The 62,484-nt window shown below is 49.6% G+C and overlaps 2 protein-coding genes across 2 annotated transcripts; both read right to left on the bottom strand.

The window, feature by feature from the left end:
* Positions 1-2,520: 2,520 nt before the first annotated feature.
* On the bottom strand, positions 2,521-20,997 carry LOC135893532 (solute carrier family 2, facilitated glucose transporter member 5-like). The gene is made up of 12 exons (XM_065421371.1): positions 20,941-20,997; positions 19,426-19,524; positions 15,474-15,634; positions 14,545-14,669; positions 11,873-12,025; positions 11,655-11,780; positions 9,660-9,847; positions 9,139-9,249; positions 7,409-7,510; positions 6,819-6,894; positions 3,969-4,096; positions 2,521-2,757 (listed from the first exon to the last, which is right to left on the bottom strand). Exons 1-12 carry the CDS (start codon positions 20,995-20,997, stop codon positions 2,521-2,523), a joined length of 1,563 nt encoding a protein of 520 aa, XP_065277443.1.
* A 16,723-nt stretch (positions 20,998-37,720) lies between these two features.
* GPR157 (G protein-coupled receptor 157) lies at positions 37,721-57,396 on the bottom strand. Its single transcript, XM_065421458.1, has 4 exons — positions 57,002-57,396; positions 43,366-43,579; positions 40,653-40,847; positions 37,721-37,933 (listed from the first exon to the last, which is right to left on the bottom strand). Exons 1-4 carry the CDS (start codon positions 57,394-57,396, stop codon positions 37,721-37,723), a joined length of 1,017 nt encoding a protein of 338 aa, XP_065277530.1.
* Positions 57,397-62,484: the final 5,088 nt, after the last annotated feature.

The raw sequence follows: 62,484 nt of genomic DNA, 5'->3' as shown, positions 1-62,484 counted from the left end.
CTTGTGTTTTCCTATCAGATTTAATACTTATCATTAGGCTCCATGACCAATAGCAGGGTGACCAGCAGCAGACACTGGATGTGAGACTCACTCATTAGCACACTATCTCACTCTCACACGTATCTCACTCATTTTGAGTAAATATATAAAAATTTAAAACATTTTTACTTAGGCGCTGCAAGAGACAACAATATAGCCAGGGCCTCTTTGGAGATTGGAAAGCTGTTTTCCAAGCTTGTGTACTGTGGTAACCCTGGAGACAACAGGCCCGCGAGAAGAGAAGAGGCTACGCGGGATTTGTGTGTGTGTGACACACTACTTGATGGTCAAAAAAATATGACTTTGCCCAAAAAATGAGCACGACTTGATCAAAAGTTTGCAGGTTCTGCCAAATACAGTTCAAAATTTAAACCCCACTGGACAAATTCATGTCCTCGGGGATCTCCAACCATCCAGGGCTTGGTTCCAACTAGCAAACAGTTGTGTTTATTAAAATCCACTGGTTTGCGTTGCATATAGAATTCCCATGTGCCCTAGACTTTAGTATGAATTAGGACATCTGAGCATTTCATATGCAATATTAAGCAGTGTACATTTTAAAAACAAACTATTAAGTGCTGATTGGATTAAAAACCTGGACTATCGGATGTCGCCAAGGACCAAAGATGAGAGTCCCTGTCTTAAGCAATGACCTACCACACCACCTGGAAAGTGTCACTCTTTGGGGTTGTAAAACTCCCTCTTAAGGACAGCCAACCCTTGTCATCTCTGCTGCAGGTAGAATTTCATTGCACCCTTCATCCCCAGCTCCAGCCCCCAGTGGTAGAATTGGCCCTCAGCACGGCTCCCACAGGCCACCTAGAAGGGTTACACAACAAGCGCGAGCCGGCCGTCCTGACAAGGCCCTCGATGGACTGAGAACGTTTGCGACGAGCAACCATTTGCAATGCAGAGACCTCTCTCAGCCTGCGCCATAACAGCCACATGCAGAAGTTTTCATCCAATCAGATTTATTTACCACTACAAACCAATCGGTCCAGCACAACCTAGCAAGAGTCCTTTCTGCATTAAGGGCTAATGTTACCCTCTTCCTCACCAGTTCTTTCTGGGGACCTCCCCCTTTCGCTAGCTATTGCCACATCAAGGATCTTCACACTTCTGCCTGATGGAGCTTTTGCCCACTGGCTCTTAGAGGCACCAGCTTCCTCTGTCTGGTTAGGAGGATTACAGCAGAGGGCCAATCACTCAGTTTTCATTGGGTGGCTCTTTAGGCAACATTGGCTTGAATGGTGGAGTGGGACAATACTTCCAGTGATGACGAAAGCCAGAGCGCGCTCACAGGGGCTCACAGCCTGCTTGCTTGGCACAGACCTGGGAGGGGCCTAGTTAGCTCCAAGCTGGTTTGTCCCAGCCCTGCTATGTGTGACGGAAACTGCATTAGGGATAGTTAACTGGACAGGCAGCACCAGGGACAGCTTTAGTGGGGGTTCATGGATTCAACGGCACCCACTGAAATCATGAACCCAGGGGTGCAAAACACCCAGAGTAGCAGGGGAAGGGAGGAGGAGGAGCTGCGTTTGCTCCTTTGCTGGGAAGTCACGCATGGCACCATAGCTCGGACCCTGCATCACTGTGGCACCGCTCCCGGCCACGTCACTGCATGATGTTGTGTGAGGCCCAAAGAGTCAAATCTGCCAGAGGGAGCACCGGGGCGATACCCCCGTGTGTCCCAGTCTCCAGGCAGCAGGGACGCAGGGGCGGGGTGTTAGGCTTATGGCGAGAGCTCTCCCCCCTCTGCGCAGCCAGGTCTGGATGCCCCACACTGCGTCCCAGGTAGGGTCTCTCTTGCTGCCGGATGAGCCCTAAGGCAGCCGCACAAAGCAGGTCCTGAGGGTGGGCCAGGGCCCCTCACTGACCACTCCCTACCCAGCCCCAGAGCATTCACTGTACCAGGCCCTTGGTATTTTTTTGTTTTGTTTCGTACCAGAATGACACCAGAGTTATGCTGCTCCCATTGAACTGGCAGCCTACATCCACCAGGGGACAGCACAGTCTACTGGCCAGAGCAGGGCTGGAAGGTAGACGCGTGTGGGATCTAATCCTGGCTCTGCAAATGACTCTGTAAATTTCACTGCCTCAGTTTCCCTATCTGTAAGACAGGGACAGCGATACCCGCCTCTCCAGAATTTGGACTAGTTTACAGAGCATTTTGGACATGCTCCTTAAGCATTAAGTGACAATTTTTTGCTGGCTGAGAGGCAGGGCCCCCAGTTAGCTCAACCTGTGAATGCAGAGAAAGGAGATTAATTTTCTAAACCCAAACATTACCACCAACATTCATGCTAGTGCTGGCAGGGAGCAGCTAGTGCGACTCCCCTCTCTGGCTTCTTTGGACTCTCCCACTGTGGGAGACATACAGAAAAAGTTTTGAATGAAAAAGCAAAGGTCCAGCCAGGAAGCTGCTCCCCCACTGAAGAGAAACCGTGGTCATCACTGTGTCAATCGGGATGCTGGACCGGATCAGAGCACACTGGCTGAGTGTGCTTCTTCCTTCTTCTTCGGTGTCTCCGAGGCAGGCTGGAAATCATTCAGCTTTTCTTTGTCCATCTGGATTTCTACCTTGTTCCTCTTGGCCATGCTCTGATTGATCTCCATGAAGGTTTTGCCTTTGGTTTCGGGGACAATGATGAAGATGTAAATGAAGGTGACCAGGCAGATGGCACAGAAGACGAGGAAGCAATAGGCTCTAAGCCCTCCCTGGAGGAATAAAAACCAGAGGGGAAGGAGTCAGGGAACATGTAGGGGATGCAGGTTATGATCAGATGGAGGCTCTACAGGGATGTGCCTGTGTCACATGGTTTGGGAATGCAAAACTCTGCAGCAGCTGTAAAATAGGCAGCGGCATAGACCCGTATTTAATGTAACCGGGTGAAGATAGCCGAGGTGCTGGATTCACAGCCCTGGGGACTGAAGGCCTGTGTTTAGCCACAGAACCGGCACAGCCTGGGCTGTGGACCTGATCCTTGTATCTTGCACCTTGGGTTGTTCATTCACACCCGGCAAAGCGAGTGGCAAGCACCCCCAGTTCTAAGGCGGTAGTGGTTTTACACCCACTTTGCACAGGTGTGAAAGACAACACAAGGCAGGGCGGGTCACGCACCATCGCGGTACAAGCTGCCCACACAGTCATGCCAATGCAGGTCCATGCTGAGTTTGAGGGATCACTTCTCACGGGGAGAAGTTTCATCTCCGTGGCCCATTCTGGGCCCAATCCAATGCCCACTGAAGTCAGGGGGAGTCTTTCTGTTGGCTCCAATAAGCATCAGAACAGGCTGTTAATCCTGTCTAGCTAAGCATTTACATCGTACTCACCACTTTGGTACCTGAGCACCTTAAAATGCTCAAGAAATCTCCCCCCGTTTCTCCTGAGACTGCCAGCAAGTTGGGGGAAGAAGGGGGGCTGAGAGTTTATCTATCCACATTTCACACCCATGCAAAGGGAGTGGAAAATACCCCCAGTTCTGAGGTGGTAGCGGTTGTCAGATATCAATAGCTTGGGTCACTGCTGACCTGGGCTGGATTTGAACCAGTGACCTAGAGGTGAAAGACTATAAATATCTTTAATTCTCCCTGAAACATCTACTCCCCACCACGGAATCCTCTGGAAGATTTTTGTAAACTTTCAACATCTCTGAATTCAGCACTAGGCAAGGGCCCGAAAGAGGAACTAAGATATACTGGGGGCCAGATCCTCAGCAGACATTGAAGTCAATAAAGCAGTGCTGATTTACACCAAATGAGGTTCTGGCCCTTTATAGTTAATCCTTCACACATGCATTCTGGGACTAACTGAGGACTGAAAAAGGGCTAGTGTTCCCCTTTAAGATTATCCCCCCCATGGGGGGGAAGGTGCTTCTAACCTCAGGTGACAAACCCCCATGAGACTCTGGAGATTGCTCCGCACTCACCACCATATAAAGGAAGACGAGCCCCACCGTGAAGTTGCTGAGCCAATGCACAGCTCCACCCACCATGAAGGCCGCAGGCCGAGACGACTGAAGGAACATTTCAGTTATCATCACAAAGGGGATTGGACCTTGAAGAGAAAGAAGAGATTGAATGTTTTAACAGGCATTTCCCTCGCCCAAATCCTTAGCAGGCGCGACACTGAACGTACAATAGAAAGTGGTGGTTCCTAAGGCACTCGTGTTTACAAGTACCTGGATAAACTAACTACAGGAAGAGATGGAAAAAGCAGAAAGGAATGACTGTAACTAGCCATTGTCATGGTTCCGAGGCTAGCTACACCTCTGTCCCTCCCTCATCTCTGAGCACACTCCTCAGCTGTCAGGCCTCGTGCCTTTACCTTTCCTAGGGTGGAATTCTGCAATTCTTCCACTGCTAGACTGGGCCCTGGATTACAGCCCCCTGCCTATCTACGGAGCCCACCCAGCAGGTGTGACAGGGCTCTGGGAGCCTGTGACCCGTGTTATCCAGTGATCAGACAGCCTTCTTAAACCAAACTGTTCTTTGTCCTCACAGTGGGTACAAGGAGGAAGATGAAAAGGATTTTAAAACAAGAAAGAGCCTGCTCTCCTATCTATCTTCCCTAAGCCCCCACCCCCTTCCCCTGAAGGCCTAACTTCTTCCAACACCTCACCATCTGCCTGTGTCAATCTAGTTTCTCAAACAGGTATCCAGCAACAACCTGCCTCTCCCTTGAAAAAGTCCCTGTATGCACAGCCGGGCTGCCACATCGACACTGCTCGAGCATGTCAACCCAAGCAGCAATCGCGCTTTGGACTACAGGGTGGGCACACCCTCACACTGGAGATCTCTGATGGGGGCAAATTGGCTTCTTTGAGGACAGCCGGCTGCCAGAACAGTTGCTGCTGTCTCTGCTAAAGAAACTGGCCATTGGGGAAATTCCTGGTGGGGGCAGGGAGGGCAAAGCTCCCTGAATGGCAATCTAAGATAAGAACCCCACTGCCACCCATAGTTGGCAGATAGGGGCAACAGGGGCAGTTTGCCCCAGCCCCCCTGTTTGAGAGGGCCCCCAAACCTGTGGAATTTGAGTGTCTTTGTGAGGTAGCTCCATTCAGGTTTGGCCCAGCTGCTGAGGGTGCTGAGCCAGTCCACCGGGTCACAACCCCACTCACTCAAACTTGGCTGGGCCATCTTCCTGTCCCGTCAGAGGGGCAGCTGGGCCAAACTGGAGCGGCCCTACAGCTTTGTGTGCGAGGCCGGAATGCCCGGAGCGGGGAGCCAGGCACGGGAGCCGCTGCTGCAAGGGGTGGATCAGGCTCGTTCTCCAACTCCTGATCCACCCGCAGTCTAAGGGCAGGTCTTCACTACGGGGGGGGGGGGGGGGGGTCGATCTAAGATACGCAAATTGTAGCTGAATTCGACGTATCGCAGCCAACTTACCCCGCTGTAAGGACGGCGGCAAAATTGACCTCCGCGGCTTCCCGTCGACGGCGCTTACTCCCACCTCCGCTGGTGGAGTAAGAGCGTCGATTCGGGGATCGATTGTCACGTCCCGACGAGACGCGATAATTCGATCCCCGAGAGGTCGATTTCTACCCGCCGATTCAGGCGGGTAGGGTAGACCTAGCCTCAGTCTCAGGGGAGGAGGGGTGGCCTCAGTTTCAGATTTTGACCCCCCCTCCCCCCATGCAGCCCTGAATACCCCTTTGATTTATCCAGTTACATCTGGATCAAAAGAAAATGGGGAAAGGGCTGGGCGGTCATTCCCTGGCTGAGAAGCTAGTAAATGTTTACCGCTAAGGCAGAGATAAGTTAAACAGAGGGAAGAAAAGACCTCACTGCTCACTCACAAACACACCACTGTGGAAACCCTGTCACTCTGCACTGAGAGTCGCCTGTCTGCAGCTGGCATTCCTGAGCCAGTCCGACCATGCACATAGAAGAGGAAAGGGTTGGGGGGATTGGCAGTTTCCACGAGCCAGAGAAACCCTTGCAGGAGCTGCAGTGTTGGGAATCGCTCGGCAGGGCTCCTCCAGCGAACCAATGCAAAGCACCTCTGTTGCAGCAGGGCAGTACAACTGTAAGGAGGTGCAGATCCAGGCAGGGCCGGCTCCAGGGTTTTGGCCGCCCCAAGCAGCCAAAAACAAAACAAAAAAAAGCCGCGATCGCAATCTGCGGTGGCAATTCGGTGGGAGGTCCTTCGCTCCGAGCGGGAGTGAGGGACCGTCCGCTGAATTGCCGCCGAATAGCTGGACGTGCCGCCCCTCTCCGGAGCGGCCGCCCCAAGCACCTGCTTGCCAGGCTGGTGCCTGGAGCCGGCCCTGGATCCAGGACAAAGCCTCCACGACCATGCACACGCTGCTCCCACCCACTTCATGGAACAGCCACGGCAGAATTTGGCTTTTAGGGGACAGCTGCCTGTTGCTCCACATGGAACATATAAATGCAAGAAAGCAGCATTCAGATTAAACCGGTGTGACACACCCTCCAAGGGGGGTTTTGCTCCAAAATGTATTGGGCACGTCTCGGACACCAGCAAGACTGTGTCTTTAGAGAGCCTCTTGAAAATAGAAGATCACGTCCTTCTCTTACCAATACACTCAGACAGCCCCCGGAGATCCTCCTTTAGCTGGCATGAGAAGGGGCCTGCGTGTCTGGGGCAGAAAGCCCTGACCCCTGGACCATGCGTGCAGCCTAGCTGATAACTATCAGGTCTGTATCATTACTGCTAAGTCACACGGCCAAGCAGAAACACACCAGCTCATCTCTGCATCAGCTCAAGTTGCTGTTTCAAGTTTATGTCTTTGTTTTACCATCCTGTGCACACTTACTAGCTCCGATAGCGTGTCCAATGATATAGGCGATGACGCAGGCTATGCTGAGGTACTGCATCCAGGGGACAGTGGCCTGTGGGGAATTCAGTCACTGAATTAGTCAGTTCTCTTCTAAAGTGGCCAGCAAAGTCAAGGTGCCGTTTGCAAGCAGACTGTGGGAAGCTGTACGCCCCAGGTGCTGCTCCGTGTCTGGCTGAGATTGTGAAGGGGATGGGTCAGGCAGCGTCACTAGCTGGACTAAGCTTACAGCCTCGGCTGGAACCTCACTTCCTATGAGCAGACCCAAGGGGCACTACCAGAGATGCACACAATGGGCAAGAGTCAGAAGAACTTAGAGGGAGGGAGGGAGAAGCAATCAAATTCAGCTCTGAGCGTGCTCACTGCTAACCCAACCATGTCATTAATGGAAGTCCTGCTCTTTCCCAGCAGGGTTGCTGCTTCCCACTGCGGTTTGTGCTGCGTAAATAGGGTGGTGCAGGGAGGCCTTGCGTATTCTCCCTGCAGCTCTGGAAATAGTGACCCTGCCCACATCCCCCAAGAGGGTCCAGACAGACAGACACTATCACCTAAGCCATCCGGGCACATACCTGGAGGTTGAGGGCCATCGTTAACACAGCACAGGATACACAGCAGATCCCAAAGCCAGCGAGAAGCAGAAGTCTCCTCCCCAGGGACTCAATGATGAAAACCTGAGGGACACAGCACAAGAGGGTGAGAAAGGGGGCACCAAGGGAACCCAGCACACCTAGTCCTGAGAGGAGAAAGTGCACGGGGGGCTGTCAGCTGTTAGGGGCGGGGCGTTCTGAGGAACCTAGCGCTTTGCAGTTCTGCATGGAAGAGTCCTCTAGAATTTAAGGGCAAGGAAGCCAACAGGGTTCTATACAAGTGTCCTAGGGTTCTCCAGGAATTACTTTATAAGCCTCTAGAATTTAATAGAGAACAAGATCCCCTTTCTATAGGGCTTTTTATACAAGCCTGTAGGAAGTCAACAGCAGGGGGATAATTGTCCAGCAAATCCTAGAGGATGGATCCAAAAAAACCCCCCCAATCCTAAACAAACTTATAGAGAAGTTTATATTTTGTACATTCCATGGGGCTGTTCCATTAGGGAAATTCCAGTATTACCAGTAAAGTGTGGATTGGAAATAAAATAGAGACCGTGAAAGCTGGGGGAACCCCCCCACCCCAATGCTTAGCACACTTGTAGGGCAGTCAGCAGTCCCTACCATGACTGCCTAATCCAGGCCAGGACTTAGGGAAACCCTGTGCAGTGACACTGGACAGGCCAAGTTGTGCTAGTCAGTCCGAGGCAGAGAGAACCACAAGATGCACCTAGGTCCAGGCACGGGGGAGGGATAGCTCAGTGGTTTGAGCATTGGCCTACTAAACCCAGGGTTGTGAGCTCAATCCTTGAGGGGGCCATTTAGGGATCTGGGGCAAAAATCTGTCTGGGGATTAGTCCTACTTTGAGCAGGGGGTTGGACTAGATGACCTCCTGAGGTCTCTTCCAACCCTGATATTCTATGATCCTAAGAAGGATTCCAGCCAAGTCCCGCCTCTTCTCTCCCATGAGCAGCACTGCAGCATTTATACTATACTCTTCATCCATAGATGTCAAAGCACTTCACAAGGGTAGATAAGCATCATTACCAGTGTTTCACAGATAGGGAAACTGAGGCACAGAGCAGTCAAGTGATTCACTCAAAGTCACACAGTGAGCCTCTTGCAGAACTAGGAATAGAACTCCTGATCCCAGGCACCAGATAAAAAAAACCACCTTTCTTTTCTTATGGCTGCCTGTGCATTCCCAGAGCCCAACCACCTGTCTGAGTTGAAGAGATTTTTCTCCACCCTAGCATTGGGGTGTCACTAGCAATCAGTGATTCATAGACACATGGGCAGGCCTGTTGCCTCCAAGCCCATGGGATCACATCCACAATCTCCCAGTGCAGAGATGCCATTATACCCGTCCGTTACAGTAACACAGTGGTTGCAAGGACAGAGAGTGCACTAGCGTGAGTGGCAACATAAGACCTGGTGAGGAAGCGAAGTAGATCCTGCTATTTCCCCAAAGAAAGTTGTAATTGTATGCATTGGTGTAACCCAGCATATGCCCACTATTACATGGCAGGAGCTTAAGGAAACAATTCGCCTCTCTGTTTAGTGTGACTTGAGCACCAGGGGACTTTTCCTCTAAATGTGGGAAGGGGTAGTTGTGTTAATGGTAATTGTATAAAGGGACCAGAGAGGTGGGCAGTGGGGATTAAAAGTGGGCAGTGGGGGGATTAGAACCTGTAGGGCAGTGGGAGAAACTTACCGCTACGCAAGTCATGAACACATTGACTGCACCTATCCCCACTGTGACATACTGCACGTTGTTTTCATTCACACGTGCAGTCTTGAAGATTTCAGCTGTATAGTAGAAGATCTGCAATCAAACCATACCTGTGGTTATACTTGGCCATTCATAGATGGGGGGAAGGGGAGGCTCTGAGTTAGGCACCTCCAGGCTGTAAAAGCAGCCAAACTCAAATCCAAGATCTGAACTCTCCCAAACTTTGGAGACATCCACATCTGGATCCAGCTGTTGGGACTGGTTTCTTACTCCATAAATCTCCAAATCTGAGACCCCTGGGCAGAACCCTCCTAAACAATCAGATCCTGATCCAAACTTCGTGGCATGGGACCAGTCTCATTTCCCAAGGTCTAGACTGGGGTTTTTTGCCCATCTGGAATGGGTTCTAGTGGCTGTGCCAGCACTGCCCTGCCACTCTTGCCTAAGAACCCAGGTTCTCTCCTAGTCCACCTGATGATCTTCCTGGGTGTCATCTCACCTACCGCGTTAACTCCAGAAAGCTGCTGGCCCATCATCATGACAATGATGGAGATGAGCTGCCACCGCAGGGCCTGGAAGGTGCAGAGGTTGAACACAGACAGACGACCTTCCAACTTTTCTGACTGGTCTTCCCGACGCATCTCTTCGATCTCGTCATCCACATTGTCCCAGCCTCTCAGCCTCTTCAGAGCTGGATGGGAGGAGGGAAGGGGAAGTTGGGTTTCCAGGTAAACTCAGCTAGTGGGAGGAGGCTGGAGTTACAGAAACCAGAGGGGGAATGGAGATACCCCAGAAGCAGCAGGACAGTCTTGGCTACTTCTGCACGGTGGGAAACAAAGCAACCAGTAACAGTCATAGGACTGGAGGGAGGGCCATGGGGTCCTTCATCTGAGCCAACAAAGGAACAATGAGAAGGGGGACCAGAGTTCCCCTCGCGAAAAAGTACTTTTATCCTGGGCTTGATTACAAGGCTCGGGTTTCTTACGAGAGCTTTGAGAGCCCCAACCCAACTTCTTGCAAACAGAGTTCAAGGAGTTTGTGTTCTAGTGGTGAGAGCAAGGAACTGGGAGCCAGGACTCCTGACTCTGCCACTGACTATTTTTCTTACTCTCGGCAAATCAGTTATCCTCTCTCTGTATCCATTTCAGCCCTATCGCGTAAAACTGGGATTATATGTACTTGCTGTACAGGGAAGCATAAATGAACTACTGTTTGCCAAGTGCTTTGAAAGCCTGAGATGTACTATAAAAGGGTAGCACCAGGAGCTTAATGCATCCTAACCTGACTTTTGGTTCAGGATGCTTCCCAACAGCATATTCCCATAAATCACAGAATCATAGAAGTGTAGGACTGGAAGGGACCTCGAGAGATCTTCTAGTCCAGTCCCCTGCACTCAGGGCAGGACTAAATACTATCTAGACCATCCCTGACAGGTGTTTGTCTAACCTCCTCGTAAAAATCCCCAATGATGGAGATTCCACAACCACAACTGGCAATTTATTCCAGTGCTTAACTACCTTGACAGGAAGTTTTTCCTAACGTCCAACCTAAACCTCCACTGCTGCAATTTAAGCCCATTACTTCTTACCCTATCCTCAGAGGTTTACGAGAACAATTTTTCTCCCTCCTCCTTGTAACAACCCTTTATGTACTTGTCAACTGTTATGTCCCCACAGTCTTCTCTTCTCCAGACTAAACAAACCAAATTTTTTCAATCTTCCCTCATAGGTCATGTTTTCTAGACCTTTAATCATTTTTGTTGATCTTCTCTGGACTTTTTCCAATTTGTCCACCTCTTTCCTGAAATGTGGCGCCCAGAACTGGACACAATTCTCCAGCTGAGGCCTTATCAGCGCGGAGTAGAGCGGAAGAATTACTTCTCATGTCTTGCTTACAACACTCCTGCTAATACATCCCAGAATGATGTTTGGGTTTTTTTGCAACAGTGTTACACTGTTGACTCATTTAGCTTGTGATCCACTACGACCCCCAGACTCCTTTCCGCCATACTCGTTCCTAAGCAGTCATTTCTCATTTTGTATGTGTGCAATTGATTGTTCCTTCCTAAGAGGAGTATTTTGCGTTTGTCCTTATTGAATTTCATCCTATTGACTTCAGAGCATTTCTCCAGTTTGTCCAGATCATTGTGAATTTTAATCCAAAGCACTTGCAACCCCTCCCAGCTTGGTATCGTCCACAAACTCTATAAAAGCGGCTTCTCTCTGTCATTATCTAAATCATTGATGAAGATATTAACCAGAACCACTGGACCCATTCCTGCGGGACCCCACTCGTTATGCCCTTCCAGTTTGACTGTGAACCACTGAGAACTACTCTCTGGGAATGGTTTTCCAACCAGTTCTGCACCCACCTTATAGGAGCTCCACCTAGGTTGCATTTCCCTAGTTTGTTTATGGATGGAGACCTAGTTTCAAATCCATGCCCCTGGCCCTTCTCCTAGTTCTCTTGCTAGCAGTGCTAGGCAGTCGTGGCTGTACCTTGCCTGGCTTGTTCTTCATTGCCCTTCTGTATCAGTAGGTACCTGGGACTCTCAGGAAAGAAGGGCAACAGGAGGAGTTCCACCACTGCAGGGATCCCAGTTAGCCCTAGTAACACTGGCCAGCCTGCAACAGACAAACAGATAACAAGGTGCCCAATGAGAGAGCTCATCCACTGAGAAGCAGTCAGAGACCTCCTCCTCAGACCGGGGCTTTACCTTCAAGGTTTCCAAGGATGTTAGTAAGACCCAGGATCTGAGCTATAAGGATGCCAATGGTGATGAAGAGCTGGGGCACCACCCCAACTGCACCTCTCAGGTTTTTGGGGGACAACTCTCCCAGGTACATGGGAACGACATTGGAGGACAGGCCTAGGTGAGAAGAGAGAGAGAGAGAGAGAGAGAGAGGTTAGTCCTGCTCTGGGATGTGAGTGCTCGCTGTAACACCCGGACGTTCAGGGACTTGACCAAAGTATTTTTCCAGATGATGACAGATGACCTCCTGTAGGTCACAAGGGGCTGGACGGCACTGGAGACTGGAGTTTGCTTTCTGCTGCTACATCCCAGGTTCACAGCTAGCCTAGGCTGGCAGTGGCTGAAAGCTTATTGCCATAGAATCATAGAAATCAGGGTTGGAAGGGACCTCAGGAGGTCATCTAGTCCCACCCCCTGCTCAATGCAGGACCAATTCCCAACTAAATCATCCCAGACAGGGCTTTGTCAAGCCTGACCTTAAAAACCTCTAAGGAAGGAGATTCCGATGGCCACTCTGGCCTGTGTGAAGGGAACCAATGGCATTTTTCTCCCTCCATTTGAGTTTAGAATAAAAGAGTAGGTGGCATCAGCTCCATTCCTAGTCTGAAGGTGTCCATGGTACAAAGTCCATCACCTGAGCTGGCATCTTTATTGGTCAACCTCAGTAGAAAGGCCAAAGATCGAATGGGACCATTCCATCAATGAGATCAAATTTCCCTCTTGCCCCTGGCAGCTGGTGTTCCAAGGCAGGACGCTTGCGCTGTTGCTTCCCACACTGTATCCATTCCGTGGATAAACAAGGCTGTTGCTCTCCAGGGCCAACGCCTGCCCATGGCACTCAAATCATGGACACAGAAACGAGCCGTTTGTCTAAGCCCCCAGGCCCCATCTATACTAGGGCTTGGGCCAAGTCTGGGGACCTGGTTACAGAATGGGTTAGCATCATAGGACTAATCATGTGCCCATAATGAGGTTAGGATTCTGAACTGCCCAGGATTTCAACCTCATTACAGGGACACAGTTAGGTCTTGTCTCCACTACAGCTTTTAACCCTATTGTAACCAGGTCTCTCCTGATGGGGTTATAGCTGCTGGCTAGAGGAGATCCAGCGAAAAATTAAGGGTTTAATTAAGCTGAGGAGTTTGGAGCATTTAAAACAAAACGACAGAATGGGAGCAAGCTGAAAAATTTGGGTCCCAAGTTTTGGGGTGACAGTTTTGGTTTGGGCCCCATCAGCAACTCAATAGCACAGCACTGCCTAAGCGCTAGAGCTGAGCAGAGCCAGCCGAAGTCCCCCACGGCTGACAAAAGGCTCAGGGCTCTAATGCAGCAGGTTTCTCGAAGGAAGCATTTTTCTCCCAGCAGGGCAAAAACTGCCAGCAGGGGGGTAGCCAAGTGATTCTCAACATGACCTGAGCCAATCAGCCTGCTGCCCCTGCTCTGAACAAACTAGGGTGACCAGACAGCAAATGTGAAAAATTGGGACGGGGGTTGGGGGTAACAGGAGCCTATATAAGAAAAAGCTCCAAAAATCAGGACTGTCCCTATAAAAATCGGGACATTTGGTCACCCTAGAACAAACCCAGTTTCTGCTTTGAGTTTTCAAAACAAAGTCTAGTGGAAACAGAGCAGTTTCCTCTTCCACTTCCAGAGGAGCAAATTGTCACAAGTACTAAGCACCCAAATGAGGCTGTTTGTATGGTCTGTGAGGGAGAGAGACTCTTTCCCTCCTCTATAAACCCCCTGATCAACTAATTGCCCTGAAAACTTTTGGAGTGAGCCCTCGTGGCTTGGGGTGTATTTTATCAGAGGCTGACTGGAGCAGAAATTGTGACAAAGAAAGCACACGGAGAACGCTGGCAGTTACTTGGGAATGTAGCACTCTAAGGCCTATCAGCGTTGCCAATTGTCGCCATTTTATGATGCCTCTTGTGATGAAATCCCCTGCTTCTGGAGTCAGGTGAGTATATGAGACTCAGCCTTTCTCCTCCCCCCCCCACATACACTTTTGCTTTTCTTTAAAAATAAAAAAAATTGTACAATAGGTAGACTGGGTCAAACAGAATCCCCCACCCACACAGCTTGAACCATTCCGTTCTCCTGTAGTCCATGTAGATATAATAGATTCCAAGGGCCCTGAACCTATCAGACAGCAGTGCCAATTTTCTATCTGTGGTAGATACAGCTAATTCCTGGAATGGATTTATGGATCTGGCCACACCTCTACTGACTTAGCTTGGAAGAGTTCTGCTTGGGGTTATAGTTTTAAGAACCAGGTAATATAAATTTTGCCCAAAATATTTGAGAAGTGAATCACCACCAGCAAGGCCTCGGCTGTCATGACATATGGAACCACAGTCTATCTTAAACAGGACACATTTATTAAAGAAAACAAACTACATTTACAGACTTCCACGGAGCTCAAGTTCCAGCCTTGTCTCCTTCGTTTACCAGGAACCGCACCCACTCTGCGCACAGCACACAGAGTGAGACAGACATGGAGACACGGCATTGCACTGCAGTGGGTACTGTCCCTACAATATACTCCTCACAAACCAACCCGCTACGACACACGCTCCATCTGGCCCAGAAAATCCTACCCCTTGTTCTACCCCTGCATACTACCTTTCGCTCACCAGCGCATATTCCCACGAAGATTCGCGAGAGGATGATCACCTCAAAGGTCTTTGCCACCTTGGAAGTTCCCATGAGGATGGCGGGGACAATGGAGAAGATGTTATTTATCAGCAAAGTGCCCTTTCTGCGGATAGATCGAGAGGGTGACAGTTCTAGCTTATCATCATCATTACTTGTACTGTGGTATTGCCTAAAGGCCCCAACTGAGATGGGGCTCAGCTGCGCTAGGTGCTGTACAAACATGTAGCTAGACACAACTGCAGCCCCAAAGAGTTTAGAATTTAAATATGACAGACAAAGGAAATATTATCCCACTTCGCAGGTAGGGAACTAAGGCACAAAGAGGTTAAGTGTCTTGCCCAAGGTCACTCAGAATGCCTGTGGCAGAACTGGGAACTGAACCCAGTCCAGTACGTCAACCACGAGCCTGTCCTCCCTCTCAACTATCCTCGCTCTCCTCTGGAAGATTTTTCCTGCATTTAAACACAGGAAAGCAGGTAGCTGAGGAGAGAACAGTTGGGAAGGGATCGCCAGACATATAAAAAGCTACGGTGGGATCTAACCACAAGTGCCTTAGATAAACTAAGCTGCTTAAAAATGAATATTAAGATAGGGGCTAAGAGTGCAAAGACTATAGGCCTTGGCATAGCAGACTGGACCAAGTGGTACATTTGCTCAGTATCGTGCCTGCAGTATGGTCACGTCCACTCCGTCCACAGTGCAGCCAGATCAGTTGTTCTGCAGATGGGGAAGGGTGGATTCCTCCCTGATCCAAGTGGCAACCATTGGCCTGGCTGCATAATAGAGAGGGTGGCTATGGTAGGATACTGAATCAGATGGACTCGTGAAAAGACCTTTATTCAGACCACAGCAAATGGCTTCTGAATGGACTACAGACCGACCATCTTATGGTGCCTCTGTCACTCACCTGCCACATTTGTTCACCAGAGGGCCCACCATAAGGGACCCAAAGAAACCTCCGAGTGGGAACATAGACACCGTGAGAGACCAGAGCAGTTTTTGGAAGCTGCTCTCCATCAGGATGCCCTTCCTGTCAAAGTAGGTTTGATTGTAAAACTCTTTCATGAACTAGAAAAGATACAAAAACAGACTTAATTGGCTTGGCGGGGAGGAAAAATGACTGAAACATGGTTATTCAGGTTATAAAAGCAGCAGGGGACCAAACAGGGTAAAGCTCCACTGAATAATTTCTTGGTGAAAGAGGGAGATTTGTTTTAAGAAAAATACAACAGAAGGTTAAAGAAACCTACAGTAGAACTCTGGCCTATTTCAAAGGTCCTGCTGCGTTAATTACTTGCTTGATTTTCAATGCTCCCTTTGACTTCATTTGCAATCATGGGTGCTCAACTCTCTTGAAAATCAGGCCCTATGGTTTCTGTGCACAAAGCCCAAAACACATGTTCTCCCATAATGCACATGGAAAAATGTTTGTGTTGGACCACACCCCGCTTCCCAGCTGTGGTTCCCCTTAACCTCTTCAGCAGAGCTCCAAACCCTTAAGCGATGTCACTCTTGGAGCTAGGGGGGTGAGTCCCCGCTTGCGTAGATGTACTTGTGCAAGCTCTCATTGAGCCAGCGCCCTAAAAATAGAAGTGTAGCCAGGGTAGCATGGGCAGTGGCAAGCAGCGGCAGAGATAGGCTGTAAAAAATACGTACCCATGGGGTTCAGCTAGCTTGTGCCACTGCGTCCTGTGCTACACTACTATTTTTAGCATGCTAGCTCTCAGAAAGCTAGTGTGAGTGTATCTATTCGAGTCACGTGTCCTGCTCCAAGCACAGAATACAACAACAGATCTGGAAGAAATAGTGTCCAGTTTGAGTGGATATACCTGCCATAGGTGTGCGCACAGAGTGTGCCGGGTGTGCCTAGGCACACCCTAATGCCTTGCGCTCCTACTGGGAAGGCTGTTCCTCCCCCCTCCCCTCCTCAGCTGTTTGCGGGGCAGGCTCAGATCAACTGCTCCCTGCTCCAGCAGGGGCTGAGTGAGTCTCAAAAAAAAAAAAAGCCTTAGGGTTAGGTGTGGGCGGGAGTGCGGGGCTATCAGCAGCAGCACAGCCAGCCCCTGCTTGCCTAGGGCCGCCCAGCACCTCTTGGGCTGGTGGCCATGGCGTCCACGTGTATGGCTGCTCCCTGCTAGCCAGGCTCGACTCCGGCTGCAGCAGGTGACCCACGGGAGCCCAGCTAGGTTGGGCTGGGTGCAATGGGAGGAGAAGCTCCAGATACCGGCAGGACCCATGCAGGGGTGGGGGAAGGACCCATCGGGGGGGGAGGGATAGCTCAGTGGTTTGAGCATTGGTCTGCTAAACCCAGGGTTGTGAGTTCAATCCTTGAGGGGGCCACTTGGGGATCTGGGGCAAAATCAGTACTTGGTCCTGCTAGTGAAGGCAGGGGGCTGGACTCAATGACCTTTCAAGGTCCCTTCCAGTTCTAGGAGATGGGATATCTCCATTAATTATTATTATTATAAGAGAAGCCCTGGACGGGGCTGGAGCCATGTGGAGGGAGGGAGTGGGGGTGGAGGAGAAGCCCGGACCCCGGCAGGAGCTGCACTGGGGGGGGGGGGGAGGAGAAACCTGGACCCCGGCAGGAGCTGCACTCGGGGGGGAGGAGAAGCCCGGACCCCGGCAGGAGCTGCACAGGGCGGGAGGGAGGGGGAGAGGAGCCACACTGGGGCAGGAGCTGCACTGGGGGGGAGGGGGAAAGGAGCCACACTGGGGCAGGGAGGAGAAGCCCTGGACCCTGGCAGAAGATGTGGGATTGAAGTCCCCGTCTCGGGAGCCCCAGCCACCCTAGTGGCAAAAGTTGCAGGGCTTCAGCTCTGACCCCACTCTGTGTGGAGCTGGCCTGAGCCCCTCTCTCCCCCATTCCCCCTGTGGAGCTGGGGCTGTGCGCTTCCGCGGGGAGGCTAGGAGCCTCATCTCATGGTAAGGGGTCTGGGGCAGGGGGGTTGGATAAGGGGTGGGGGCAGTCAGGGGACAAGGAGCAGAGTGGGTTGGATGGGGGGGGATCCCGGGGGGGTGGTTAGGGGCAGGGGGTTTCTGGAGGGGGCAGTCAGGGAGCGGGGGGGTTGGATGGGGCATGGGAGTCCTGCGGTCTGTCAGGGGGCGTGGGGTGGATGGGGTCAGGGCAGTCAGGGGACAGGGAGCAAGGAGGGTCCTGGGGGGCAGTTAGGGTGGGGGGGTCTCTGGAGGGGATGGTATGGGAACAAGGAGCTGTGGGGGTTGGATGAGTTGGAAGTTCTGGGGGGGGCTGTCAGGAGGCAGGGGTGTGGAGAGGGGTTGGGGGAGGCAGGGAGCGGGGGGGGTTGTATGGGTCAGGAGTTCTGGGAGTCCTGTCAGGGGGCGGGGAGCGGTTGGATAGCCGTGGGTGTGGATAAGAGTTGGGGCAGACAGGGGACAGGTAGGGGGTAAGGTCCTAGGGGGGCAGTCAGGGGACAAGGAGCAGGGAGGCTTAGATAGGGGGAGGAGTCCTGGGGGGCAGTTAGGGGCAGGGGTCCCAGGATGGGGTAGTCAGGGGACAAGGAGCAGGGAGGGTTGGGGGTTCTGAGGGGGGCAGTCAGGAGGCGGGAAGTAGGAGGGAGTGGGCGGGGGCAGGGCTAGGGCAGGGCTCCCTGGGTGCACACCCTAATGAAATAGGCTGCGCACACCTATGATACCTGCACTAGCTTGGCGTGAGTGGTGGGAGGGGCCACCTGCCCAAGTGTGTACCTAGGGTCTTAGATGGGATTGTCCCTGGGTGGCTAGCCCCTCCCACTGTTTGTGCTGCTGTGGTTACGCAGTTGTTTTTAGTGCACTGCCTCAGTCAGAGCTAGTGTGGGTATGCCTGCGGGAGCTGGAAATTACACCTCCCAGTTGCAGTGTAGACACACTTATAAAGAGACAGGGCACAGGGAAATGTAACCCTGGCATCCCATGGTAAGTGCTATCCTGGCAGGATCACAGGGAAGACATGCATACATAGATAGGAGACCAGCAAACGATCTGGGGGAGATAAAGGTCCCATTCCTCAGTGAGGCTGAACTTGGCTTTAGAAAGCAGGATTTTAGGAAGATCATAAAAGGAGGAAGTGCAATAGTCAAGCCAGGAAGTGGGTATGTTAGCAGACAGAGGAGCAGAGGGAGGGTCCACCTGAAGATGAATTTTGGCAATACACTGGAGGATGGTGACTGGCAGATTTGGAGGAAAAAGGAAGTTGGGGTCACAGATGGATCCAAATTTCAGTCCTTGGGAACAAAGTCTACTTGTTCGTGAAGCCCAGGATAGCCACAATACAGTGTTATGGGACAACTAGTTTTATAGAGAAATGCCAAAGGATGGATGCCGGAAGTCCAAGATGGGATCTTACCAGTGGTCCAGCACTCTTAGCTTTCCCTGATTAAGGATTTCAGGACTGTGCTTCATTACTTTATCTCCATCACCACAGCTGTCCAGTGTACGTGCACAGAGAGAATTCCACACTAGCCAGATGGCTTGTGGGGTTAGAATTCATACAGTGGGTTATGAGGTTCGGAAAGGAAAGGGCATCAAGAGAAATACATTCAGAAAGGAAGAGGGGCAGGAAATCAAGTGTTAGCAAGCAAAGCCTACGTTGGCAAGAACAGAGCCAATTTCAGTGCTATCCTGAAGTTATATTTCATGCCTACTCACCACAATCACTGCATGCTAAGAACACACAAGACAGAGAGAGGAAACAGTTAGGACACTTCTTCTCCCTTGGGGGATTCCTTGGCACCATGGTAATTCCAAGGCAGACGGAGTTTAGAAAGCCTAGACTCTGTGCACGTGCACGCACACGCCACTGTTACTAGTCTGCCACTTGTTTGTCTTTCTCCCCTTTCTAGGCTGTTTCCTGCACCTACCACAGCTGGAGAGGAGATCACGGAGACATTGTAACCGTACTGGAAAGACGATCCAAAGGCAGACACCAGCGTTACACCTGCGAGCAGAAGTGTCATTTTCTGCAGGAAAGAAGAGCAGTTACATGGGTGGAAATAACTTTGGGGTATTTCTCTCGGTGTGCGCATATATATTAAAAAACCCAGGGCATTCGTTAAAGTAAAGGACACTGAAAAAATTGGCCTCCTGCCCTTGTGTTTCTTCTTAGTGTAAAAAGAACGTCTGATAGATTGTTTACACTACAACTCACTTTATTCTGCTTGATTTTTCCCTTATTTGAAACATCAGTGCAAACACCCTTTCTCTAGAGTATCAATTGGTCGTTGAAGTCAAATAGATGCCAATAGCCAAAATAAATATCATTAAATTTTGCAGAATGAATAAAAATCTCTTCCCCTCGCAGTTGCTCTATTTTCTTTCTCATGGTTGTTCTGCCATCAGCATTTCCGAATCAAGCTGCTTATGGGCCCATTCCAGCTGCTATGAAACTCATTTGGAACCTTTCCACGGACATCAGATCGTGCCCTATAGGAGCTGTGCTTTGTGGTTGCGCAGAGGGGAGACATAACTGTCTTGTGCAGGGCCTGAACATGAACGTTGTTCATGGGCACAGAGTCCTGGGAGTCACCAGCCACTAACAACAGTCTATAGTATCCCTTGTTGCTACTGACTTCTCAAGCTGCAGCCAGTTGTGCAGCAAACAGAGCTGCCTTTTAGAGCTCTCTAATGCACTCTATTGTTTCCTGTGGGCAATCAAATCATATTTCCATTCAGCCATAGGTTGTTTTCTCCAGCCACCATTAGCCTTAATGGCTCAGAGCCTCATCAGCCCATCTATTCTAGCGCAGAGAACTTGTTCAGTCTCTTTAACAGGAGGATTTCTCCGGAGTAGCCAGTAGTTTCCCTACTGTTCACACTCAGCTTCTTCAGGTGTCTCAGCAGCGTGCATGCAAAACAGAGACGCCGAGAGGTTATGTGACAGCCCCAGGTTACGCAGTGAGTCAGTTTCAGAGGTGGGATTAGGAGTTCCTGGCTCCCAGTTCCATTCTCAGTCTTCTCTACTATGCTGGGGAAGAGCCAGCCCCATCCCACCCCATCCCCAGTATTATAGCAGTGTCTAGAGGCTCCAAATGAGATCAGGGCTCCACTCTGCTTGGTGCTGTACAAATGCACCGTGAGAGAGTCCCTGCCCCAAAAATTTACTGTCTAAACAGACAAAAGGGAGGAGGCAAAGAGAGGCAAAAATGACTTGCCCAGGGCTCACACAGCAGGTTAGTTGCAGAACCTGGAATAGATCTGAGGTCTCCCAACTCCAGTGTCCTAACCACTAGACAGCACAGCCTCAGACATAAATAGATTCATAAAAGCCCATGAGCATCAGTTTTGGCACTACTAACCAGCCCCCCGCCCCAGTTTTCCCCAAGGAAACTTTTCTGCAGCCTTCACCATGTCAGCCAGAAAGAGGCAGGCGAACTCACCCCCTTCCTGCCTCTGCAGGCCTCAGAGCTCTCCTGCTTCTCCTTTGTCAGCTTCATTTTGGCGTGTGAGGCAAAAACGTTGATTTCAGGCTTTTATAGGCAAAGTGGGGCAGGGGACGCCCCAAGAGGAATGATAATGCATGCTGGCTGCTCTGTGGGTGTATCAGGGAACACCCAATAATACGCTTTATTGCCCAGTACAATCAGTCTGTCCTCTGGACCTTCCCGGGGGCTGCATGGCTCTCGCATGTCTCCCGTATGGCTCCGCTTTCACTTCCTCTGTTCAAGGCCCCGTCCCCGGGAGGGTCAGAATGCCTTGTGCCAAACCCGTGTTCAAACTGGATTGCTGCCACACTCCCATTAGGGATGTTTGAAAAAGCTCCTTGCTGCAACAGCTGTGGTGAAAGCAGCCGGAAACTCCACTGCAACAGGCTGGCTCTGCCACGGGGAGAGCAGGGTCACTTGTGCGCACGTAGCAGCAGGCTCCAGCCCTCTGGCTCAGCTATTTTCTCAAGGGCTGGAGGTGGTGCTTTAGGGAGAGGCCGTACGGTCTAGGAGCCTGAGCACAGATCTGGGAGCCAGGAACTCCTGCAGTTCAAAGCCTCTGCGGCAGTATGGGACACGTTCATTTCACCTCGCTGGGCCCCATTTTCTCCAGGTGTAAAATCAGGGTACGATCCCACACCCCACAGCCCCTATTGAACCTGTATTATCTGCCAGTGATCCAGCCACTGCGTCATGCAACGGTGCTACCGCAGTGTCTGGAGCCACTGCTGGAGGATGCTGCAGGGCTTGGGGCGGGGGCGGGGGTTTAGGCATTTGTTGAACTACGCTTTTGTAGTATTCAGGAAAACCTCACGCAGCGCCTAGCCAGGCAGTTAAAGGAGCAGAGCGCTCCGAGCTCCCACTAACAACAATGGATGTTGAGTATCAGAGGGGTAGCCGTGTTAGTCTGAATCTGTAAAAAGCAACAGAGGGTCCTGTGGCACCTTTAAGACTAACAGAAGTATTGGGAGCATAAGCTTTCGTGGGTAAGAACCTCACTTCTTCAGATGCAAGTAATGGAAATTTCCAGAGGCAGGTATAAATCAGTATGGAGATAACGATGGATGTTGAGGGTGCTCAGCGCCTCTGAATCGCAGGTTGTGCACACCACGAGTCCTGAACATTGCCAGTGAGTTACAGATCCGTCTCACACCCCAGACAAGAGAAAACCCTCGTCCGTGCTGCACAAGGAAAGGTCGATAGACGCCGTTGTGTATTAATGCAGTTGTTGGCAAGGCTCTGAGACTAGCATAAACAAGGGTTACAGAGACTCAGCAGACAAAGATTGGCCTAGGGCCTAGAGAGCATTCGTCTCGCTCCAGGCCCATTTAAACTACAAAATGTATCTGTCCGAGCCCTGCGCTCGAAGGGTCTGACCCTGTGGCCAGCGGGAGCCTTGCCATTGGCTTCAGTGGGGACAGGAGCAAACCCTAACGATGTGACAGCCGGGTTTTAGTCCTGCCTGTGGGCATGGGACCAAACTGGGTCAGCACCGTCTCATGGCCGCAGGTTGCCTCCCTGTTCTTTACCCTGGAATGCAGCACCGTGTGCAGCGCGGAGGAGCCGTTTGCGGTCGGCTGCTGGGGGCATTGCTGCAGGTCATGGTGTGTTCAGAGCAGCACATCTCACATTTTTGCTCAGCTGTTTGATCTGCTGCTTTTGCCCCCAAGCATATTAACCCCTTCAGTCCCCAAGTCTTTTACCACCACATACAAGGTGCATGCGGGGGCTGGGGGAGGGGGGATGGTTGGCAGAGGGTACACCTCTCCTCTCCATTCCAACTCCAAGAGCTTATTTTGCAGAGAGCCTTGTTATTAGTTAACCAAGGCTGCATGGCCCCGATTAACTAGGAAGCGAAGTTCACAGACAGTCCCAATCACCAGGCTAGATGAAACAACCAACACGCTCTACTCTTAAAGGCCACACTTATTTTTATTGCTCAGTAAAATACCTTGTCCTCTTGGACCCTCGTGAGTTGCATGTGGGTCCCACATGGGTCCATGGTGTGCCTGTTTTTTCTTCCCTCATTTAAGGGACTTAACACAAGACCAGGCACAGAATCTAGACTCAGCATTTTCAACTCTGGTTTATATTTTTGGCATCCGTTGATAGTTCCTCCCCAGCACTGTTCTGCAGGTCATAAAAGGAACAGGTTGGCCATTCAAACCAAAGTAACAACAGATCAACAGCAGCTCCCATAATTTTTCTTCTTCAGGATTTGTTTTCGGAGTTGTTTGTTTGTTTGTTTTCAACACCCAGTAGTTACTGTTTATTCAAAGTCCCTTTCAAGCTAATCCAAATCAGAAACACAAGTAATGCTCACGTGAGAGGTGCTAAAATCAACTGCACAATGCTGTGCAACAATGTAAAAGGTGATCAACAGACAATACCGGCTTCTGGCTGTAATTAGGGCAAAGCAACCTATGTAGAAACAAGACCGGTGGAGGGATAAGGAGGAAAACAAAAAACCTTAAAGCAAAAATTATTCAGGGAAACAGATAAGTCCAGAAATCTTGGGGAAGGGCATTAGTGATTCATAACTACACTCATTCCTAAACAGCTTCATTCTATGCAAGCTAAAACCTATTGAGCACAGCTGGCTTTCCAGGAAGGATTCCTTCCAACAGCAAAAAAGTGATCAGTGCCCAAAATTAAATTGCATATGCAAACACACTGGCAAAGAACATGTAGTGTGCCACTATAGTAGCTGATCCACTGGAGGATAACCGACTACTACTGCTAGCAACTAATAGAATGAGGGAGCTAAATTACTGCTTTAGCACACATAGTGGAGGACAGTGCTGTGGTGCTGAACAATCCTGGGTTTAAAAATCCTGCTGATGACCCTGTGTGGTAGGGGGTTGGTTATGCATGGATGCCCAAGGTCTGATTTCTCTAATTAAGCTTAGCTATGCAGAGACCCCCCAAGAGCTACGCCTCTTCCGTATGGGCACAAACCCCTTTCCTTTAGAACTTAAAGGTATACAAGAATGTATGCAAGGCAGTGTCGCCTCTCAATGCAGGAATGAAGTCCCTGCACCCACACTCCGGCATCGAGAAATATTCAGCACTGCACGATTCTTTACTGATATCCGTACACAACACGTGCAAGTGTTGGGAAACGAAAAGACAACACATCGAAGTACACACTGGGCCAAAGAGGCAACAAACTAGAGAGCGCAGCTATTTAAGTGGCCAGTTTGCCATTCTTGCCAGGAGAGAAATTAACGAGGTCTAACCTCATTCTTTTATTGGCTGAGAAGAATCTCACGGTGAAGGAGAATTAATCTGAGAGCAGAAGTTTGTGAATTGCTGGGGGCCCACAGAGAGCCAGCTGGTCCCACGATCTCGTCTCGGCTGTTTCCAGCTTTCCTGCTGTCACTTTCCCCACGGAAGCGACTGCTGTAGTTGCCACAGTGATGTTATACATAGAGTCCTGAGTGGATACAAAATGTGTATCTGCATCTGATCCGCGATCCACAAACATGGTCCGTGGATGTATAGTGGATATCCACAGATTCGCCGGGCTCTAGTTATAGGATTGCCAGTGGGAGGGGGAAGTCTCCTATGTGATTTGAGGGGGATGAGAGGGGCTCATGAGATAACTTCTCTATTAAGATGTGGTCCACTCTGTGAAAAAAGATTGGCAAATCCTACTGTGGAAGAATAATTCAGTAACAGATCCTTGTCTAAGGACAGACAAAGGAACATTACAAGCTCAGATTTTACCTCGTTATATCTGAGCAGTTCCATGGATTTACGTTTAGTAGAATTTTGCTGTTAAAAAAGCTATGTTGTAACAAATTCATTGCCAAGAAAGTACTTTAGAGGCATCGTTTATACTGTACACTAGGCAGAATTTCACATCAGCAGTTGTGATTGATCTAAGATTCTCCTACTCCAAAAAACATAGGACCATACCATTTGAGCTGAAGGAGAATCTCCGTGGCAGTACAGAGCCTATGGCACACAGTTAAAGCAGAAAGTAATTTCCTTTGGCAAATGCCAAAAATGTTAACTCATCTCAGAAACATTCTTAGGATTTAAAAATGTAAACAAAAATAGGTCTCCAGTGCTGGTAAAAACAAATACACACACACAACCCACAACCAACTGTCCCCCAATGGCTTAAAATGATGCTTGTTTCGTAATGAAAAACCACAACACCAATTTAAATTTCTTAACAAAATGCTTAGCTCCTTGAAGAAAGAAGCTACCAAATAGCTTAGAGCTTGAACAGCAGCTTCCTCATCTTGCAGAAACTGCTTCTTTCTAGTAGCTCCCGGCTCTTCTGCATATCTATCATCACCAGTCTTAACTGAACACAGGTGCAAGATAGAACATTAGTTGCAACAATAATCTTCTTAACATTTATTGGCTCTTCTAACCAATCAGAACACAGCAAGGGCAGTTGGGAGTTCAAGTTAACCCATGTGCAATAGAACTCTCAGTTAATTACCTCCTTTGGTTGCTGGATTAAAATGTGCAGAGCACATGAACGCTGCCCAAGACCGAGGTGATATGCACTGGCCTGCCCAGGGGTAGTCCTAAATTGGATTCCTAGTCCCATGTGCCCCTAGGCTGAGAGGTGCTGGAGGGAGCTCTGGCCAAGCAACCACAACCAGACGGTCGATGGGGAACAGGATGAGACAGGGAAGGAAGAGATCTTTCATGTTGTGAAAGGGGCATAGACGTCATCCCTCCCACGCGAGGAAAATGCTGCCCTATCCCGTAAGCAAACCAGCCCGAGGTGAGCGGGTGCAATAAATGCCCTGTGAGTGGGGAGGGCAAGTATTTGCAATTGGCAGATGACTAGTTCTTTGTAGATCTGCCTATCTCATCAAGGTCAATTAGCAACACGCAGCTGGCAGCAGTAGAGGAACTGTAAACAGATCGATACAGGGAGGGCTGCTTTACACTGCAGCCCAAACCAGCAGCTGTTGCTTGTCCAGCCAGCCACCCAACCTTCTCGTCAGAATCAAGACCAGAGAGGACCACCAGCTCACAGGCCATCAGCCAGCACCCAGCCACCTCCACACCAGGCCCAACAACCGGAATTAGACCAAACTATTACCACCCTCAGAAGGCTCAACTATGTGTATCACAGGCAGGGAACAGGAGGGAGCAAGGTGGACCCACACCTGAGGCCCTGTCATGCCAGGGTATTGATCAAGGGAGATATGCCCAGATGATTCCAGCAAGTAGCCAATGCCCCATGCTGCAGGGGAAGGAGACAAACAAAAAACCCAGAATACATGGGTGGGGGGGGGAAATCCCTTCCTGACCCCCTACAGGTGACCATCTGAAGCCCTGAAGCATGAGATCTCAGGAACATAAGACAGAAGGGACCCTCCAGGGCTACCCAGCATAGTTCCCCACCACCGCAGGCAACCCCATCATACGAACTCACTCATAAGTTTATCGAGCTCCATCTTAAAGCAAGTTAAGTTGTTTGCCCCTATTTTGTTTTGTTTGAGAAGATCCCCATTCTCCCAAGATAAACACACGTTTTAGTCTCAGAAGAGCATAGAGTATTCTGGGCCTTTTGTTATAGTAGCTGGGTGCCCTATCAGATGGCAACAAATATGTGACGACCTTGGACTTCCCAGGAATCAATCTGCTGCATGCCACATCATTCAGAACTTCACAGGATAGAAACCTCGGCATCCTGCTTCTAAAGCAGGCCCCTGCCCACTTGGAGAATCTCCTTTAACTCACAGCAGTACAGATTTTATGACACACACTTGAGCGGTGAGTGGGGGCATGTAACAGGCGGGATTGACCCTTCAAGGACCAGTGGCCTGGGGTCAACCAGCCCTGGTCAATTATCAGACCCAGCAGAAAAGGGAGTAAGTGATTATAACAACCAGCAAGTGACTCAGTTGAGGGTGGACTGCAGGGAGAAGCTGCAGGAAGGGACAGGCTCCTGCAAAAGTCCCCAAGGAAGATTCCAGCTGGAAGTTTTGTTTTTCTTTTGTGAGCTCGTGGTCATTTGGACAATAAATGGAGCCCAGAACAAAGGGCTAAAGTCTAATTTGGTGTAGCTAATAATTCTCCAGGAAGCCAGTGTGTACAGGGCACCTACCCAAACACGTACGCACACAGTCTGCTACAGGACGGGTGCAGACATACAGCATCAGTGGACAGGACCCAGGACACCCAGATTCTGTTCCTGGCTCAGGCAGACCTAGGGGTGACATTGAGCTAGTCACTTCTCTGTCTCGGTGTAGCACCTCGGACAACGAGGTGACCTTGCCAGGAGCTGCGAGGTGCCACCAGAATGCAAATAATAAAACAAAACCAACCAACAATGTATTTGTACCTTAAATATTCCCTTGGTGTTTCATTTCCTTTACATGTTGCTTATAGCACCAGCTTAGCAGAAGAGTTCTTATTTCACAGTCATGGTTTCATTTCAACCAACACACATCAAAGAATTTTCCAGCTCGCTGTCTGTGCTTCACCCCTGCACCCAAATCCAAAGAGGAGAACTTGTCTGGAGACACTAGCTACAGTTTGGCTGCCCACAACATTCCTGCACCCGTGATGGGGAGAAGTTCTTGTGTGTGTGTTTGGGAACTATCTGCATTTAATCCTGCTGTCTGGCCTCACAAAACCAGGAGCTGAAGAGAAGTCGAATTTCGTGGTGAAAGGGGCAAAATATTTAAAGCTCCCAAGTTTGAAGTTTTCAGCGTCAGCAATGGGCTCCAGGACGGGAAGTTTCAGCCCCAAAGGACTTGGCTGGAGAAAATCTGTGTGTGAGCAACAGAAAAAGGGGAGGAGAGAGCGGGAACTAGCACTGAACCATAAATCACTGTTAGTGACTAATGAAGAGATTATTGGTGAGAGAGAGAGAGAGAGAGAGAGAGAGAGAGACCACACAATGCAGCTGTGCTTGAAAACTGGATTCTGAAACCCAGGGGGTTGGAGCGCTCAAATTACGCAATGATGGAGCGGTTATAAAATCCTGGATTGATCGGTAAAGAACAACACAGACAGACAAAGACGCTAAAATTCAGGTGTTTCCCCCTTTTAACAATAAATACTACAGCCGGTTTCCTCTTCCCCATCTGACTAACGGGCCACTCTACCTCGAATGGTCCCTTACAGTCCGTGCTAACTACTCATGCTAAACCATCTGTTCCCCCTTGCATTTTGCCGGGAATACCTTTCCCAGCCCTGAAGAAGAGCCCTGTGTGGCTTGAAAGTTTGTCTCTCTCATGGACAGAAGTTGGTCCAACTCACCTCATCTCTCTAATATCCAGGGACTGACACAGCTACAACTACACTGCATATTTAGGGCAGCGACTGTCTTTTTGTTCTGTGTTTGTACAGCACCTGGCACAATAGGGTCCTGGCCCATGACTGCAATACAAATAATCAAAGATCTGCCCACAACCAAAATGTGTACAGGTCCTGCCGTATATCATCCTGCTTTGCCTGCGCATGGGACTTTCCTTCACCACACTCGCCAACAGGCGACGTGGCACGTTACTGATCGCGAATGGCGTGGATGGGACTCTCGGATAAGGCCCGTTTACTTTGGCGGTAACTCGGGAAGGGTGGGTTGGCTGTGGAATCGGAGGCAGCCACAAGAGCAGAGCTGCTTTTTGCTAAGCTGCATTATAAGAAAGAGCAAAAAAAATATACCCAAGTGTCTCAGTGTATTTCACAGGCCTTGTGCCCAGCAGAAACCACAGTGCTGGCTGGTGTCCCACTGCCCACCTCAGAGCAACCCTTCCCTCCTTGACCAAAACTTACTCCCAGACACCATCAGCCTTTGTTATTGGGCAGAAACTCCGGGCTTGCCTGAGCCTCTAAATCCAACACAGCAGCTTCCGAACCCTGCGAACTTGCCCCGGTCCTGGGTGTGCAGGTCTGCGAAGGCTCTGGTCCCTTCTCCGCCCGCATGCCTGCGCGAGCCAGCAAAATGAGGATGCTACAAAATGCAAAACAACACAGAAAAGGAACGGAAATTAAAGCTCCTTCTGCCCTTGGCTCTGCACAAGCCCTTTTTGCCCAAGGTGCGTTTTCTGACCGCTTGGACCCTGGTGGGTGGGTTCATTTTCCTGCTCCTAGAGACAAATGCTGATTTGGCCCAGCCTGGCGTTCCTTTTCCGCACCTCAGGTGCTCAGAAGACAGCGAGGGTTTACGCTGTGGTTATGTAGGAGCAGATGTCACATGGAATTAAATACAGCAGGTTAGATGCCAAGCGCTCCCGCTCCCGCCAAGAAAGGAGAGCTGTGTATCTCTCAAGAGTGACCTCTACAGGCAATTAAAAATGGCATTGGTTTAGAGAGATGCTGCCCAGCCAGGTCTCCTTGGCTGGAAGGATGATCCGAGCAGGTGGGGGTGGAATATATTTGAAATCCTATCACTTCCTTGATTCATCCAGCAGTTGTAAGCTCTCTGAGGCAGGACGAGGAGTATGATAGGTTTACAAAGCCTTATATAAACTTGCACCCTCCTGACAATCTAAACCCGCCACCCCACCATTCTGCCTTTGCTTTACGTGGATGCAGGGCTAGTCCATGGAGTTTGGTCCTGCAGGCATCTTAAAGGGGCAGGAGCATGGACAGTGCTCGCGTAATAAGCAGCTATTCGATATTTTGTTTTAGCCGCATCGTTGTGCGCGTGACTCCAGGCTTTATTTACTGCACACGATTCAAACGATTTATTAATTCCCTCAGGGGCCTCTCTATGGTGCTCATTGACGTGGTCCCTGAGCGCGTCACAAAACCGAATTACTTCCACAACACCCCTGTGAGGGGCGGGGTGGTATGATCCCTATTTTACAGAGGGGGGGCAGGGGCGTAGATTAAGGTCAAAATCATCCACTCGTTTCGGGTGCCCAATTTGAGGCACGGAGGACCTGATTTTTCAGAGTATTTACTGTTATCTAGTTCTTTCTATATTCAAAGCACGGCTCCCACGGCTTCTGCTGCGGCTGTGAGTGCTCGGCCCTGCTGCAAAGGAGAGCCCAGGGTCTCCAGTCGGGCACCAGAAAACGAGGATCACACCACCAGCGACCACCCGGGAGAAGTTCGGTTTAAGCATCTTGCCCAGCATCACACAGCAATTCTGGGGCAGAGACAGAATCCAGCTCTTCAGTGCAGTACCCAGCAGCCTTCACCATGAGCCTCCTTTCTCTTCTTGCAGTCCCCCGGCTCCAGGCACTACCCAGCTGCCAAGGCACCACCTGGGCAACCTGCCTTTTGAGCTCTCCTTTGACTTCTTCCAAGCAAAAGCTAATGCTTTGCCCTCTTAGACTTGGCCACTCAAGTAAACGCCCCTACACGGCTTTCAACTTCGGCGACAAACGAGACAGGGTTTTACAAACGTCCCCAGAGCGCTGTCCAGCCTGGGTGCTGAACGAGGCAGGGGCCCCGTGGAAGAAACAGTACGTGATCGTGTAATGAACGACTACCAGGATGCAGACACAGAAGGGGGCAGAATTAAGGTTGCACAGCCAATCCTACGCTCTCCTTCCAAGTCCCATTCTCCCCCAAACTTCTACCAGGCCCAGTCACTGACCCTTCTTCCCAGCTCCTTGCACAGTCTGTTTCTCACCCCTACCCTGGCCTCTGATCATCCCTGCCCTGCGCCCATTGCACCTGGCACTCTCTGTGCTCCTCATCCAATCCCAGTCGGCCCACCTCACCCCCTCCCTGGCTCCTGGTCCAAGTTCCACCCCCGCTTCCCCCACCTCCTCGTCAGATCCGTCCCCCACTTCTGGTACCCAGTCCTGGTCTCCTTGCTCCATCAGTCCCTGGCTCCTTGTACGATCTCATTTCCCTGCTCCCCCAACTCTCATCCTTTCCTGGATGCCAGACCTAGTCTTATTACTCAACAATTCCCAGTCTTCCTCCCTGCCCCACCCCCGTTTCCTTCTTCCCTTTCCTCTCCACAACTTCCAGTCTCCCCTTCCCACCCAGCTCGTCTTCTTCTACTCCTTCCTCTCCCCTCCTCCCCATCCAGCTCTTGTCTCCTCCTGGCTAGGCAGTGTGAACAGGGGAAGTTCAGGATGGCTCCTGTAGGCAGGGCTGGAGCACACCCAGGCTGGTCAGCGCAAGGAGCTGTGTAGCTCAGTGAGGGTTAGTTTGTAAGAAGTCTCCCCACGCATGAGCTGAGATTTTCAAAGGCTCAGAACTTGGCCGAAAAGCACATTGCTGGCCCCATGGCCACCCCTTCACTGCATTTCAAATCTCTTCTGCAAAACACGGGGGCACTGGAACATCTCAGGAGAAAGGGCACCAGATTTTTTTTTTTTTTTTTTTTTAAACATGTTGATCAACGTCTTTGTTCCCCAGCCTTGTTCTTGGCAATGGCTAAATCCTGTTGACTGAAACTCACAAACCAACCCGAGGCAGACACATGGCATTGAAAATTTCAGCCCCAATGGTTAAAAACGTGGCAAAATTATAAAGCCACCAAAACCAGACATTTATAATGGGAAGTGCTGTGCACCCTGGATAACAGGTGGTGCTGCCTATAATATCCGCACCTTCAATGAAGATGAACCCCACTCGACCAACGCCTGCCCGACCCTTGCAAACATGGGTTAACTTCCACATTGGTAAATTCTGCAGTAGGCGGAACACAAGTGCTCAGCCATGACCACCCAGCAGATTTTTAACGACTACAAGTGACTTAGGCACCTCTGAAAGTTGTACCCAGGCACCTCTGAAAATGTGCCTTGACAGTCCTAGTCCACAGCAAGGGTGAGGTGGCGTTGATCATTATGCCATCTATTTCCCCTGCTCAGACAGGTTCCGGGAAGCCCTCAGCAATCTACCTCACCCACACCGTGTCCCGGTGCTGACCAGGTATAGGGAAGGCACAATCTTCCATCTCCCAGTTCAGTCCTGGGGCTTTCTGCTGAGACCAGCATCCGAAGGTGCTGGCAGTGGTGGCAGTTATGCACGTGTGTGCTGGGAACCCAACAGAGACCTACCCGCTCGTTTCACACAGTCCTTTAATTTTATACCAAGAAGGCGGTGGACATTCCAAGTGAAATCAACCCACCCCCCCACACAAACAGCTCAGCAGGTTGCCACCCCATGCTGGTGAGAGGTCAATATCCGAGTAAAAACAATCGGGAAGAGCAACATCTACAATTGGCATGGATGATTTGTGCTTAGTCACCCTGCACATGCCGTAGACAATCATTTGTTAAATTACAGACACACTGGGAACTTGTCACACAATTTCTCTCCTTCCCCCACCCAGCCTGGAGAGGTATTGGCAGACCAATCTGTGCCTTTATCACACACTGAATAACATCTCCATTAAAAAAAAAAAAGCCAGTAAGGAGACCCGGAAGGAGACCACTGTCCATACACAGAGACAGGAATCCGGTGAGGACTTTGTTAAAAAGATAAAGGGTTTCGGAAGTGCATCAGGAAAGGAAAGTTGAGGAGCTGTAAACAGGGTGTGTTCTAAAAGGGATGGCATCTCCTAAAGCTCAAGCTGTGATTTTAAAAACCACGGTGGGAGAAGGGGCGCATTAATAAAAACAGACTGTGCCTTGGAAGAAGGAAAACCTGGATTTAGGATTTGTGCAGCAAAATGTGTCCATATGTCCATGCTGTCCCCTTCAGGGGCTGTTCTCGCTGGATGGCTGGGTTGATATGCTCGCCCACTTACCTACCCTCAGTACCAAACTGTCCACAGAGCCATGATTCCGTCAAGCAGCCACCCAAGCTCATTCACATCCGAAATCCAGAAGGAATCCGAGCTGCTGTGGCCCTGGAAAAGGAGCAAAACATCCAAGACACATCCCCACCCCAAGGAGAACAAAGAAAGACTTTGCCAAGTTATCGGCCCCCATCCACCATCTGAAGCATAGAAGAGCAGGAGCCCCCTTGAAGGCCTCATGAAACAGACGATAAATCTATCACACATCCAAGGCGCTTCCATTCAGAAGCTCCTGGAGTCTTCAGAACGTTGGGGATTTCCCCCCACCCCAGCCGCACGGTGAGAAATCCTCTTAGTAAAACAGAAAATCAGAACCCAGGAACAATTTGTAAACTTCTGCGGGCGGGGCATGGGGATGAGACTGGAAGTTGGGGTGTGACCCGGTAGCACATTCCTGGAAATCTTGAAAGAAGAGCTAAGGCAGCTGGCATCTGAATTCCATGGAGGGAGATTTCCATAAAGACGCTGTCAGTCGTTGCCTGCACGGTAATTGTTCAAGTGGGAGTTCGTTTTCCTCAGGCCTCTATCTCCCTCTATAGGCACTTGGTGGTACTTCAGTTACCTGTTCAAAACAAAAGCAAACAGGTTAAGATCTAGGACCTTGCTGTCTTCCTAAGCCCATCCCTTGTGCCGTGTACCAAGCCTCCTGTGGACCAGAAGCACATGAGCTGCTGTGCACAGAGTGAAGTCCTGCAGCAGCGGCAGTATTTTCCATCATGGACTTGCCATTATTGCATGGGCCAGCACGCTGAATTTTACTTCGGAGCTGGTGCTGCATGTGCTCCAGCAAGGACTAATCCCTTCTTTCCATGGGCCCCCCTTGTAGCTCACTACCACAGCTAGGCCGGCCTGGAAGGGCCGTGACCAAACTCTCTCTTTACCCAGGCAGCACGACCTGCAAGGAGCGTTGTCATCAGCAACTTCCCACCACATCCCCCTGAAATCCCATCGCGGTCACTGGCATGCAGCAGCAAGGGCCAGAAGCTGCCAGATTTTCTGCACTTCCTCTTCCTATGACACAGCGAGACCACTGCTTATTTTTAGGCAGCACTCAGCTGCAGCGAAGGGAACTAAAACCCCACCTCCACTGACTTCCTATGGGTTTGTTTCCATTTCCCTGGCCTTGCATCTTCCTGAGGGGGAGCACGAGTGTAGACAGCAGCCAGGGCTTATCACTGTCATTTAACTCCCCCTGACCAGGACTACAGCTTCCTCTGAGCTGCAGATGTCTTAGTGCAGGGGTGGCCAACCTGGGGCTCCGGAGCCACATGCGGCTCTTCAGAAGTTAATATGCGGCACCTTGTACAGGCACCGACTCTGGGGCTGGAGCTACAGGCGCCAACTTTCCAATGTGCCGGGGGGTGCTCACTGCTCTGCCACAGGCCCTGCCCCCTCTCCACCCCTTCCCGCCCCATCCCCTGAGCCTGCCATGCCCTCACTCCTCTCCCCCACCCCCAGAGCCTCCCGCACGCCACGAAACAGCTGATCGGGAGGTGTGGGAAGGGAGGGGGAGGCGCTGATTGGCAGGGCTGCCGGTGGGCAGGAGGTGCTGGGAGCAGGGTGTGGGGGGGAACTGATGGGGGGCTGCTGACATATTATTGTGGCTCTTTGGCAATGTACATTGGTAAATTCTGGCTCCTTCTCAAGCTCAGGTTGGCCTCCCCTGTCTTAGTGCAACCCACTGGGCTGTGTTACGGGTCCCCTCTGTGCTAATCCACAGAGGACATGAGTTGTTACAGCCACTAACTGCAGAGCCTTGACTCTTTACTCAAGCTATACGAGCGCCTGCTTTTAGCTCTAGAGGTCCCTAGTTCAATCCGTGGTGCGTCAGCCAACATGGTGCCTGTCACGTTAGCTAGCCAGAGCAGGAAAACACAGCCTGTTTCTCTCAGAACTGTAGGAGTGGAAGGGACCTGGATAGGTCATCCAGTCCTGTCCCCTGCACTGAGGCAGGACTAAGTATTATCTAGACCACCCCTGACACAACTTCCAATGCCAGAGATTCCACAACCTACCTAAGTAATTTGTTCCAGTGCTTAACTACCCTGACAGTTAGGAAGTTTCTCCTAATGTCTAAACTAAATTTCCCTTGCTGCAACTTAAGCCCGTTGCTTCCTGTTCTGTCCTCTTATAACAACCTTTTATGTACTTGAAGACTTAAGTCTCTCCTCCCCACCCCACCCCCGCCACCTTCTCTTCTCCAGACTAACCAAACCCATTTTTTTTTTCAATCTTTCTTTGGAGTTATATGGAAAGAGGAATTGAGAGAGAAGGTGGTTTTGCTGCATTTAAAAAAATATCTTGGTGACTATCAGAATTCTTATTTCCTCTTCTGTAAGCAGCTTCAAAAGGTTCAAATGAAGCAAGGTTTTAATTTCAGTTTTAATGCTTAGTCTCTCCCCCTCTATAAGAAAGGAAACTGCAGCGGCCATTAATCAAGTCACATGCAATGCTCACCGTTGGCAACATGAGGTTTAGGTGCTGGGCTGGTTACTTGTTTGTTATCAAGGTAATACACGCTTCTGTTTGGAGGACAGCGCACTAAGGATCTGTCTACGCTGCAATCAGAGGTGTGACTGCAGCAGGTGCAGACTTACCTGAGCTAGCTTAGATCTAGTGAGCTCGAATAACGTTAGTAGTGAAGTCATGGCACCCAGAGCTAGCTGCTTGAGCATAACCCTGCCCGAGACCCTGGGTATGTACACTGGCACCTGGCCCATGCCACTCTGGTTATTCCAACTGGCTAGATCAAAGCTATCGCAGGCAAGTCTGTACATGCTGCAGTCACACCTCCCAGGTGCTGTGCATACGTACACGAAGTGTAGAGTTACCCCCTGGCTCATATTTGACTGGCCGGGCCGTTTTTTTTTATGGATTTGCCAGTTGCCAGAAAAATAATGTAATCTGCCGGGTTTTCTTTTTAAATGGGTCTAAACATTTGCATCATCATCATCATACTCCCCTGGGATATCGAACGTGCAAAGTTTCTGTACCCAGCTGAAGCTGCCGCAGCGTTCCCACTTCTGCAGTTTAGCAACAACAGATGAAAACTGTTGAAAATACAGCAGCTGTCTGCCCACCAACACGCAAGTGCACTGCGCGGGTGTGGGAGAAGGTTTGAGTCACGTGAGAACACGGGTGAGGTTATCTATATGCGTTCTCTCTCTAGATACTATAAGTAGTTGTTGAAGGGGCGGGGGTTGCAAAGTTGACTTGTGGTTGGGGTAGGCTTGCCTTGGGGGGTGCTGGTATTTTGCATTTCAAAGGTGGTAACCGTATCTAAAAGTTATCTGCTCATAATACTTATGTGAACGCACCTTCCACATGCTTTACTAATATTAACCGAATCAGCCTCTCAACACCCTGGTGAGGCAGCAAGAAAGACTGTAAGCTCTTTGGAGCGTGGCCTTTGCCTTCCTATATGTCTATGTAGTATGTTGCTAAACAGCATCTTGCCCCCAAGCGGGAAGTTGAGGCGTTACTGGGATATAAAATAATACCCTCGCCAATCTCCCACATGCACTTCATTTAAAGACTTTACGCAAAGCCACACCCAAATTCATCATCCCAGCCACGATTAGACCTTGGGTGTTCGCTAGATCATTTGACCGCCATGTGCTCAGGACTAATATTAGTTACACTAACGAGAGCTGCCTCTGAACAGCTGCGTGCATGGAGCAATGGGAGTTGGGCTGCTGCCCTCTGCCACCCCCACCCCCACCCCAGACAGCTCATGTGTCGCTAATTTTCTGCAAAAGCTGCTTATGCAAATAGTTATTTTTAAAAACAAGTGTGGCTAGGAAGCAAAATCCTGCTCCGGTTTTTCAAGTCTTGCATTTGTATCGGGAGCAAACAAGGAGGGAAAAATGGGTGGCAGGAGCTCACCCAAAGATATGTCGTGTCTCTCCCTCGTGCGCAACACCCAGTTTTCGCCAAGCTCTATGCACGCCCAGCTGCTCACGGTGACTCCTTTTTCGAGTTCACCCCTCTGTACAAATGGTGGTGGGAGTGTACACTGAAGGGCCAATACAGGTCAGGGAACTCTGTAAGGCTTGCAGCTGCTTCTGCAGAGACTACAGTGCGCAGTGAGCCACCTGGATCTGAGCAGATTAAACATGGCACCGTGGGACTTGTCTTCATGGGCTGCAGCTCCATATTAAAGTCAGACAGCTTTGCCAGAATCTGTTCCATCCAACACTGGGTGATATTCAGAGTCCTACCCATACAGCTGTCAGAGGGGCAACGTCTCAGCACCCTCCCAGCTCTGCATTACGTTCCTGCTGGGCTACGCCTCAAAATGGAAACAGGGCTCTTAACATAGCCAGGCAGTAAGAGAGGATGGTCCAGGGATTAGGACACTAATTTATGACCCAGGAGATCAGGGCTCAAATCCTTACTCTGCTACAGAGTCTTGAGTGACCTTGGGCAAGTCACTTAGCCTCTCTGTGCCTAAGCTCCCTCTCTGTGAAGTGGGGCTAATAGCACTGCCCTACTTCCCAAACCTCACAAGGATACTGTGTGGATAAATACAATAAAGCGTGTAAGGTACTCAGTTACTAAGGAAATGGGGGTACCACGGATAGGCAGGCAGTGGCAGTAACCACAGATCCTTATCGACACTCGGCTGCATGCGTTGTCAATTGATATATGGGCAGCTAAAGGGTCAAAATATACAGCTTCTATCCCCATCTGCACCACCAAGACTGCCTCTGTGCCTTGTTTCCCCATTTCCCACACTTCCCTGTCTGACAGAGGCCATGTGCGAATCTCTTTGCTGATGCTTGTAAAACACCCAGAGATGGACAGTTCTCCTGCAGGAGTGCTGCAGAACCAGCTGCAGTGGAATTCTCTTCTCTCGCTCTAGCGGCTGAATTCATCTCTCTTAATAAAGCTTGCTGTTGTTTTCCTCCTCTGCCTCCATGCTGCCCATGGGCAATTACCCCGACTACAGGAACGAGGCTGCGCACAGGCAGGACTCACAGTTAAACCTTTATCAAGAATGACGGAATCTCACACTCAGCCGTGGAGATTCAAGGCTCAGGTGCTTGCGAATTCGGCCTTCGTCTGTTCAGCCTCCGTGTTCTTGGGGGGTTCGGCGTGCTGGTAACCCCCCTCTAGGCTCTGTGAAGGCTGATGCAAACCTCCGTAGCGACCACAGCAAAGGGAAGAGAGCAGCCGGGTCCGGATTACACGAGTGCAGAGGACAAACATGATGCAGTTGGCACCTCCCTGGAATGTGTTCCCAATTCCCTGCAAGGGTAGGAAGAGAAAATTAGCTCCAAGCAGTTCCAGGAGGTGTCTCTCCCCCATCCCAGAAGCAATCAGATGCTGAACTAGGCCAAGACAGTCACTGAACGGGCAGAGCAGGGGGTTTCAGCCTTGAGAGGACAAGGGTCTGGGACATCATCCCTGCACCAGAAAGAAAACCAAGCCCCTAAGCAGTCAGGAAAGGCGGACAACTCACCTGCGTTTAGAAGGGAACATCCCCACAGACACTGTCCCGCTTTAGGAGGGCAAAGACAGCCTGTGCTCTGGCCCCATCCTAAGAGAGGCCAGGGCATAGGGGGATGGAGAAATGGTGGGGAAGAGTTAGAAAACAGAGGGAGAGAAAAAGACAGTGGGGAGGAGAGACCCAGGAAAGAGCAGAGGCAGGGAGAGAAAAGAGAACAACAGTTGAGACAGTAAAGTAAACAGGAACGTTTAATAAAAGAGTGAGAGGCTGGTCAGAGACACCCAGACATGAAAGATGAATCAAGAGATGGAGAGAGAGAAAAAAGGTGTGTGTGGGGGAGATAAAAAGAGTCCGGGGACAGGAAAACTAAGGCCCTTCTATTTCACAAGACCCTTGCTTTACAGAACGTGCCATATCTGTGTATTAGTGGAGGGTCGGCTCGAACAACAACAACAAAATCCGTAAACCAAGCCAAAAATAGCCTGGCTTTGGAACTCCCTGAAGCGGAGTAGCAGCCCCCACAGGCAATATCTCAGATCCTCTTTCTGTTTGAAATGTGGCCAGAGAGGTGTGAGCACCTCCAGCCAGCCCCTTGCATGCTAGACATTGGCACCCAGGAGGAGAAGCTCAGCTCTATTCCGTTGGAACCAACAGTCCCATTCCGGGAGAGACGTTCACCAAGTTCCTAGCCTACAATATGGATCTCCCTCTGCGTCCTTAGCAGCTGGGACGAGGGAAACTCTTTTTGGCTGCAGTTTGCCCCTCTGGCCACTAGATGCTGCTGAAACTGCTGCTCCTGGGCAGGGTATATTTTGATGCAGCAGAATTTGATTTTTAATCAGTTTGTTGGTTTTCCTCCCTCAGTTCACAGAGCTGGGCCATTCGCAACAGGTCTCCCCAGGCATTAGCGCCAATCAGGAGTGGGCTCTTTGTGAATTATAAATAGATTAGCAAAAATATCCGCCAAGAAGCTGCTCCACCACAGCCATAAAAAAAAAGGCTTTGCTGATCCATAGCAAAGTCGAGATACGTTTCCCAGAATCATGCAAGTCTTGAATGTTATATGAGAGGAAGAAAATATTGTTCAGGGCAGCACTTCCCAAAATTGTGGGAGCGGAGCTCCCCACCTTTCAGGAAAATCAATCATGCCCATTCCCTGCAACTCTGCTGTCTTGCTCAAAAGCTACCAGTCTTAATGCATTCATTTTCCAAGCCCCGCCCATCCATGGGGACATTGCCCTCACTTTGAGAAACAATGGAATATCCTGTGTAGATCTTCAGAATATGACCCTTCCTACCCCAACCACAAGTCAACTTTGCAACCCCCACCCCTTCAGTGGAGCAGTGGAATAGTTAACCATTTTGAGATTTAAAGTATATCATCCTGGCCATCTGAACAGAATGGGGCAGCCCACATCGCTGAGCTATTGTTTCAGGCTCTCTGCAAACACAGGCGGACATCTGCTGCATTTGTTATATCTGGGTCACATTTTGAAGGAAGTTTTTTAAAAAGGAAAGCAGAGGTGCATCTGTGCACCCTGACTAGCTCTCCCAGAAGGATCACACTCACACTTTAGGAAATGCTGGTTTAGGATAATGAGTCATAGCCTGGTCTATTTCAGAGAAAGAAATGGACATCTGCCCCCCAGCCCAGGTGCCTTTGTAAAAAGAATTGGGAGAATCACACATTCTTTGTACACTCTTTCTTTGTACACTCTCGTGCTCATAGAAAAGTATATAGCTTGTGCACAGCGTTCAGTGAGAACAGGAGAAAGGCCTCAATTGGAGTAGTGTGTCTAATTCTGGGCCCCACGCTTTGGGAAAGAGCTGTACAATTTGGAGAGCTTCCAGAGGAGAGCAGCAACAACAACAAAAAATGATAAAAGGTTTAGAAAACCTGACCTATTAGGAAAGGTTAAAAAAAAACTGGGAAGGGTTAGTGTTGAGAAAAGGAGGCAGAGGAGGGATATGATAACAGCCTTTGAATATGTTAAAGGCTGCTATAAAGAAGACTGTGATCAATTGTTCTCAGTGCCCACTGAAGGTAGGACAAGTAGTAATGAGCTTAATCAGTAGCCAGGCAGATTTAGGTTAGATATTAGGAAAAAATGTCTTAGCAAGCCTATTCCAGAGCTTAACAAGGGAGCTTGTGGAATCCCCATTGTTGGAGATTTTTAAAGATAGGTTGGACACAAACCTGCCAGGGATGGTCTAGGTTTGTTTGGTCCTGCCAAAGAGCAGGGGGCTGAACTTAATGACTTCTCGAGGTCCCATCCCAGCCCTACATTTCATTGATTCTATGCTCTTGGGCTAGCATGAAGTCTTTGCTGGTGGCATGCACGCACAAATCATGCAGGCCGTTTTCTGAGTCCCTGCACGGTTACATCTAGTCCCGAAAATGGCAGGGGCCAAAAACTGCATGTCTCAGACGTGGGCAAGCCCATCACTTCTCACCCCCCCCCCCCCCATCTCCCATATGGACCTGTCAGGTGAGTGCAGCGAACGGCAGATACTTACATGCAGGACCACCAGGACTGAATTTTGCACAGCAGGGGAGCTGCAGAGGGTCAGGATGAATCGGATAGTGCTCCAGATGCGGAGGAAGATGAAGATGAGAGGGATGAGGATCAATTTCTTATCTGCTATGGAAGTCCTGGGCTGAAAGGCAGGAGCCCTGGCTAGTATGGGGCGATATTCAGAGAGTGCCGCATGCTTCAAAGGAAAGAAAAAATGAAAGACTCTGAAGTTCCAATACTAGATTATTGCAAATGCTCACGCTGGTGGCTTCTTGCCAAAGCCAATTAACCCTTCGCATGCTGCCCTCTGCTACACTGTCAGCCAAAGGAACGCCCAGGCCGTACAGAGACTGCCCAGGTTGGACTCCAGCCTAGCTACCTATCTGTTCTTTGGAACACAGATTTTGGGCCAAATTCTGCCCGTTAACATAAGCAAACCCAGGCCGAAACCAAGACGGCCACCCAGATGTAAAGGAGGGCAGAATGGGACACCTCGACTTTTTCAGTATTCTACGTGAGCACCACATACACCTAGGTTGCTAAATAACTAAGAACAATCACAGCTATAGCAACGTAAACATCAGTAATGCTTTACAAAATAGGTTCGCTGGTTGTCGAGAAACCTGGGTTCCATTCCTGGCTCTGCCACCGAGTTGCTGCATGGCCTCTGGCAAGTCATTTAATCTGTACGTGCCTGTGAAATAGGAGTAATCTCAGCCTGCTTTTATAAAACCAAGATCCACAGATAAAAAACAACTATAAAGGGCAAAGTATTAATTATTATTGCCTCTGTGGTCTCCAAAGTACTAACGGTCTATTCAGAGCCTTACATAACCACACCACTGTAATAACGTGTGTGAGGCAGGGAAGGATTATCCCCATTTTACAGAGGGGGAAATCAAGAGATTAAGGGCCAGATTCTCAGCTGGTGAAATGAGCAGAGAGCCTCTGAACTGACACCTCTCAAAAACCAGCACAGGTGTCCCGCTGAAAACTCCTCCTCCCTCTCACATGTGTTGCAGAGTGTATAAAATCTTATACCCTTCCCTTCCCTCAACCCCCATTCCTCCTGCTCCTCCCAATGCTAGCAGCCCCGCCAGCAAAAGCCCATTGCCCCAGAAGAGTCGGTGCAAACACACACAGACCTCACAGGGCAGCTGGGAGTTAGACCCCCTCCAAGGGCCATCAGTAAAGCCCCAGCCATTTCTATAGGGGTACAAGACACTCTTGGGAAAGAATACAACCTGCCAGCATTCTGCGTTCCTCTCCTAACACAGCTGCTCTCACAATCACGAGAAAGCCCGTGTCGCAAACCCACGCTGGCTCCAAAGCCAGCAGTGGTTAAACAAGCTGCCACAGCAGGGAGGGAAGGTTATTTATTGCTGATCCTTGGAAATGGCAGACCCCCCCAGGGCTGGAGGAGAGCTGTGAGGCCGCAGTCCTAGGGCTACCAGGCTCAGGACAGCTTCAAGCTACAGGGGAAAGCTCAGGAGAAGGGAGAAAAGCTGCAGTCCAGATGGCCCAGCCTGCTGCTGCCTCCGGCCCTCGGAAACCAGTTACAAGAATCGGCTTTGACAACCGCTTGCGTTCAGCTCCCTTCCTGCAGAGGAATCAGAGCCCAGGGCACATGAGGGAGAGGACAGTGCCTGAAAGTCTCTGGCATAGAGCAGACGGGCGGGGAAGGGGGCAGATTAGGTTTCCAGACAGTCACGCTGGCATCTTTGATAGAACACAGAGTCCCGTCTAGTTCAGAGATGGGCAACAGGTGATAGGCAGCCATGAACCTTCTCGGCCTCCTCTTCCCAGATCTCCAGGCACTGAGGATATTCCCCAGTGTTTCCAATACAAATGTGACCAGGTGATGCCCGGTCTCATGGCAGGAAAGCCGGCCATCCTTTGGGAGATGGCAAGCCAGGTTTCCTGATTAGAGCCGGGTGGGAGAAACATCCCAACTTCTGGATGTCTAGCCTAACCAATCCCTTAGCTGTCTGCTCTCTCTAATTATCACTCTGGCAAGCAGATGCGACTGCGCTGGCGGCCAGGGGAAGACGACATTTTTAGAGTTGGCTTTTTTAAAATCCATAATTTAGGGCAAAAAATAGAAATCTGTCCTCTGGAGGTCCCGGTGTCCTGCCACTGTGGCATAATTTAGGTTTATATTTCCACATTGTTCAAGTGCTAACCTGGCCCTCCAAATTCTTATCCTCGCCAGAGGTTTCATTGTTATTTGCTGTATAGATTGAAAGCTCTTTGGGGCAGGAGCTGAATTTTTTATTAGGGGTGTGTATCCAGTGCCTAGCACAGAGCAGCCACTCAAGATCCCACAGCACTTTTTGCCAGGCTAAGGATGTTTGACACCCCCACTCCACCCAGAGGCCAAATTCAGGCCTAGTGTAGGTGGATCAACGCCACTAAAGTTGCCTTCGATTACACCAGGTCTGGATTTTTTCCCCAATGTCCTACTCCAATATTTACATTCTACCTTTCCACGTCCCCTCCCCTTTACAGTTTTTAAATGGGTGCCATGTTCATCTCATGCTAAGTCACTGGGTAGCGGTGCTGTGCACTGTTGCTCCCCAGAGATGGCTGCATTTTAGGGATGGGCGAAGCCGTTCCAATCTATGTAGTTGATAGCATGCCTTGAGAGTCTAAGTGATATGAAAATACCATCATAAGTCATCCTTATTTAAAGCAAAAGCAGCCAGGGTACCAACCGCTCTATTGATGTGCTTTTTGATGAGGATGTAAAGGACTGGTAGGATCACATACGCCAGCAGCTCCCACAATTTCCCTGTCAACAGCATCCACAGGACCTGATCCGCCGCTTCCAGGTTGACCCAGCACCAGCCCACAGAGACGTTTGACGCATCATAGCCAATCTTCTTCAGAGCGACAGCAGCCACTGTGATGACAAGTGGGACTCCCCAGCTGAGAAGAGAGAATGGGAGGGAGAAGAGGACATGGTTCAGTTCATCGTCACTGTGACGGGTTGGATCACAGAAACCCCCTTGGGAGCTGCCACCTGATGTGCCAAGACTACCCCTGCTTCTGTTTTCCCTGCCAGCTCAGGACTCCAGCACCCTGTCTTGCTGAGCGAGACACTCCAGTCTGGCTCCAACACAGACCCAGGGTCTGAATCACTTGCCCCAAAGCTGCAAGTTTACCTGAAAACAGCTTACAGTAGTGTGCTTGTCTTTAGCACTCAGATGCCCAACTCCCAATGGGGTCTAAACCCAGATAAATCCGTTTTACCCTGCATAAAGCTTATGCAGGGCAAACTCATAAATTGTTCGCCCTCTATAACACTGATAGAGAGATATGCACAGCTGTTTGCTCCCCCAGGTATTAATACATACTCTGAGTAAATTACTAAATAAAAAGTGATTTTATTAAATACAGACCGTAGGATTTAAGTGGTTCAAAGTAGTAACAGACAGAACAAAGTAAGTTACCAAGCAAAATAAAATAAAATGCACAAATCTATGTCTAATCAAACTAAATACAGATAATCTCACCCTCAGAGATGCTTCAGTAAGTTTTTCTCAGACTGGACACCTTCCAGGCCTGGGCACAATTCTTTCCCCTGGTACAGCTCTTGTTGCAGCTTAGGTTATAGCTAGGGGATTCTTCATGATGGCTCCTCTCCCCTTCTCTTCTGTTCCACCCCTTTATATATCTTTTGCATAAGGCGGGAACCCTTTGTCCCTCTGGGTTTCCACCCCCCCTCACTGGAAAAGCACCAGGTTAAAGATGGATTCCAGTTCAGGTGACATGATCACATGTCACTGCAAGACTTCATTACTCACTTGCCAGCACACACATATACAGGAAGACTCACAGGTAAACAGCCATCTGCAGACAATGGGAGTCATCAAGATTCCAAACCATCATTAATGGCCCACACTTTACATAATTACAATAGGCCCTCAGAGTTACATTTTATATTTCTAGTTTTAGATACAAGAGTGGTACATTTATACAAATCAGATGATCATACTCAGTAGATTATAAGCTTTGTAATGATACCTTACAAGAGACCTTTTGCATGAAGCATATCCCAGTTACGTTACATTCACTTATTACCGTATTTTCTCTAAAACTATCCCAGTTACATTATATTGACTTATTATCAAGTTTTTATAAAACCATATAGACTGCACAACGTCACAGTCACCACGCAGTGAAGAGCCGGGGAACAGGTCACAGACATAAGCAAACCTTCAGCGCCGAGGACACTGAAGTGTCCTGGGATAATCAGCTGGTGACTCCAGCACCCAGACAGCTGGGAAATCCAACCAGCACACCTGGGAACCCCACGGCGCAGCAAGGCACAGTGCACGCCAACACCCTTCCCAGGTTAATTCCATCTCAGGACCTGCACAACAGCTGGAGACGTCCCAATTAATCTATCCTAGGAGCTGGGCTCTTTCTACCCTGGAAATCACATGAAAGAGACACAATGACATTTCATCCCCCTGCTTCCTCTTCCACTTCCTTATTTCCCCCCACATCAGACAGAAGCAGAGGTTTGTTTTTTTTTTGTTTTTTGTTTTGTTTTAAAAACAGGGTAACATGGCTTGCTCAGTTCCAGAGAGTACCGATGCAGCAATTATAACATCCTGACACTTCCTCTTGTCCTAAGAGACAAGCACCGAGGTGACCTATGATTCACCCAGTTCACTCAGTCTAAAGCGCAGCAGATCCTTGATCTGAAGGAAGGAAAATCCAAACATTGGGGAAAAAATAAGAGTAGGAAGAGAGAGATACAACTAAATCCTCCATATGGAACTATATGGGATGGTGGATCAGTTCTACTGATTTCTCTCCTGCATTTATTAGGCCCGCAGCACTGTAGTATTTAGGAAACTTTCATGCAACTTTAAGAGAGCACAGTACTTTGACCCAACAGGGGAGGGACGCACTCCTTCCTACAGCTGACTAGTCAGGTTCACCCCTCCTCACAAAATGTAGCCAAACCATTGAGATTTCTCCTCAACCACTCTTGTGGCGGGATGTGTGTGACTGGAGAGGAGCTAAGGAAGCTCAGCAGGAATAGGTGATCCAGCAAGAAGCCCAGGCATCACAAAAGCCCCATTGTGAACTGGTTTCTATCTGAACAGAACACAGTCCTGTTCAAAGGCAGGCTCAGCCACGGTCAATGCCATCATAATGTAGACTCACCTGTGCCTGACAGTCCATGCAATGAAACCATCTTTCAGGGTCCCTGATCTCAAGTTCCGTATGCACAAGTGAAAACAGGAGTTTTGCCTACATGGGAAGTACAGGATCCGGCTCCAGCTAAGTGACTTGGACAGATACTCCTTTCTCCCAAGTTCTCTCAGCTGGCAGGATACCACAACTTCCCCACTGGGGAGAGGATGATAGAAAGAAAAGCCACGGGTGACAGATTCTAGACATGTTGCTTACTGACCTACAGGAAGGTACTATGGAGATGCACATGGCATAAGAATCCTCTCCACAGTTTCAAGGATTTAAGCAAACAGTAGGTCTAATCATGTTGCCTTGAATCCTGTGCAATCATTTCCACCAGTATAAGATGCTACCAAAATAGAATGGCAGCATTTTAGATCTATTTTATCAGTGCAAGGTAAGATCACCAAGGAGCCAAAGCTGCAGCTGCCATGCAACCAAAGAACAACGGGGGCTTGGACAAGAAAAGTCTTCATTTTTCGATGGCTCTCAATTTGTAGCATTGGCCACATGACAACAGTTTGCAGCATCAATTCCCCATCCTACTCCAACAGGAGCGTATAAACACGCAGACAGGTCATACTCAGAGAGACCCATCATTTGCTACTACTACCGCAGGTGACCAGCAATATAATCTTTCATCCCTTTTCTCTCTGCCAGCCCAAACTCTTGAGTTCTACCAGAACACCCTTTCCTTGGCTCTTCACTGCCAAATTGCAGTCATCTGTAGCAGTCCTCTCCATATTCCTCCCTGAAACACGCAAGCACCTGGACTTGGGTGTATGAAAATCTGCGACAGTTGGAACACTCTATAGAGTCCGCTGATTCAAGAGTAAATCAGCAGGAGCCCAGTTTTCAAACATGGACAATGACATTGGGCATCTAAATCTTGCATTTAGACGTCTAATTGGCATTTAAATAGAAGTGCCGATTGGTTAAATAAAGGCATTAAACATCCTACTTCTTCTTTGGGCAACTACTTTGGAAAACTGGACACATGGTAGCTACTTTGGGAAGGGGGGGGGTTTTGGAGGGAGCAGAATGTATAAGTGTCTTTTTAGGGAAAAGCATTGGTGGCAAATACATTGATAATTGACAATAAATTGATGAGAGAGCAGAGATGAGCCTGATGTATGTAGTTCGGACCCAGAGAGGAACTTGCCGAAGTTTCAGGGTGTTTAGAGCCAGTGTTTTGTTTCAGGACCATCCCTAGTAGATGGCTGCAGCCAAAAACAGAAGGGAAATGAAGTCATGGGACAGCTTGGGCAGCCCACAAAAATCCATAAGTGAGAACCACAGGAATTCACAGACTCAAGCATAAAACGTTCCCCCCCTGACCCCAACTCCCACCCAGTATCTTATAGTGCAGAGGACAAGCCTAGCCCCTGATCCAACTAGCTGTGAATCTCTCCATTGCTACAATGCCAGCCCATATTTACTTGGAAACAAAACCGGCCCCTTCCATATTATTCCACCCTGCAAGGCCTGTGGAGGTGGCAATAGGCATGATCCTCAAGAGCTGAAAAAAGTAGCCCAACAGTGACAAAAGCCCAGATTAAACACCCCTCCGGGTGCCAAAAAAACAAGGCAAATGTCCTATTTCCTTATTCATCTTTCTAGGTTCTTAATCCTACTTGCAGCTGATCCCGAGCAGCTACACTCAGTAAAGGATACATGGGAGGACAGTGCTCTTGAAATCAATTCCAGATCCCTTGTCCTTTCTAACCAGCCAGTCTACATTTTTTCCAAGTCTAGTATACAGCTGTAGGTGGGGGAGGGGGGAGAATAACTACCACACAATTAATTAATACAGAGAAAGCAAACAGTGCCCACAACGTATACAGTTTTCTATGGTGCTTATCACAGTAGTAGCCGAGTGCTTGACAAATATTAATGAATTTATCTTCACTACCCCCCATGTGTTGCTATACCCATTTTACAGATGGGAAACTGAAGCACAGAGAGATTAAGTGATTTGCCTAAGGTCACAGGGGGTCTGTGGCAGAGCTGAAAACTGAATCCAGATCTCCTCAGTCTCAAGCCCAGGGCCTTAACCACAAAACCATCCACACTTTCTCTCTCCAGGTTAAACATCAATCAATCACGGTATGGTGTGCTTGGAGCTGGGGTTTGGGCTCGGCTCATGATCTCCCGTAAACATCAAAATGAGAACTTGCCACAGCTGGCGATCCCTCCGAGTTCAAGGATGATGGTCTTCCATAAAATGACAGCCATTTATTGCTGGTGGAGCCGCAGATCTTGTCACAGTTGGGGCAGACATTTCCCAAGGGAAGGAGCAGAACTGGACGGAAGGTGCCGGTGCGTGATTTCTTTGAACATGGAGACTCTGTTGCACACCAGTGTCCACATGGTGCTTGGCAGGAGGAGGATCATAATCCAATGGCAAGGAAACCAACATCATTGGAGACCTTCATTCTACTGCAACCTTCAGCCACCTTCACAGCCGTTGAGAGAAATGATCTCTTCATCCGCCTGTTCTGATGTTGAGGACTTGGGGGGGCGGTAGGGGGAGGAGGAGAGATCGCTGTTCGTCTGGAACCTCACCTTCGACGTTGCCGCCTTGGGTGACCCTGCCAGGAGTGCGAGACTCCTGAGGGAACCGCTCTCAGCATCATGGGAACACTCAAGCCGCTCCAGCACACAAAGGTCGCCATCCACTGGGGCAGAACAATGCAAACAGCAGAAGCAAATAACCAGACTTCAGATGTTTCAGAAAGAGCTGTAAGCACAAATAGAGCTGGTCCAATGCAGCCCTTTGAAAATACTTCTGCAGAAAGACGTTCCACATGCTATTACTCATGGAGGAGTCCCCCAGTGCATTGGCTTTTCAGAAGTATTCAGACAACTGCTGAGTGTTTGTGAAAATGGCTGTTGAATCCCAGAAATTTCATACATCTTGGCATGAATGATCACTTGCCTGAAAATTATTGCAAGAGCTTGTGTTGTTCGCGATTTTATCATCCTCCAATTTTATAACATTTACTCATCCAGTCAGGAAGCAAAAAATTCATACCATGTCCATGTGATGGAGATGGCCAATCATACTCCATGAATATGGAGAGAGAACAGTTCACAAATCACCCCATAGGCTGAAGAGTTGTTTATTCAAAGCAGTCAGCAAATATTTCTACAGATATCAGGATTGATTTGTAAACAGGAAAAATAAAAAATAAAATTCCTGATGGTTATTCACAACTAACAACTACCCCAGCTCTGACTGCAAATGGGGTTTGCTATTTTTCCACTCTATTGAGCTTCCCGGCTATTCAACAGTAAATGAACGACGGAGGTCAGAGCAAGACAGGTGCCTACTGGTGTGAAATCAGAAAACCGGGAAGCACTGGCAGTTTCTAAGCCTGGAAAATGATGGTTTGGGACACTAAGCGATGTTCTGAATTGGGCCTTTTAGTCGTAGGTGCTGGAGGTGCGGGGGCACCCCCTGCCTTGAAGGGGTTTCCATCATATACAAGGTTTACAGTTCAGTGGCTCTCAGCCCCCCACTATACAAATTGTTCCAGCCCCCTGCTTTTAGGGCTGCTACAGCCATGCCCGTCCATGCCAGCCCCATGCAGATCACAGAGGCACGCATTCTGGAATGGTTTATTCCTAGGCTACGGGGGCACTCCTTAGCACATACATATGAAGATATTTTGCTGTTGGCCACAGGACATACCCAAGGGGCATACCAACAGCACAGTAACAAAGGGAGCAGAGGACACGAGGAGCCAGGAATTACTGAATTTTATTCCTGGCTTGGGTTACTCCCTCTCTCCTCCGCCCCTTGGGGAAACAGTCTCTTAGGCCCCAGTCTTCAGAAGGGCTGAGCACTCAAAGATGGGGTGCCTGGCACTTCTGAAAATAAGGTATTTAATTTCTATATTCCTTAGTTTCCCCCATCCATAACATGAGGATAGCTGCACTCCCCTACCTCACAGGGGCTGAGAGGATTCATTTATTTGTAAAGCACTTGGCAGTATTGCCTACTGGTTAGATCAATAGACTAGACCCCAAGGGACCATGGTTCTATTCTCAGCTCTGTCACTGGCCTGCTGAGAGATTCTGGGCAAGTTACTTCCCCTCTGTGCCTCAGTGTCCCCATCTGTAAAATGGAGACAACGATACTGACCTCCTCAGTAAAGTGCTTTGAGATGTACTGATGGAAAGCATTGTTGCAAGTTGGGTTGTTTTATTGTGACTCACAAAAGGGTGTTACACGTCTGGTCACGTGAAGTGCAAACACCTGATTGGTATTGCCTTAGCGTGTAAATACTCAGACATGTATGCAGCCACAAATGGCACTTTACCTGATAACAGAAGGGGATGCTCTGACGACACACAAAGCAGAAACACTTAGACCTAGAGTAATTAGCCCAGAAGAACTGTCCCCGGCTATTACTAGCTATCAGGACAATGAGCTAAGCACTGTTATTATTAGGTAACTGCTAATATTAATACACACTAGGGTGCTGCTTATTGCTTCAGGGCTCCTGCCACACCTTGTGGATGATGAGTTTGGGGTACAAGAAGCTCCCATCTCGGCTTTCCATTTCAGTTACCTCACACTCTCCTCCTCCCCGCCCCTGCCCCCGCCCCCACAAAGTGTCTGGGGTCAGGCTGTTTAATTGTCCACCTTTTGACACACTTCACGCAGCAGTTTATATTCCTACAAGCGCGGGGAGGATTTGCAGTATGCTGTCTGGGCAAGTCAGGCAGCGACCCGTTCAAGTGGTAGGATTTGTGCTTCCACAAAACCGCAAGTGCATTTATTTATTTTTTGTGAGCAGGAATTTGCATCCTCAAAAAAAGAGGCTGGGCTTCTGGAAATATGAGCCACAAGCTGTATAGGGTTTTATCCAGAGATGCACCTTAACCAGAACCCAGAGCCAGGGCTGGCGCTTCCACTAGGCGACCCTAGGCGGTCGTCTAGGGCGACAGGATTTGGGGGGCGGCATTTTGCCGCCCTCGGCAGAAATTCGGCGGCGGGGGGTCCTTCTGCTCCGGGTCTTCAGCAGAAATTCGGCGGCGGGTCCTTCACTTGCTCCGGGACCCGCCGCCGAAGTGCCCCGAAGACGCGGAGCAGAAGGACCCCTGCCACCGAAGACCCCAGGCCCCCTGAATGCTCAGAGGAGGAGCGCTGCTGCCTAGGGTGGCACAAACCCTGGCGCCGCTCCTGCCCAGAGCCAAACCTTTCCCCTAAACTTAGGGTTTGTGTCCTCACCCCCTTGAACTTTGGGACTCGCAGGATCTGCACCTAAATCTTGCAGCTCATGGCCAGCTTTCGTTTCACAGCATCCCAGGCAATCACCCAACAGGGCTGCCAGACTTGGTGGTAGGTCCATAGGCTGTTGAAGTTCTAGAGTGTGTGCATACATAACCTAAAACCGTGTATGTGTAAGTGGGGGAGGCCAATACTTCGAGTTTGGTGCATGGGTCTCTTCAGGAGACCTTAAAAGTCAAAGTTCTCTCTGCTCTCCATGGACACTGAAGACTACACAGCACTTTTTAATAAAATCAGTCATTTGCCCTGGTATCTTCGGCCCTCACCTCTACCTATACAACATGCTGTGTGCAGTCGCTGGCAGGCTGCTGCCCCCCACCTCAGAGGTGGTTGCATTTCAGTTGGACTGCATGCATGTTGTTGGTAAAATGCTTTGGGAAGAAAAAAATATTTATATTCTATTCCTCTATCTTCACGGGCCACTCTATAAACTTTCTATTCCCACCAGCCTTGGTAGCTAGCAATAGCTGGGGACAACTAGGAGGTCTCCTGGTCCAGTTACTCTAGATTTATGAGTGTTTCTGGTTTGGGTGTCATCAGAGAATCATTGCCTTCTGTCACCAGGAAGAGCACCCTTCACGGATATGTGACCACGGATTTACACGTTACAGCACTACCGTTCACATGTTTGCACTGAACTTGACCTGACCTATAACAGCCTTTGGTGAGCTACCCTATAAAACCAAAGCAAACTGCGACAGCTTCTGACATGTTATCAGCAGCACTTGAAGAGTTTATGGACAATCTCACCTTCATGAAAACAATTTGTCAGCAGTACTTGCGCAATATGTTTAAGAGCCATTTCACTGAAACCTCCGATGGGTAACACAATAGTAGTTTACATTTACACGGCCCTGTATTTGAAAGGATCCCGAAGTGCGCTGCAGACATGTATGATACATAGACATACGCACATGCTCTCTCTCTAACTGCTTAGCTCCCCAATGAAATGCAGACACTTCTGGGTGGACAGCAGAAGCTCTTTAATAGCATCCCACCATACTACACAATTTAGGATAGGAAGCAAAGGAAACTGTGTCCAGTTGAGATTCTACGGGCTATTCAGAGAACCAGAACATAATTAACTAACTTGTAATTTTGTGGCCAGGATACTGGGACTAACACACATTGCAAATGTTTAAACGGACTCAAAATTTACTCCATTATTTTGAGGCCCAGCACAACAAAACTGAAAGCGTAGGATGGAGCTCCCCAGATTGGCTGTTAAAACAGAGCATGTGTTACTCCTCAGTCAATAACCAAGAAACCAGTCTGGCAGGTTTCATCTAAAGCAACAATCCTATTTCCTTAAGAGGAAAAATCCAGGGTAAACCGTCCAGCACACATTCAGCCATCACAGGGGCACGTCAATTAAAAACAAAAAGTCTCTGATTGATTAAACTGAATGTCAGAACGAGAAATGCAACTCCTTTTCCCACCATAAGACACAGGCAACCACAGGATAGCATTTGTCTTTTTAAAAATGTCAACCCTTTTACGGGTAATTTAACTATGATCAACCCCACTCCTGCCATGCACTCTCTACAGCAGAGGTGGGCAAACTACGGCCCGCGGGGCCGTCCTGCCCGGCCCCTGAGCTCCCGGCCGGCCCCGGCCCCTCCCTTGCTGTCCCCCTTCCCCTGCAGCCTCAGCTCGCCGTGCCGGCAGCGCGGCTCAGGGGCAGATTTACAAGTGAACCCAGGGTGTCCTGGCACAGACCCCGCAACAATAGGGGGACCCAGGGCCGGGCACTCGGGCAGCTCAGCACCGGCGCGCCCCCCCGCGGGGGGAGGGGCTGCACTGCGGGGGCAGGGAAGCAGGAGGGGGGGGCGAGTGGCGGGAGCACGGGGAACGCGGGCAGCCGCGCAGCTGGCTGGAGAGAAACAGCGCTTTAAAGGGGAAACCGCCGCTTCTCTCCGGCTGCCCCTGCTCCTCCTGAGGCCTCTGCCCATGTTCGCAGGGCCACATTCCAAAAGGGGCTGGGGGGTGGTGGAGTCCCAGGGGGGGCGGTTAGGGGCAGGGGGTCCTGGGAGGGGGCGGTCAGGGGACAGGGAGGGGGGGTTGGATAGGGGGGTGGAGTCCCAGGGGGGCGGTTGGGGCAGGGGGTCCTGGGAGGGGGCGGTCAGGGGACAGGGAGGGGGGGTTGGATAGGGGGGTGGAGTCCTGGGGGGGCGGTTGGGGCAGGGGGTCCCGGGAGGGGGTGGTCAGGGGACAGGGAGCTTGGATGGAGTGGGGTCCCAGGGAGCGGTTAGAGACGGGGATCCCGGGAGGGGGCGGTTAGGGGACAAGGAGGGGGGGGGGGGGTTGGATGGGTCGGGAGTTCTGAGGGGAGCAGTCAGGGGGCGGGAAGTGGGAGGGGGCGGAGGGCAGGCTGTTTGGGGGGGGCATAGGCTTCCCTACCCGTCCCTTCATACCATTTCGCAACCCCGATGTGGCCCTCAGGCCAAAAAGTTTGCCCACCCCTGCTCTACAGCCACCTATGCCCAGATGGAGTCTCACTGAAATTAATGGGAATATGCAGGTGTGTGACTCACTGCAAGATCAGGGCCTTGGTGAGTTATCACAATGATTCCTAAACTCTGATCTAATCTACCATTAACCCCTTTTCTTGTGTCAAGGATCCTAATGATTTTATCTTATCTTTAACCCCTAACCATAACATCTTCTCTTTATACAGCCCCCTCTGTCCCTCCATTCAGTTTACTTGTCACCACATGCCCCGGAATCTGTTAATGACATTTGTGAGCTATTCCAGATTCGACCTGTCCTATTGGATAAGGGATTTTGGACAGTATACAAAGGACAATTCAGTCTGGGCAATAGGACTTTGGAGCCTTGAAAAACAACCAGCCAGACAGCATACTTCCCAAGTTGCGCTTTTATGGCCAAGTTCTCAAGCCACAATAAAGAAAACAAAGGAGGGAGGGGAAAGAGGAGAACGATGCTGATAGGTGGGGCAGGGAACAAGTCCCCACTGGTGCAGCTGCTGCACTGGTTTTCTCTCTGACTCCTTGCAGATTTTTGAGGTTGGTAAAAATATTTCATAGGCTCTGCACGGCAGTGGGTCGGCAGAGTCATCTATGAATCATAGAATCACAGAACTGGAAGGGACCTCGAGAGGTGATCCAGCCCAGTCCCCTGCTCTCCAGGCAAGACTAAGTATTATCTAGACCATCCCTGACAGGTGTGTGTCTAACCTGCTCTTAAAAATCCCCAATGACAGAGATTCCACAACCTCCTTAGGCAATTTATTCCAGTGCTTAACCACTCGGACAGTTAGGAAGTTTTTCCTAATGTCCAACCTAAACCGCCCTTGCTGGAATTTAAGCCCATTGCTTCTTATCCTATCCTCAGAGGTTAAGAACAACAATTTTTCTCCCTCCTCCTTGTAACAACCTTTTATGTACTTGAAAACTGTTATGTCCCCTCTCAGTCTTCTCTTCTCCAGACTAAACAAACCCAATTGTTTCAATCTTCCCTCATAGGTCATGTTTTCTAGACCTTTAATCATTTTTGTTGCTCTTCTCTGGACTTTCTCCAATTTGTCCACATCTTTCCTAAAATGTGGCGCCCAGAACTGGACACAATACTCCAGTTGAGGCCTAATCAGTGCGGAGTAGAGCAGAAGAATTACTTCTTGTGTCTTGCTTACAACACTCCTGCTAATACATCCCAGAATGATGTTTGCTTTTTTTGCAACAGCATTACATTGTTGACTCATATTTGGCTTGTGAGCCACTAAGACCCCCAGATCTCTTTCCGCATTACTCCTTCCTAGGCAGTCATTTCCCATTTTGTATGTGTGCAACTGATTATGAAGCAGAATCTAATAATGGGACTTGGATGTCAATGACCTGCCTTGTCCTTCGAACACAGCAAAGTTTGAGCTGAAATGATACCCAGGCATCTTGCTGACGCTTATTAGGACAGAGAGAACATGGTGATCGATTTTGACTATATGGAGTGTGAAAATAAAACCCAGCAAGGTTCACAAAGGCGGCGGGGGGGGGGGGGGGGTCAGCTTCTGAATCCTCTCTCCCAGTACCTAGTGGTGGCAAGGGATGTCTTGAATTCTTAGCAGGCTGCACAAACGATCAATCCATCCTTACAATTCCCCTCCCCTGCACCCTTGTTAGGTTGGGAAGTATTAAACAGATGGAGAAACTGAGGCACAGACCATGGTCCCACAAATCACTGATCGAAAAGGAAAAGAACAAATGGACCAGATTCCGCAGAGACTCATTCATTCTTATCAAGTTTGATGGGGTGCACGTCGGTGTAGAATTTGGCCTCATGGATCTTGGCTCCCATTCCTCTTCCCTAACCATTAGGCCTGCCCTTCTCCCTCTCTCTATAATTTCCATAGCCCTGCCCCACCACCTTCTAGTTATTTGAAGACAAAATGAAAGAATCCCACAACCCTGTAACATACAATAGCAAAGATCATGTAAGTCACACACTAGACTCTCTGAGCTATCAAGCGGCTTTTGCAAGCTCTCTGAATTCTACTCAGGCAGCCGTTGCCTTAGCTCTTTTAATTATCATCTGAGTGTAAGAATCCAATTGTCTTCCCTACTTAACACTTAGACTTGCTTGATGTTTTCTCTGGCCTATCTTTTAGATTGGCACAACAGTGTAATTCAATCATCTCCAAAATAATGCTGTTTGTCAAATGTTTCAATCATCTCGTACAGTACGTACAAAGAAAAAGACCCCAAAATCCACTATTTGGCTTGCCTTGGAGGGTTTTTTAAAACTATAGCCTTTCCCATGTAATTTATTATAAAAACCTGGCAGCCCAGAGCACCAAAGGATCACTGTCAGGCTGAGCTTGGAGGTGGCACATGATTACACAAGCTCAGATTGCATAATGAAGGCTTTTATTAAACATGATGTGGAAAATCAGCTAGCTAAATAGTAAACACTCAGGCGCAAGTTAAACCGTGAGCTATTTTGTCTTGCTTTCCGTCAGATATGCCAAACAGCCTTCAGACCGTTTTTCTAGCCTCCTCCTCACTTTCAAACCGCATTCTCCCTACAAAAACAACAAGGAGTCCGGTGGCACCTTATATTAATGCCTGCATCTGTAATTTTCACTCCATGCATCTGAAGAAGTGGGTTTTTTACCCACAAAAGCTTATGCCCAAATAAATCTGTTAGTCTTTAAGGTGCCACCGGACTCCTTGTTGTTTTTGTGGATACAGACTAACACTGGCTACCCCCTGATACTATTCTCCCTACAGTTACTGAATTACTGGTGCAAGGGGAGTATGGGTGGGTGGGGGGGGAGGCCAAGGAGCTAGGTAAACACACTCTTAATGAGGGACTTTGTCACTGGAGCAGAGGCACTAAATACAGCCTCCGTGCTTTGGGTACGGGTGGTATTCTAGTGGGACTCTCTCTGACAGAAAGTCAGAACTATGAGCCAGGATTCCTGGGTTCTTTCCTTGTCTCTGCCAGAGATCCACTGTGTGACTGTGAGCAAGTCATTTCATCCCGCCATGCCGCAGTTTTCCGCATCTGGGTTTAATGAGAACTACTTCCCAAGGGCATTGAGACACTTAATTTGTTAATGATCACAAAGCCCTGGCTTGAAAGGGGCTAAAGAAGGGCAAAGTAGCCTCAGGAGAGACCAGGTTGAGTCCCCATCAGCTCACCACCAATCCTGGCAGCAGTGGGGAAGTTCCAACACACAACAGCCATCCCTACCAACCAACCAAGACCATGGCACTGATGAGCACAGGTGGGACTCCCATCTACCAGCTCTCAGCGGCACTTCTTGGCTGAAGTGGGAGCCCTGGATGAGGGTAACACCAGTTGAGTGGCCAGAACTCACCCACCTCATCCCGTGGAAGAAGCAGAGCAGGCCAGTGCCCGTTGGCGCGCCCCTCACAATGGTGATGTACAGGTAGAAGGCAATGGCCATGGTCCAGAAGAAGGAGCTGGTGTTGGAGAAGGTGGACAGGGCGCCCTGCAGCACGCAGTCCCACGAGGTCGAGTCGAAGTCCTGCAGCACCCCGTAGAAGTAGGATACAGCCGACAGGAGGTCGGCCAGGGACAGGTAGAGCAGGAGCTGCCGGGGACGGGTCCGCAGCTCGGGCCAAAGGGCATGGGTGAAGACCAGGAGGCTGGAGCCCAGGAAGGAGAGGACACAGGAGACCAGCACGATGACCCGCTCAGAGAAGTACACCTCCGTTGGGGGCATGGTCCCCGTCAGCATGGTGGAGTGGGGCATGGGGGTGGGTGGGGAGGGAAGGGGATGTGTGTGTCTGGGGGGGAAGGAGCTGGGGGAGGGAAAGAAGGAAGGAAGGCGAGGTCAGCAGAAGGGGAATGAAAGGCTGGAGGGAGAGCCCAGGGGAAGGGGGCCCGGCCCAGGGGGAGGCAGCTGACGAAGAAAGGAGAGAAGAGCGAGCGGAGGGAGGGGAGCAGGGGCCGGCAAAGCAAGAGCCGCCAGCTGGCTGCGGAGCGAAGCGGCTCCCAGGGCCAGGCCGGCCGGGACGCGGCGACCGCGGGAGGAAAGTTCTGCCGGGCTCCCAGCGCCGAGACTCGGGCCGGCCCCCGCCGCGCAGCTCATCATGTGAGCGCCGGGCGCCCGCTGCCCGGGTCCGGTGCGTGTCTCAGCCCTGCCCGGGCCACGCGTGTCTGCGCCGACCAATAAACCCGCGCCCCGGCCGCTGGGTCCCTGCCCCTTCCCTTCCCCGCTCTGCTCCAGCGCCGGGCTCCTTCCTTCTCCCGCCGCCGCCCCGCCCCGTGCTCCGCCCCGGGATCCTTTGCTGGCATGCAGCCACCTCTGGGGTGGAGCCCCACCGCTCCCTAAGGCCTGCCCCCAGCTGCGGGTGTGAACAATTCACCCCCCTCTGAGCGCTGTCGTTAAGCCGACCTAGCCCCCCAGTGTGGACGTGGCTAGGTCAACAGAAGAACTGGTCCATAAAGCTAGTTACTGCCGCATCTAGGGAGGTGAATTACCTCCATCAATGGGAAAATCCCTTCCCTGGATGTAGGCAGTATCTACACTATGGCCCTACAGAGCCTGTGCTACAGTCTCCTGCCATAGACATGGCCTAAGTGCACAGAGTGACCAGCTATAACAGTATGGGATGGCAGGTGAAAAGAGTTACACCGTCTACATTGAAATGGCAAGGGAAAGGCTAAGTAGGCAGAATCATGTACTTGCTCAAGTTGGAAGCCACCATGCGGAGGATAATGCTGCAAAAAGTGCCATGAGATCTTGAATCAATGGCCAGCAGTGGTCTGGACCTTGGTTTTATGTCTCATCCAAAAGAGGGAACTTCCATTCTTGTGTCGATTGCTTATCGGTTTCCAAAAAGTACCTTGTTCCCAGGCTGAAAGTTAATTTTTATGTGTGGAAAGTTTCCATAACACTCCCTCCCGCTGGCTTAGTTTAGATGGCAAGTGACAACTGTTTAAACCACTTAAAGAAATTTTCAGATTTTTTATTTATTTGTTTATTTTTGGAGTTCAGAACAGGTTCTTTTGAAAACTTCACAGTTGCTGTCGACTCAGGCCTTCCTGAGGGCATCACCTTGGATATGAGTGAAGAAATCTGTATAGAGTGTTCAAAATAGTGTGGTGGATCAGACTTGATTCTCCCTCCCCCTCCCCATACTGTATTTTACAATGTTTGGACAAGCTTACAGCTTTAGCATTGTGCGATCAAATACAACCTAACCCCAATCTCTGGCCAATAATTCCTCCCCAGCCCTCCTGATTTACCATGTTGATTTGATACTGAGACAGACTCTATAGTACATTATGCCTCAACAGCATTCTGAAACTGGCAGCCTAGCTTACTAGAAGGACAGCCAGATCTACACTGCCCTTCCAATTCTATCTTAAAAGGTAGGAAAAAGCTAGTGACCCCCTCTCCTCCACCGCTCTACTGCCAATTTCAAATTGCATGTGCTTTATAAGTAGTCTTGGAGGATTAGATTTTTGTCAGTAAATGTCAATTTCACCATATACACACAAACCCATGACAAATATTTCCATCAATAATAATCAACATTTACAGATAGGCAAAGTAAGAAAAATGCTGTGTGAGAACTTATTAGTGTTTAATTAAAGGATATTTTGATGTGATGTTGTCAATTTGTGCTTTAATGGTTATAGAGCTTTAGGTTGTTGAATTTCAATGTCTACTGTCATTTAATAATTATTGTCTCACTTCCCCTCTCCCCCAATTTCCAGCTGTGAAAATGTAAATTGATTAAAAAAAAAATTAAATGCTTAAAAATGAACGTCAAAATTATAAAAAAATTAAAATCAAATTCGACCAAGCCTAGTTATAACGAGCAACAGTGTGATTGTGTGATCTCAGCTTCAGCCATGGGCCCCAATCCTGCAATCTGAACCATGTGGGCAGACTGTAGGGAGCCCCATTGACTTCAGTGGGACTCTAGATGAGTGTAAAGTCCTGCTCATATGGATCAGATTGTAGGGTGAGGGCCAGAGATTCGTGGCCCAGATCCTCAAAGTATTTAGGCTTCTAACTTGGACAGATTTATTGTGAGAACCACACTGGGTCCTCCCCCCCCCCCATTTTCCTGATTTTTGCACATGTAAGATGTCCACCACCAAATTGCGTTCATGGAACCTTGACATTACTGCCTCCTATCCCAGGGTGGATGTGCAGCTGTTTCTGTTTCTCCCCAGCTACACATTCCTACCCTCAGACACATGGAATGCTACAGTTGTCAAATTAATAGAAATGTTTGGAAACTGACTAAAAATAAATGACAAAACAAAAGGCAGTGTTCTAATTAACTGTGTGCGGACAAAAAAAAATCGATGGGAATAGTTTGCTTTAAAAGCAACTGACTAGGCTAAATTTCCCCGTGAAAGTCCCATCAAATGTATTTATATGCACAATGAAGTAACAAAAATGGTAAAGGGTGGGAAAGGTTATTTCCCCTGATTTTCTGTTTATTTCGATGATAGTTAACTTCACAGTAAAAAAGCTTTTATGTTGTGATTTTCAAAGGCACCCTTAGGTTCTTTTGAAAATTGCAGCCTTAAAGTCTGCTTGCTGATTTTGTGAAAGGATGGGGCTATCTGGGAGTCAACCAGCTTTGTTACATTCATGAAATTTGCCAGATTGGAATGGGAGGCCTCTTAGCAGAAATAACTGGCTTTTTTGGGGTAGGGTGGGGAAGAGAATCTGGACTTCCCTCCATCCATCCCCCCAAATATGCCTGAAGCTTGACTCAGAGAGGGCACGAAGGAGGGCAAGAAGGAATTGAGAGTCCATGGCCAATTAAGTCCTTGGCCTCCAACTGAAATAATCTGTGTGAGGGACAAGGGAAATAGCACCAACCACAGTGGTGCATTTCTATAATACAGCTACCTGGCCAACAGGAGATGAACTCGGAACAACACACTCATTTCTCCTCGGGGATGATTCTGAGCCCATGAAACTGTACAGCTGGTCGTGTGTACTGAGCACTCTTCTCGATTTCCCAGGACAGCTATCTAAAAAATAATAATTGACGATTCTGGGAAAACATGGACAGGTGGCACCTCTAGTCTTGTTGCAATTATAATTTAAAAACTCCCCTCTTCCTGCCCCCCCCGCCCCACATGCCTATTTAGAATTCGGATCAATGATTCTTCTCATTAGCCTCAAGATGTCACTATTGTTCCAGCTGACAGTGCAGTTATGATCTCCAAGAAGCAGATGTTCACAAATAGCTTCGCTGGACAAAGCTCTCACTGTGTTAACATGGTCGTAAATAAGGCAAAGTGTTTTGATGCCAATATTCTTACCCAGCTCATCCTCACCCCCCTCACCTGATATTGCAGATTAACTAACAAAATATGTACAGAATTTTGGGGGCACGCAATGTCCTGGCATAAAAAAGTAGAGTACAATACAGGTGCGGAAAGAAATGGACACAAATATAAATCTTAGCAAAAAAAACCACACACGGAATTAGAAGCTTGTTTTTTATTTGAATTCCATTGTAGTTGGGCCTTATAACCATTGTGCAATGACTCTCAGGCCCATCATTGTACTAGTTTTCTGTATTTTACTCCTAGCCTTGTGGAGCCCGGTCTACAACCAGGGAGAGTACCAAAGGACATTCAAATCCCTGGCCTCAATTCAGGCAAAGCATTCCTCTCCAAGACAGCAGCTAAGCATATGTTTAACTGCTGTCCTGAAGAATAAGGATGGAGTTATGCATGTGTTTAAGTGCCTTTCTGCATTACGGCTTCACCTACGTGTATTAAATTGACATTTATGTGCCAGAGTGGCACTTTGAGCTACTAAATTCAAAGCAGCTAGATGTCCTATTAAAATGCCCATAGTTGAAAGCTTGGGTCAAACTCCACTTCAGTTGTAACTTCCCATCCCATTTCTAGATATCTGAAGGCAAAGGTCAGTCACAAAACTGTCCTTTAGGGATATTTCACCCTTTCCGCTGACATCCCTGGGGCTAGGTGGAGAAAGGATGATAGACAAGATGGATCATTGATGGGCACAGGTGTGGTATAAACCAGTGGGCTAACTCATTGACCGGTACCCCAGACAACACCCTCCAGCAACAAGATTTCAATCTCCTTGGCTTTAGTTTTATTTCTTCAAAATAACACAGGTTCAGCATCACATCTGTACCCTTTGCCCTGACCCAAGGTCTTCTACAAAGGCCCTACCTACCCCTGACAGTGACAGGATGACACTCCACAAGCATCCGCCTGGGAGACAAGGCATGTCACTCTGCTACCTTTCCCTTTACAGCCTATTCCCTCCCTGCACGATTGCACTCTGCAGTTCTCTTTCCCACACCCAGGGACTGCTGCAGGAGGAAGGGAACTAACACACACCTCCCTAGCAACTGCGCTCTTGCTGCTTTTTATGAGGACAAGCTGATCATCAAGCTATTACCTGATCCCTGGCCTCCAGGGCTGGCGCAACCCATTAGGTGGCCTAGGCAGTCGCCTAGGGTGCTAGTATTTGGGGGACAGCATTTTGGGTCCTTCGGCGGTGACCGCGGCGGCCAGATCTTTGGCCGCCCCAGTCATCGTCGGCATTTAGGCGGAGGGAGCTGGGGCAGGGGGGCACGGGGAGGGCTGCCTGCAGCAAGTAAGGGGGCGGGCGGCACGCAGGGGAACTCCCTGCCCCAGCTCACCTCTGCTCTGCCTCCTCCCCTGAGCACACTGCCCCGCTCTGCTTCTTTCCCTCCCAGGCTTGCGGCGCCAAACAGCTGATTGGGAGGTGAGCTGCTGCACGGCTCCCTGGGCCAGGGGGAGCTGCCGCGGGGGGGGGGGGGGCGTCTCAGGGTGGAGGGGGGAAGCTACTGCAGGG

The sequence above is a fragment of the Emys orbicularis genome, chromosome 22 (assembly GCF_028017835.1).
Source record: "Emys orbicularis isolate rEmyOrb1 chromosome 22, rEmyOrb1.hap1, whole genome shotgun sequence".
Classification (NCBI taxonomy): domain Eukaryota; kingdom Metazoa; phylum Chordata; order Testudines; family Emydidae; genus Emys; species Emys orbicularis.
The sequence above is the reverse complement of the archived record's forward strand: the minus strand, read 5'-3'. Positions and strand labels throughout refer to the sequence as shown.

Excerpts from the sequence above, each read along its gene's own strand:
- GPR157 (XM_065421458.1), bottom strand. The coding sequence starts at position 57,396 with ATGCCCCACTCCACCATGCTGACGGGGACCATGCCCCCAACGGAGGTG. Across the intron at positions 40,848-43,365 it reads AAAAGCACATCAATAGAGCG|CATGCGGCACTCTCTGAATA; the intron begins GTTGGTACCCTG and ends TTTCCTTTGAAG. Across the intron at positions 37,934-40,652 it reads CAGTCCTGGTGGTCCTGCAT|GGAATTGGGAACACATTCCA; the intron begins GTAAGTATCTGC and ends CTACCCTTGCAG.
- LOC135893532 (XM_065421371.1), bottom strand. The coding sequence starts at position 20,997 with ATGAAGCTGACAAAGGAGAAGCAGGAGAGCTCTGAGGCCTGCAGAGGC. Across the intron at positions 12,026-14,544 it reads CTTCGTGGGAATATGCGCTG|GCCTGTCCTCCAATGTCGTT; the intron begins GTGAGCGAAAGG and ends CTTCTCACCTAG. Across the intron at positions 4,097-6,818 it reads TGGACACGCTATCGGAGCTA|GTCCAATCCCCTTTGTGATG; the intron begins GTAAGTGTGCAC and ends TTTCTCTTCAAG.